The 72,089-nt window shown below is 46.8% G+C and overlaps 4 protein-coding genes across 4 annotated transcripts in view; 3 read left to right on the plus strand and 1 right to left on the minus strand.

Annotated features, from left to right (window-relative positions):
* The window catches only part of LOC310879633 (solute carrier family 46 member 2-like), a gene marked incomplete at its 3' end in the record, with an annotated part of 8,677 nt that extends 4,401 nt beyond the window's left edge, over window positions 1–4,276 (plus strand). The window contains exons 4-6 of the mRNA XM_083794403.1: window positions 193–364; window positions 3,735–3,818; window positions 4,242–4,276. Of these exons, the coding sequence (XP_083650529.1) occupies window positions 193–364; window positions 3,735–3,818; window positions 4,242–4,276 (291 nt within the window). The remainder of the gene's footprint in view (window positions 1–192; window positions 365–3,734; window positions 3,819–4,241) is intronic.
* Window positions 4,277–8,177: 3,901 nt separating this feature from the next.
* On the minus strand, window positions 8,178–12,365 carry LOC310879183 (angiotensin-converting enzyme-like). Its single transcript, XM_083793639.1, has 4 exons — window positions 12,273–12,365; window positions 11,170–11,224; window positions 10,450–10,622; window positions 8,178–8,291 (listed from the first exon to the last, which is right to left on the minus strand). Exons 1-4 carry the CDS (start codon window positions 12,287–12,289, stop codon window positions 8,219–8,221), a joined length of 318 nt encoding a protein of 105 aa, XP_083649765.1. The 5' UTR covers window positions 12,290–12,365; the 3' UTR covers window positions 8,178–8,218.
* A 37,779-nt stretch (window positions 12,366–50,144) lies between these two features.
* Window positions 50,145–58,766, plus strand: LOC310879634 (uncharacterized protein; the record flags this gene model as incomplete). The annotated part of the gene is made up of 4 exons (XM_083794404.1): window positions 50,145–51,219; window positions 52,120–52,298; window positions 54,227–54,253; window positions 56,418–58,766. Coding segments are annotated over 4 exons (1,407 nt in total), but the record flags the coding sequence as incomplete, so codon positions are not given.
* Window positions 58,767–66,764: 7,998 nt separating this feature from the next.
* Window positions 66,765–72,089, plus strand: part of LOC310878995 (solute carrier family 46 member 2-like) — a gene marked incomplete at its 5' end in the record, with an annotated part of 12,244 nt that continues 6,919 nt past the window's right edge. Inside the window, 4 exons of the mRNA XM_083793411.1 lie at window positions 66,765–66,998; window positions 67,768–68,157; window positions 69,549–69,746; window positions 71,019–71,190. Of these exons, the coding sequence (XP_083649537.1) occupies window positions 66,765–66,998; window positions 67,768–68,157; window positions 69,549–69,746; window positions 71,019–71,190 (994 nt within the window). The remainder of the gene's footprint in view (window positions 66,999–67,767; window positions 68,158–69,548; window positions 69,747–71,018; window positions 71,191–72,089) is intronic.

Genomic DNA, 72,089 nt, shown 5'->3' on the forward strand with positions numbered 1-72,089 from the left:
TACAGTAAGAGGATAAGAGTGCTCCTCAATTCACACAAGTGTGATTTAGGTTTGAGAATAATGGATGGCCCTAAATAGGCACTCTGATACCAGTACCTCTCTGGAGTTTCATCTTTACTGCTGTTGCTGCCTGCATCTTCTCACAGGGATCAACAACGTTTATCTCACCTTGTCTTCTGATCCCTCCTCCAGGTGGGTTATGGGCATGGAGCTGGCTACGGGGTGTTCCTCACTAGTTTTCTGGGTGTGATGGTGATGTCCCGCTGCGTCAGTGATGCCTCGTTAATTATCATCGGCATGTTGTCATTCGCTTCTGGCATCTACTTCATGGCCTTCGTCACGGAAACCTACATGTTCTTTTTGGGTAAGACCAACATCTCTTCATGTGAAGTCACTTCACTTTGGGTGCCATGTTGGAAACGCCCCTGGGTAATACATTGTGAACTAGAAAAAAAATTCCCCGCCAGGCCAGGTGGTGAAGTCAATCTCAGCCAATCAGGATGAAATATAAAAAATCAGACAGGTTCCTCTTGATGAAGTGACTATAGAAGATCATGTGTAGCGATTTGCATGATGTTTGGACAATATCTGTAGGAGTAATATCAACAGATTTGTTTTGGACAGTAATAAAGCTGAGAGGGAGACAGTGTAGGAGAGACAAACAGTAATAAAGCTGAGAGGGAGACAGTGTAGGAGAGACAAACAGTAATAAAGCTGAGAGGGAGACAGTGTAGGAGAGACAGACAGTAATAAAGCTGAGAGGGAGTGTAGGAGAGACAGACAGTAATAAAGCTGAGAGGGAGACAGTGTAGGAGAGACAAACAGTAATAAAGCTGAGAGGGAGACAGTGTAGGAGAGACAGACAGTAGGACAGCTGAGAGGGAGACAGTGTAGGAGTGACAGACAGTAGGACAGCTGAGACGGAGAGCGAGCAGTGTGTGTGATTCTGTAACTTCTTCCCTTTCATGTCACTATCAAGGTGTGCACAATTCGGTCGTATCAATCCCTGTGTATGTAGACTACCTTTGTTTCAGACTTTCTCACAAAGGACCAAGGTGGACATGATTCCGGGGACTGACCCATGACTCGCACATCCCGTTAGTCCGACATGCGTGGCCAGTTAAGGCTAATAACCCATGGCATCGCCATACATGGCCGGTTAAGACTAAACAGTGGCTTCTGCGTGCGGTTAGGTTTAGGGTTAGGGTTAGGGATAGGATTAGTAATGCGTGAGTCGGACAAACTCACCGGCGTCGGAAAACAATGAGCCACCAGACTAATGACACGGAACTCATGATTCCTGGGGAGCGTAATCAGGGTACTGTGATTGGTCTGTCAAGTTGTAAACAGGAAGTGCAGTTAAGACAATTGATTCATTAATGCTTCTGATAGAGCAATGGAGTTTTCCTGTGGAATAAGGAACCTCTTTGCACCACTATTAACAATAATTCTTGACTTCCACTTATTCTAATGTCTAATGTACACAAAGGAAGTTAGTTCCTTTTTGTGTTGAATAAAATAACCCCATTGTTTGTACTAATGAAGGTACTAACAGGTACTAAAGGTGTTAACAATTTTATTTTAACTTGATTAGAATCAGAATTCAGAATCAGAATTACCTTTCTTGCCAGGTGTGTTTTATACATTCAGTGAATTTGTTTCTGGCACGTTAAACTTAAACTACATGATGGAAACATCTAAATGTTTTACAACTAATGGCTCGAAAGATAATAAGCAATTACACGTATGTGTTTATTATTACTCGTAATAGTTAGGATCCATAAATTCAGAGGATGAATTTCACGTGCAGTGTCTGCAAATTTACACTGACAAAATACCTCAACAACTCAAATACTCAGCTGTGTCGAATTTCTTTTGCAGCCAGGCACATTGTGAGCTTGTCAAAAATGAAGCAAAAATAGCTGATATATACTACATGCATATCGGCTATTTCTACTAAGTTTTTTACACTTGTACGACGAAGTAGGGCATTCATTTGCACGCACGCACGCACACACACACACACACACACACACACACACACACACACACACACACACACACACACACACACACGTTGACATATGGTGATAAAGATTTTCAGTCCGTGTGTATGTTGACAGATCTAGCTCACTGAATAGAGGCACTGTTGTACATTCAGTGGAGGAACTGAAATGAGGAAGTAGTGTTTAATCAATCCAGTTCATCCTGTATCTTTCCCTATCAGTTGTTTGTGAAGGGGGAGACAGATTGTTATTGTACACAGGAACTTGAAAGTGGAACTGAGATGACATTTAGGCCTATAGCACTTTCATTGTTGTGCCAACAGTGCCATGTGAACTAAAGTGGATATTCAAGTCCCACTAGGGGGGAATTGGTTGAGCAGCTTTGTGAACAGAGAAACACAGTAACATACACAATATTATACAAACAACACTAACCTCAGAGACATGGTCAGACTCAGATCTCCTGACAGCTCCTACAGTTCACTCCGGAAACGGAGAAATGATGCCCCTTTGTGGTGAGCCTGTGGATCTATTGTTCTACAGCTACAATACTGCATAGTGAGAGCAGGCCATTTACAGCAGTGGTTCCCATACATAAATGTGGTGTCTCCCCAGGTCCCACACTAGTGAAAATAGCTTAATCTATAAACTCAGAATGTGTCATGATGTGACATATTGTGAGCTTGTAGATCTGCTATTTTCACTTCTCCTTAAACATTTTTCTTTCTTTTCTTTTTTCTCCTTATTGTCTCCACCAGGGGGGGAGAGTATGTTTTGCACTCCGTCCGTGTGTCCGTCCGTGTGTCCGTGAGCAGCTAATCTCGGCCACCGTTAACCGGGTCGATGCCAAATTTTGCACACACACTCCCTGGATGCCAACCATGAACCTCTGCCCCAAACTTTCCAGAACGGCCTGTTATAGCGCCACCAGGAGGCCGCTTTGTGCAAAACAAGTTTTTGCACAGTACACCTACAGATTTTGTCCAAACATCGCGCAAATTGGTACACAGTCTCTTTAGAGCCATTCAACGAAACGGGTCTTTCAGATTTCTCAGACTCCATCCTGATTGGTTAAGATTGGCTTCCAAAGTTCACAGGAGTGCTCAGTTTCAAACAAAATGCTGCAAATCATGAACACATTGCGTGATTTCCGTGAAATTGTGCACGCACATTCCCACTAGGCCGAGGAAGAAATGCCACATGAACAATTTCAACTCAGCCTCAAGGTGGCGCTATAACTGGACGAAAAGTGTTTTTACCTCTAACTGCACGGATCTGTAGATAACTTTGTATGCCAACTCCCTAGTTTACTTTTGTTGCCCTTTTATCCAACCACCAGATGAAGGCAAGCTGCAATGTCCTACATTCCTATCCTGGTGGAGACCTGTGCCCAGAAGGGCACTTTTTCTAGTTGTTTTTTTTTTTCTTTCATTTTAATTAAAATTTCTTTCTTATTTATGAAATTATTTTGAAAAAAGTTTGAATTTGTTTTTAATCAATGAAAAAGTGAGATTTTATGGGCACTGATCTATTCCTCTTACTTTATCCAGCCTTCCATTTTAAACTCATGTTAACTGATACAATGCTGATTTGTAACCGTTATGAGTGAGCAAACACATTATGCCATTAAATGGCCACTTTCCCTTCTTGAGATTCTCGGTGGTGAAAATAGATTTGTAAAATGTAGAGAGAAAGCTGATTGGTTGTCTTCCCCCCTTCCCTCCCCAGCTCGTTCGTTGACTTTGTTTTCCCTCATCCCGACACCCACCATCCGCTCCATGCTGTCCAAGCAGGTCAACGGATCCTCATATGGTGAGTACGCTCTGTGTGTGTGTGTGTGTGGGGGGGGGGGGGGGGGTACAACAATAACATAATCACACAGAGCGGGTACACGGTAAAATCTTGAGTGTTAACCCATTCTGATCTGAGATCAGATTCATACGAGGTTTCCGCCGGACACACACTGGTCTGATGAACCCATTCTGACCTGAGATCAGATTCTAAAAATGTCAGTCGTTCTTCGATTTTTCAAAAATAGCAGACCTACAAGCTCGTATCGCGCCACTCGGTGGCGCGATATGAGCTTGTAGATCTGCTATTTTTAAATAGCTAAAGCATAACATGATGCCAACACCAAAATGGGTGCCCGTTCAGAATGGGTTAATATAACTCTGAGTGTACAAATGGAAAGCGTTAGGGCCGGGGTGCGGTTACCTTGCCATGATGTAATTCCAGATATTGGCCAGATATCGTTGTTGATTAGAAATTGATCCTAAAAAAGTCATTGACTTACGTGGGAAATGTACTGTCTCAAGGTCACTCTTTTATTACACACATACACAAAAAGAAAAGGATTCTGACAATGTTCAACATGGCATTACAAAACCTTTTTCTGAGCGGCGTGCACAACTTGTGATGAATGTGATGTATGATGACGTTCTCAGCGTCATACTGTACATCATCATAATGATGAAAGGCGCTGACTTCACACCAGTGTGATTTTTATATAAAGCTGTCGACTACATGTTAAGTTTACAATCTGAGTTAGATTTAAGATCCGTAGGGCATCTGCAGATCTGATTTGAGATCTCCAAATTAACCTAACCTTAACCTCAGTAAAACTATACCTAAACCTAACCCTAACCTCAGTAAAACTATACCTAAACCTAACCCTAACCTCAGTAAAACTATACCTAAACCTAACCCTAACCTCAGTAAAACTATACCTAAACCTAACCCTAACCCTAACCTCAGTAAAACTATACCTAACCCTAACCCTAACCTCAGTAAAACTATACCTAAACCTAACCCTAACCTCAGTAAAACTATACCTAAACCTAACCCTAACCTTAACCTCAGTAAAACTATACCTAAACCTAACCTCAGTCAAACTAACGCAGTGGCTGGGGGGCGTTTCCAAGAACCCGAATGCGAAACGGATACCATATTAGCGTTTGTGGGATGTAAGGTTGACGTAGTGTTGCTCCTCGTGGGACAGCAGGCTGGTCAGGTGGGCCCCGTGGACACGACACTCCCTCTCGGCCGCGTCCCAGCTCTTCCTGTTGGGGAAGTAGCGTAGCAGTGACCCTGGAACTTGTGCCAGGCGTAGTCGCATGTCTCCGTGTCTGGTGAGAGGGAGAGAGGACACGTGGCTCATGAGTTTACCTTCTTCGATGTGTTATCCTGCATGGACTTAAGTTATTTAAACAAAGGAAAGGAAAGGAAAGGAAAATTAGTGATAGTTTGGAACCAAATGGACCCTCACGGGTTAATGCAAAAAGAACACATGGATATGGGTCCATCTGCACTCTTAACCCATTCTGATGGGTTAACCCATTCTGAACGGGCACCCATTTTGGTGTTGGCATCATGTTATGCTTTAGCTATTGAAAACGCACCCATTTTGGTGTTGGCATCATGTTATGCTTTAGCTATTGAAAACGCACCCATTTTGGTGTTGGCATCATGTTATGCTTTAGCTATTGAAAACGCACCCATTTTGGTGTTGGCATCATGTTATGCTTTAGCTATTGAAAACGCACCCATTTTGGTGTTAGCATCATGTTATGCTTTATCTATTGAAAAATAGCAGATCTACAAGCTCGTATCGCGCCACCGAGTGGCGCGATACGAGCTTGTAGGTCTGCCATTTTTTTTAAATCGAAGAACGACTGACATTTTTTAGAATCTGATCTCAGGTCAGAATGGGTTAATCAGAACAGTGTGTGTCCAGTGGAAACCTTATATGAATCTGATTAACTAATGTCATTCAGTTCAGTTTTTATGTTATGTATGTGGAGTTTCTTTTTTTTATTGCTTCTCATTTGTCTCATTTGAGGTTAAACCGCATAACCCACGTGGCTTTTTCTTTGACTAGCATTGTTTCCGGTTCATTGCATGTTCTCGATCGCCTACGAGCATGACTTAACCCATTCTGACCTGAGATCAGATAAAAAAAAATGTCAGTCGTTCTTCGATTTTTCAAAAAAATAGCAGACCTACAAGCTCGTAGCGCGCCACTCGGTGGCGCGCTATGAGCTTGTAGATCTGCTATTTTTCAATAGCTAAAGCATGACATGATGCTAACACCAAAAGGGGTTCCCGTTCAGAATGGGTTAATCCAGAGCAATTTACAGTAAGTAAGAACAGAAAACAAATATATAGTACATAAAAATAGTCACCATGAATCATACGAAATAAATCTAAAAACAAGTACAGTGGAATATCTATATAAATTAATGAAACTATGCGTATACAACTATATACACTATAGTTGCTATGTCTACATCATTGTGAAACTGCATCACAATTCAGAATTTGCTTTAGAAGAATTTCTACTTTCTACCGTATGTCATATTACGCTACGTAAATATGTCAATCTGATGAGGGGGGAACATTCACCAATTGGTGGTACAGTAGCAAGTACAGTGCAATTCAGGTCTGTTTCACTAAGTATTAAACTTTACTCAAGTGATATTAATACATTCCAAATAATCAAAGTATTCTGAGGCACCCCTGGACTTGTGTCACGGCACCCACTTTGATTAACCCTGATCTATGCAATGCTCTACAACTGTAAAAATAAATTAATAATAATACAAATCTGTTGTATTGGAAGTTATCATTCCTGAAACAGAGCCAACCAAATTAAATCAAGGGGGATATAATCAGCCCTCAGTTAAACGGCACCTTTAGCTTCAAGCATGTGCAGTCTCACACACACACACACACACGCACGCATGCACGCACGCACGCACGCACACAGACAGACAGACAGACAGACAGACAGACAGACAGACAGACAGACAGACAGACAGACAGACAGACAGACAGACAGACAGACAGACAGACAGACAGACAGACAGACAGACAGGCAGACAGACAGACAGACAGACGCACGCACGCACGCACGCAGACAGAGAGACAGACAGTGAGAGAGAAGAGAGACAGACAGTGAGAGAGAAGAGAGACAGACAGACAGACATTGAAAAATAGCAGATCTACAAGCTCATAGCGCGCCACCGAGTGGCGCGCTATGAGCTTGTAGGTCTGCTATTTTTTTAAACTGTCAGGATGTAGAAGACATTTTACAGACAGACAGACAGACAGACAGACAGACAGACAGACAGACAGACATTGAAAAATAGCAGATCTACAAGCTCATAGCGCGCCACCGAGTGGCGCGCTATGAGCTTGTAGGTCTGCTATTTTTTTAAACTGTCAGGATGTAGAAGACATTTTACAGACAGACAGACAGACAGACAGACAGACAGACAGACAGACAGACAGACAGTGAGAGAGAAGAGAGACAGACACAGACAGACAGACAGACAGACATCCAAGATCCATAAATGCTTAGAATGCATCCCAGTGCTTCTCAATTAAGCGTTCGTGGACCCCCGGGGGCCCTTGGGGGATTCCCAGGGGGTCCCCCGTAAACGTAGGTAACGCAGCTATAGTGGTTTGAAGTATATAGACAGCAGTGAACTACAGTCGACCTTTTTCACATTGAAAATGACATTTATAAAAGATAACTGTGCATGAATGCTTAGAATGCATCCCAGTGCTTCTCAATTAAGCGTTCGTGGACCCCCGGGGGCCCTTGGGGGATTCCCAGGGGGTCCCCAGTAAACGTAGGTAACGCAGCTATAGCGGTTTGAAGTATATAGACAGCAGTGAACTACAGTCGACCTTTTTCACATTGAAAATGACATTTATAAAAGATAACTGTGCATGAATGCTTAGAATGCATCCCAGTGCTTCTCAGTAATGGATCCGTGGACCCCCCAGGCCCTTGGGGGATTCCCAGGGGGTCCCCAGTAAACGTAGGTAACGCAGCTACTATTGAAAAATAGAAGATCTACAAGCTCATATCGCGCCACCGAGTGGCGCGATATGAGTTTAACCCATTCTGAACGGGAACCCATTTTGGTGTTAGCATCATGTTATGCTTTAGCTATTTGAAAAATAGCAGATCTACAAGCTCATATCGCGCCACCGAGTGGCGCGATATGAGTTTAACCCATTCTGAACGGGAACCCATTTTGGTGTTAGCATCATGTTATGCTTTAGCTATTGAAAAATAGCAGATCTACAAGCTCATATCGCGCCACCGAGTGTCCTTACTTGCATGATAAAATAAAACATCTGCTGATTCACAAACCTGGACTGTCAATGTTGTAATCTTGAATCATGTGATGTTTCTGCGTCTCTCAACAGGACACCGTCCTCCAGGCGACCCGACCACGGCTGATGAGACACCGGCTTGCGTCCAAGTGGATTGACCTGTAATGACCATGTACAACAGCAAATTGGGTTAAGGTTATAGGGTTAATTATTAGGATATATTGTAGATGGGCTATCTTATATTTCTGAATTCACATGCAAGTAAAGACATGGTGTTGCAAAGCAAAAGAAAGCGCTGGTATAGTGTACTGTCCGAGCTTCTGCCTGGATATGGGGTTCGTAGCCCTACAGCGCTGTAAACCTGCTGACCTGCCTCACCTTAGTCCTGGTGTATGTTTACATTAAATATGAAATTCACTATTTCACCAGTGTTACGATGCTTTTAATGTTTTCTATCATATACATGTCCATCTCATTTAAAAACTGTCTCTGCTGTTTCTCTGAACATAGTTGGTTGGATGTAACTTTTTCTGAATGGCCTGTGTATTCATTGCAGCTTTAATTCAATACTTCGGGTAATGTCATATTAATGTCAATTTGTGTTGCTATACAAATGCTCATTTAACCCATTCTGGACCCCTTTTGGTGTTTTAAGCATCAATTATACTTTAGCTGTTGAAAAATAGCAGATCCACAAGCTCATAGTGCCGCGCTACAAGCGGGCGGAGCAGTAGCAGGTTGCCTGTTGGTGGTGTGGGCGGGGCTGATAATCTGCACACCTGAGGGATATATATAGGCCTAAGTAGGCAGCATACAAACATTTGTCTCTCACTGAGAGACAACTCCTATGTGCCTGTATACTGAATGATGCATTAATGTAAGTCTGCTTTACTATATATCCTACTCGTTGTATTGCCTATGTTTCCTACTGTGTATTACGCCTGACTTATCCCCATTATTGATTGTTATTTATTCACCACTGCCATAGCTGTATCTGCAAAGACTGAATAAACACTCAATGTCAATACTGTCTGGTCTGGTTCATTCTCTAACAGGAATATTTCAACTTAACTGAGGGTAATGTTATATTAATGTCAATTTGTGTTGCTATACAAATACTCATTTAACCCATTCTGGACCCCTTTTGGTGTTTTAAGCATCATATTATACTTTAGCTATTGAAAAATAGCAGATCTACAAGCTGCTACGAGCTTGTAGGTCTGCTATTTTTTGAAAAATCGAAGAGCGACTGACATAGACATTTTTAGAATCTGATCTCAGGTCAGAATGGAAAAACTGTCAGGATGTAGAAGACATTTTTAGAATCTGATCTCAGGTCAGAATGGGTTAACCCATTTTGACCTGAGATCAGATTCTAAAAATGTCTTCTACATCCTGACAGTTTACTGAAAAAGCTATGTTTGCTATGTCAGTCGTTCTTCGATTCTTCCAAAATAGCAGACCTACAAGCTCGTAGCGTGCGCTATGAGCTTGTAGATCTGCTGTTTTTCAATAGCTAAAGCATAACATAATGCTAACACCAAAAGGGGTTCCCGCCCCAAAATGGGTTAAGTAAAAGTAAATTCAAAATGTATTGAGTAAGTGCACAGACGTATTGGCATCAAAATGTACTTTCAATTATCAAAAGTAAAAGTACTCATTATGCTGAATGTCCCATTTCAAGTTTTCAAATGTAGGCCTGTAAAAAGAATGTGAAAAGAGCCGATCTACAAGGTCAGAATAGTGAGGTTGTAGATCGGCCATTTTCAAATGGCCAAAATGTGTATATAGGGCTGCATTGGTTAATGTATGTTTTGTAATAATAATACAAATATATTTGAAGTATCTAGTAACTAAAGCTTTCAAATAAATTGTAGCGGAGTAAAAGTACAATATTTGGATCCGAGATGTAGTGGAGTAGAAGCATTTCTGTAGACTTAGATAGCATTTGATACAGACTTATAGCATGTTATGTAGACAGCACTATAATTGCATTGTATGTAGTCATAGCATAGCATAGTATAGTATGTATAGTTTATATGTATATTTTCATTATATATATATTCCACAGTTACTTTCTTAGCTTACCCATGTTTCATGATAAATGCTTTTTATGTGATGTATTACCATGCTTTTTTGTTCTTGCTTAATGTAAGTCGCTCTGGATTAAGAGCGTCTGCTAAATGCCTAAATTGTAAATTGTAAGTATAGCAAATTGGAAATACTCCAGTAAAGTGCCTCTACTTCTAATTCTAATTCTACTTACAGTAAGTACAGTACTTAGTTGCTTTACACCAACGTGTGCGGCCGTGCTAACCTGAAGTCTTTGCGGTTGTAGAAGTCCCAGGCGGAGGCGTGGCACTCCACCGGTCGTCCGTCGGTGGGTTTCTCCAGCATGGACTCCTTCCAGAACTCTGGAGGCATCTCCTTGAGGCCCAACGAGGTGAAGAACTCCTCCGCAACGCGGAACATGTGTGTGGCATTATAGTTCTGATGGAGAAACACAGAACATGTGTGTGGCATTATAGTTCTGATGGAGAAACGCAGAACATGTGTGTGGCATTATAGTTCTGATGGAGAAACACAGAAGATGTGTGTGGCATTATAGTTCTGATGGAGAAACGCAGAACATGTGTGTGGCATTATAGTTCTGATGGAGAAACACAGAACATGTGTGTGGCATTATAGTTCTGATGGAGAAACACAGAACATGCGTGTAGCAGATCTACAAGCTCATAGCGCGCCACCGAGTGGCGCACTACGAGCTTGTAGGTCTGCTATTTTTGAAAAATCGAAGAGCGACTGACATAGAAGACATTTTTAGAATCTGATCTCAGGTCAGAATGGGTTAAACCATGTGATTGGGATGGGGACATTAAACCATCAACACTGTGTGTGTGTGTGTGTGTGTGTGTGTGTGTGTGTGTGTGTGTGTGTGTGTGTGTGTGTGTGTGTGTGTGTGTGTGTGTGTGTGTGTGTGTGTGTGTGTGTGTGTGTGTGTGTGTGTGTGTGTGTGTGTGTGCTTGCGCGCACGTACAGACAGTTGGACTGTGAGGTGATGTGGCAGCCGTCCTCCTCGCCTCCAGAAGGACCTGGCAGGGAAAGCATAGTTTTTTTAAATGACGTGTAAGTTTGATTAGAAAGTTCTGCATTGTCCCTTAACTCATGCATCATGCATAGAGATACAGAAGGGATTCTTCTAATGGTTTGTTTGATTTATTGATTGAATACTTTAATAACAGCTTGCAAAGAAGTACAGAGATACACATAATGCTCATCAAGCGTGGGCAGTGTGTGTGTGTGTGTGTACTATACAGCAGGGCTCCAGACTAACTTTTTTCACCACCGTCCCGGAACCGTCCCAAAATACAATTTGAACCGAAGTAAATGTATACCGTCCCGGGGGGAAAAAAAGTACAAAAAAGCACCACTCAAATTGTGAAATGAATAACTGTATTCCTATTGTAATAGAAATACAATTAAGCCAACCAAATAATGTACTGTATTGAATACATGCAGTACATTATTTGTTTGGCTTCATGTTTCTTCTGTAGATACACTGATTTAGTCAAAATGCTCCCAGATGAAAAATAGGGCTTGGTTAAAAATGTTAATTGAATTAATCAGAGGCTTTGTAATTAATTAATCTAAATTAATCATATTTTAATCGCATATCAATATTCGACCTGAGAACAGTGATATTTATTTTCAAATGGATTTTGTTATTTTGGTGTAGCCTACCAGTGAATCAATGAATAGTGACTACAGTAGCTTATAAAACTTTGGTGTAGGCTACTTGATCAAGACCAACAGATAACGTGCAGCAATGCAGGTATATGAATACTCAAATGTCTATTACATGGTTGGCATGAGAAAACAAATAAAAACAACTTTATCAGGGGGAATACTAAGACGAAGGATCAATAAATAATAATAATAAATGCAATCAATAAAAACTGTGGAATGAGAGCGTTTTGGGGTGTGCATTCCACAGTGTTGGGGCAGCAATTCCAGAACAATCTGAGCATTAGAAAACATCTGTTGCTTCAGAGGACACATACCAACATATTATTTAATGTCGATGCCAGCGAGCAAGCCTATAGCATGGAAGCTAACGTTAAACGTTGGTGTAGTACTTACTGTAGCCCCATGTCCATATGGAACCTTTCTGTGGCACACAACCATGGTTTTATGCACGCTTCCAACCGATAGTTTTTCAATCTAAATGTCCCATCCACGGGGCAAAAGCAATATAATTCCTATGATTCCGTTGGGTGAATGTATAGTGTGGCTTGTTGTTGCTGTTGTCTCTGACGGCACGCAAATTCTCATGCTGCTCATCGCTGCACACGAAATGCGCATTTTCAGTGTAAACCGGATCATGTTTTTATGTCAACATGCTCTAGGAGTAGCAATAACAAGTACAATACTACTACTAATAATAATAAGTACAATACTATCAATACAGTACAGTACCAACTTGAGTGTTTACTGATTGACCTATAGCCTAATAACAACATAGCCTCCTGCAGTAAGGGGTCCGGGGACCCCCATATTTGAAATAGCAGCTATAACAGCTAAAGCCACTAGATAGATAGATCTTTATTTGTCATTGCAACGTGTACAACGAAATGAAAAGTGCCAAGCAATCAGTGCATTATATCACAAAAACAACATACAGTATAGGCTACAAAGCTAAAACAAAAGCCGTGTTAATGCTTAGTGTTAATTTAACACTAAGCATTAATACGTCAATGTTGCTGTGGTCAAGACAATGCATTTTACCCTGCACGTACCTGTCAGTTTCTGCTGCATCTCTCGGTCCAGTGCAAACAGACAGTAATGACTGGGTTTTAGAATATATATTTTATATAATACTCCCATCGGATGAGATGAAAAAGAAAATTACCAAAAATTGAGCTGTTTAATGTACTCCCGGTGGGACGCTGGTTAGCGCGCTGGTTTTGACTGTGGTTGGTCCTCGGTTCGATGCAGGCAGTCAACAAGTCTAGGTCAAAGAATCGTGTCCTCGGTCCAAAGGACAAAAGGACCTATATAGAATACCTTTTGTCCTCTCACTCTCTGACTCTGAAGAAGACCGCAGCAAAAAAAAGTAAAATCCATTGTTTACCTTTCACGAGGACGTCCGTCCTGCTCTCATGACTGACTCATGCTCTGGCCACCAAAGGACAGATGACCAATATAGAACGACCTTTTAGGTTAAATCCATTCTTTAGCTTTTATGGGAGGACTGAGTACAAATCACTGACTGTAAATGTCTGCTGCTGCAGTCTCTCACTCTCTCTCCTCCTCCTTGCTCCGGCTCGAAGGAATTCAAGGAATGTACTCTCAGACCGGCCAATGAAAGGCAGCGAGATCTTGTTACGTAGCTATGGTACCACTCTGTGGTGTCCGGGTGGTACTACCTCTGTAAGCAAACCGTGGCAGAGTGGTTAGAGCGCAAGTCTTGTTAACCAAAGGCTTCTCTTATTGACCGGAGGCCGCTGGTTCGAATCAGACAATCTGACATTTTCAAAATTTTGACCACTAACCTGAAATGATGTATGAACAGGGCTTGGCTGTAAACAATTATCTGATGCTTCCAGTTACCCTGGGTAAACTTGATTTACCAGAAAGCATTTCTTCTTCTTCTCCATGCACACTGTGTGTGTGTGTGTGTGTGTGTGTGTGTGTGTGTGTGTGTGTGTGTGTGTGTGTGTGTGTGTGTGTGTGTGTGTGTGTGTGTGTGTGTGTGTGTGTGTGTGTGTGTGTGTGATTTTTTTTAAATGGCAAGCTTGTAGGTCTGCTATCTGTCTGTGCGTGCGTGCGTGCGTGCGTGCGTGCGTGCGTGCGTGCGTGCGTCTGTCCGTCTGTCCGTCTGTCCGTCTGTCCGTCTGTCCGTCTGTCCGTCCGTCCGTCTGTCCGTCTGTCTGTCTGTCTGTCTGTCTGTCTGTCTGTCTGTCTGTCTGTCTGTGATTTTTTTTAAATAGCAGACCTACAAGCTCATAGCGCGCCACTTGAGCTTGCAGGTTTGCTATCTGTCTGTCTGTCTGTCTGTCTGTCTGTCTGTCTGTCTGTCTGTCTGTCTGTCTGTGCGTGCGTGCGTGCGTGTGTGTGCGTGCGCGTGTGTGTGTGTGATGTGTGTACCATATGCTTGCTCAGTGGGTGGGCACTCGGGGACCCATGGTGCGCAGGTCCCGGTGGAAGTGCTCCCCGGAGTTCGCTGGTAGTGCATGACACTTGGTTTTGCCGACTGCTGGCTGGTAGGGACAGAAAACCCAAGGTGGTCCCTGCCTGGCCTACATGTACCATGTACCATGTGTACCAGTACCATGTACCATGTACCATGTACCTGTACCATGTGTACCAGTACCATGTACCATGTACCATGTACCATGTACCAGTACCAGTACCTGTACCATGTACCATGTACCATGTACCAGTACCTGTACCATGTGTACCAGTACCATGTACCATGTACCATGCGTACCAGTACCAGTACCTGTACCATGTAACATGTACCAGTACCTGTACCATGTACCATGCGTACCATGTACCAGTACCTGTACCATGTGTACCAGTACCATGTACCATGTACCATGCGTACCAGTACCAGTACCTGTACCATGTAACATGTACCAGTACCAGTACCTGTACCATGTACCATGCACCATGTACCATGTACCATGTACCTGTACCATGTACCATGTAACATGTACCAGTACCATGTACCATGTACTAGTACCTGTACCATGTACCATGTACTAGTACCTGTACCATGTGTACCTGTACCATGTACCATGTACCATGCGTACCAGTACCTGTACCATGTAACATGTACCATGTACCTGTACCTGTACCATGTACCATGTACCATGTACCATGTACCAGTACCTGTAACATGTACCAATACCAGTACCATGTACCAGTACCTGTAACATGTACCAGTACCATATACCCTGTACCATGTACTAGTACCTGTACCATGTACCATGTACCTGTACCATGTACCATGTACCATGTACCATGCACCATGTACCATGTACCTGTACCTGTACCATGTACCATGTACCATGTACCATGTACTAGTACCTGTACCATGTACTAGTACCTGTACCATGTACCATGTACCATGTACTAGTACCTGTACCATGTACCAGGTACCATGTACCATGTACCATGTGCCAGTACCTGTACCAGTACCTGTACCATGTACCATGTACTAGTACCTGTACCATGTGTCTCTCTAATGTCTGGGGGCGTGTCTCTAATGTCTGGGGCGTGTCTCTAATGTCTGGGGGCGTGTCTCTAATGTCTGGGGGCGTGTCTCTTTAATGTCTGGGGGCGTGTCTCTCTAATGTCTGGGGGCGTGTCTCTTTAATGTCTGGGGGCGTGTCTCTCTAATGTCTGGGGGCGTGTCTCTCTAATGTCTGGGGGCGTGTCTCTCTAATGTCTGGGGGCGTGTCTCTAATGTCTGGGGGGCGTGTCTCTAATGTCTGGGGACGTGTCTCTCTAATGTCTGGGGGCGTGTCTCTCTAATGTCTGGGGGCGTGTCTCTCTAATGTCTGGGGCCGTGTCTCTCTAATGTCTGGGGGCGTGTCTCTAATGTCTGGGGGCGTGTCTCTAATGTCTGGGGGGCGTGTCTCTAATGTCTGGGGGCGTGTCTCTCTAATGTCTGGGGGCGTGTCTCTCTAATGTCTGGGGGCGTGTCTCTAATGTCTGAGGGCGTGTCTCTTTAACGTCTGGGGGCGTGTCTCTCTAGTGTCTGGGGGCGTGTCTCTAATGTCTAGGGGGCGTGTCTCTCTAATGTCTGGGGGCGTGTCTCTCTAATGTCTGGGGGCGTGTCTCTCTAATGTCTGGGGGCGTGTCTCTAATGTCTGGGGGCGTGTCTCTAATGTCTGGGGGCGTGTCTCTAATGTCTGGGGGCGTGTCTCTCTAATGTCTGGGGGCGTGTCTCTAATGTCTGGGGGGCGTGTCTCTAATGTCTGGGGCGTGTCTCTAATGTCTGGGGGCGTGTCTCTAATGTCTGGGGGCGTGTCTCTCTAATGTCTGGGGGCGTGTCTCTAATGTCTGGGGCGTGTCTCTAATGTCTGGGGGCGTGTCTCTAATGTCTGGGGGCGTGTCTCTTTAATGTCTGGGGGCGTGTCTCTCTAATGTCTGGGGGCGTGTCTCTCTAATGTCTGGGGGCGTGTCTCTAATATCTGGGGGCGTGTCTCTAATGTCTGGGGGCGTGTCTCTAATGTCTGGGGGCGTGTCTCTAATGTCTGGGGGCGTGTCTCTTTAACGTCTGGGGGCGTGTCTCTAATGTCTGGGGGCGTGTCTCTTTAACGTCTGGGGGCGTGTCTCTAATGTCTGGGGGCGTGTCTCTCTAATGTCTGGGGGCGTGTCTCTAATGTCTGGGGGCGTGTCTCTTTAACGTCTGGGGGCGTGTCTCTCTAATGTCTGGGGGCGTGTCTCTAATGTCTGGGGGCGTGTCTCTTTAATGTCTGGGGGCGTGTCTCTCTAATGTCTGGGGGCGTGTCTCTCTAATGTCTGGGGGCGTGTCTCTCTAATGTCTGGGGGCGTGTCTCTCTAATGTCTGGGGGCGTGTCTCTCTAATGTCTGGGGGCGTGTCTCTCTAATGTCTGGGGGCGTGTCTCTCTAATGTCTGGGGGCGTGTCTCTCTAATGTCTGGGGGCGTGTCTCTAATGTCTGGGGGCGTGTCTCTAATGTCTGGGGGCGTGTCTCTAATGTCTGGGGGCGTGTCTCTCTAATGTCTGGGGGCGTGTCTCTAATGTCTGGGGGGCGTGTCTCTCTAATGTCTGGGGGCGTGTCTCTAATGTCTGGGGGCGTGTCTCTAATGTCTGGGGGCGTGTCTCTGTTTTCTGGGGGCGTGTCTCTGATGTCTGGGGGTGTGTCTCTCTAATGTCTGGGGGTGTGTCTCTTTATTGTCTGGGGGGCGTGTCTCTCTAATGTCTGGGGGGCGTGTCTCTCTAATGTCTGGGGGCGTGTCTCTCTAATGTCTGGGGGCGTGTCTCTCTAATGTCTGGGGGCGTGTCTCTCTAATGTCTGGGGGCGTGTCTCTAATATCTGGGGGCGTGTCTCTAATGTTTGGGGGCGTGTCTCTAATGTCTGGGGGCGTGTCTCTAATGTCTGGGGGCATGTCTCTTTAACGTCTGGGGGCGTGTCTCTAATGTCTGGGGGCGTGTCTCTTTAACGTCTGGGGGCGTGTCTCTAATGTCTGGGGGCGTGTCTCTCTAATGTCTGGGGGCGTGTCTCTAATGTCTGGGGGCGTGTCTCTTTAACGTCTGGGGGCGTGTCTCTCTAATGTCTGGGGGCGTGTCTCTAATGTCTGGGGGGCGTGTCTCTAATGTCTGGGGGCGTGTCTCTAATGTCTGGGGGCGTGTCTCTCTAATGTCTGGGGGCGTGTCTCTTTAAGGTCTGGGGGCGTGTCTCTCTAATGTCTGGGGGCGTGTCTCTAATGTCTGGGGGCGTGTCTCTCTAATGTCTGGGGGGCGTGTCTCTCTAATGTCTGGGGGGCGTGTCTCTCTAATGTCTGGGGGCGTGTCTCTCTAATGTCTGGGGGCGTGTCTCTCTAATGTCTGGGGGCGTGTCTCTAATGTCTGGGGGCGTGTCTCTCTAATGTCTGGGGGCGTGTCTCTCTAATGTCTGGGGGCGTGTCTCTCTAATATCTGGGGGCGTGTCTCTAATGTCTGGGGGCGTGTCTCTTTAATGTCTGGGGGCGTGTCTCTGATGTCTGGGGGCGTGTCTCTAATGTCTGGGGGGCGTGTCTCTAATGTCTGGGGGGCGTGTCTCTAATGTCTGGGGGCGTGTCTCTCTAATGTCTGGGGGCGTGTCTCTCCAATGTCTGGGGGCGTGTCTCTTTAATGTCTGGGGGCGTGTCTCTAATGTCTGGGGGCGTGTCTCTAATGTCTGGGGGCGTGTCTCTAATGTCTGGGGGCGTGTCTCTTTAATGTCTGGGGGCGTGTCTCTCTAATGTCTGGGGGCGTGTCTCTCTAATGTCTGGGGGCGTGTCTCTAATGTCTGGGGGCGTGTCTCTAATGTCTGGGGGCGTGTCTCTAATGTCTGGGGGGCGTGTCTCTAATGTCTGGGGGCGTGTCTCTCTAATGTCTGGGGGCGTGTCTAATGTCTGGGGGCATGTCTCTAATGTCTGGGGGGCGTGTCTCTTTAATGTCTGGGGGCGTGTCTCTAATGTCTGGGGCGTGTCTCTAATGTCTGGGGGCGTGTCTCTAATGTCTGGGGGGCGTGTCTCTAATGTCTGGGGGGCGTGTCTCTAATGTCTGGGGGCGTGTCTCTTTAATGTCTGGGGGCGTGTCTCTAATGTCTGGGGGTGTGTCTCTGATGTCTGGGGGCGTGTCTCTAATGTCTGGGGGGCGTGTCTCTAATGTCTGGGGGCGTGTCTCTCTAATGTCTGGGGGCGTGTCTCTTTAATGTCTGGGGGCGTGTCTCTCTAATGTCTGGGGGCGTGTCTCTAATGTCTGGGGGCGTGTCTCTTTAATGTCTGGGGGCGTGTCTCTCTAATGTCTGGGGGCGTGTCTCTAATATCTGGGGGCGTGTCTCTAATGTCTGGGGGCGTGTCTCTAATGTCTGGGGCGTGTCTCTAATGTCTCTTGGTGTGTCTCTAATGTCTGGGGGCGTGTCTCTAATGTCTGGGGGGCGTGTCTCTAATGTCTGGGGGCGTGTCTCTTTAATGTCTGGGGGCGTGTCTCTAATGTCTGGGGGCGTGTCTCTCTAATGTCTGGGGGCGTGTCTCTAATGTCTGGGGGCGTGTCTCTTTAATGTCTGGGGGCGTGTCTCTAATGTCTGGGGGCGTGTCTCTCTAATGTCTGGGGGCGTGTCTCTTTAATGTCTGGGGGCGTGTCTCTCTAATGTCTGGGGGCGTGTCTCTAATGTCTGGGGGTGTGTCTCTTTAATGTCTGGGGGCGTGTCTCTCTAATGTCTGGGGGCGTGTCTCTAATATCTGGGGGCGTGTCTCTAATGTCTGGGGGCGTGTCTCTAATGTCTGGGGGCGTGTCTCTAATGTCTGGGCGCGTGTCTCTAACGTCTGGGGGCGTGTCTCTCTAATGTCTGGGGGCGTGTCTCTAATGTCTGGGGGGCGTGTCTCTAATGTCTGGGGGCGTGTCTCTCTAATGTCTGGGGGCGTGTCTCTAATGTCTGAGGGCGTGTCTCTTTAACGTCTGGGGGCGTGTCTCTCTAATGTCTGGGGGCGTGTCTCTAATGTCTAGGGGGCGTGTCACTCTAATGTCTGGGGGCGTGTCTCTAATGTCTGGGGGCGTGTCTCTTTATCTAATGTCTGGGGGCGTGTCTCTCTGATGTCTGGGGGCGTGTCTCTCTAATGTCTGGGGGCGTGTCTCCCTCCCCCTGCCTGGCCCCTCCCCCTGCCTGGCCCCTCCCCTTCCCCTTGCCTGGCCCCTCCCCTACCTACTCTCCCCCTGCCTGGCCCCTCCCCTTCCCCTTGCCTGGCCCCTCCCCTTCCTACTCTCCCCCTGCTTGCCCCCCCCTTCCTGGCCCCTCCCCCTGCCTGGCCCCTCCCCCTCCCCCTGCCTGGCCCATCCCCCTTCCTGGCCCCTCCCCCTGCCTGGCCCCTCCCCCTTCCTGGCACCTCCCCCTCCCCGGCCCCTCCCCCTGCCTGGCCCCTCCCCCTTCCTGGCCCCTCCCCCTTCCTGCCCCCTCCCCCTTCCTGGCCACTCCCCCTCCCCCTGCCTGGCCCCTCCCCCTTCCTGGCCCCTCCCCTGCCTGGCCCCTCCCCCTTCCTGGCCCCTCCCCCTCCCCTGCCTGGCCCCTCCCCCTCCTACTCTCCCCTTGTCTGGCCCCTCCCCCTTCCTGGCCCCTCCCCCTTCCTGGCCCCTCCCCCTCCCCCTTCCTGGCCCCTCCCCCTCCCCCTGCCTGGCCCATCCCCCTTCCTGTTCCCTCCCCCTGCCTGGCCCCTCCCCCTCCCCCTGCCTGGCCCCTCCCCCTGCCTGGCCCCTCCCCCTTCCTGGCACCTCCCCCTCCCCCTTCCTGGCCCCTCCCCCTGCCTGGCCCCTCCCCCTGCCTGGCCCCTCCCCCTGCCTGGCCCCTCCCCCCCTGCCTGCCCCCCCCCCCCCCCCTGCCTGGCCCCTCCCCCTTCCTGGACCCTCCCCCTGCCTGGCCCCTCCCCCTTCCTGGCCCCTCCCCCTGCCTGGCCCCTCCCCCTTCCTGGCCCCTCTCCCTTCCTGGCCCCTCCCCTTCCTACTCTCCCCTTGTCTGGCCCCTCCCCCTTCCTGGCCCCTCCCCCTCCCCCTACCTGTCCCATCCCCCTTCCTGGCCCCTCCCCCTTCCTGGCACCTCCCCCTCCCCCTTCCTGGCCCCTCCCCCTGCCTGGCCCCTCCCCCTGCCTGGCCCCTCCCCCTTCCTGGCACCTCCCCCTCCCCCTTCCTGGCCCCTCCCCCTGCCTGGCCCCTCCCCCTGCCTGGCCCCTCCCCCTGCCTGGCCCCTCCCCCCCTGCCTGGCCCCGGCCCCCCCCCTGCCTGGCCCCTCCCCCTTCCTGGCCCCTCCCCCTGCCTGGCCCCTCCCCCTTCCTGGCCCCTCCCCCTGCCTGGCCCCTCCCCCTTCCTGGCCCCTCTCCCTTCCTGGCCCCTCCCCCTTCCTACTCTCCCCTTGTCTGGCCCCTCCCCCTTCCTTAATTTAATCAATTAATTAATCAATTAATCAATTAAGCATTTTTAATTAACCAATTAATCAATTAAGCATTTTTAATTAATCAATTAATCAATTAATCAATTACGCATTTTTAATTAAGCAATTAAGCAATTAAGCATTTTCAATCAATCAATTAAGCAATTAATCAATTAAGCAATTAATCAATTAATCACGCCCCCAGACATTAGAGAGGCACGCCCCCAGACATTAAAGAGACACGCCCCCAGACATTAGAGACACGCCCCCAGACATTAAAGAGACACGCCCCAGACATTAGGGACACGCCCCCAGACATTAGAGACACGCCCCCCAGACATTAGAGACACGCCCCCCAGACATTAGAGACACGCCCCCAGACATTAGAGACACGCCCCCAGACATTAGAGACACGCCCCCAGACATTAGAGACACGCCCCCAGACATTAGAGACACGCCCCCCAGACATTAGAGACACGCCCCCAGACATTGAAGAGACACGCCCCCAGACATTGGAGAGACACGCCCCCAGACATTAGAGACACACCCCCAGACATTAGAGACACGCCCCCAGACATTAGAGACACACCCCAGACATTAGAGACACGCCCCCCAGACATTAGAGACACGCCCCCCAGACATCAGAGACACACCCCCAGACATCAGAGACACACCCGCAGACATTAGAGACACGCCCCCAGACATTAGAGACACGCCCCAGACATTAGAGACACGCCCCCAGACATTAGAGACACGCCCCCCAGACATTAGAGACACGCCCCCCAGACATTAGAGACACGCCCCAGACATTAGAGACACGCCCCCAGACATTAGAGACACGCCCCCAGACATTAGAGACACGCCCCCAGACATTGAAGAGACACGCCCCCAGACATTGGAGAGACACGCCCCCAGACATTAGAGACACACCCCCAGACATTAGAGACACGCCCCCAGACATTAGAGACACACCCCAGACATTAGAGACACGCCCCCCAGACATTAGAGACACGCCCCAGACATTAGAGACACGCCCCCAGACATTAGAGACACGCCCCAGACATTAGAGACACGCCCCAGACATTAGAGACACGCCCCCCAGACATCAGAGACACACCCCCAGACATCAGAGACACACCCCCAGACATTAGAGACACGCCCCCAGACATTAGAGACACGCCCACAGACATTATAGACACGCCCCCAGACATTAGAGACACGCCCCCCAGACATTAGAGACACGCCCCAGACATTAGAGACACGCCCCCAGACATTAGAGACACGCCCCCCAGACATTAGAGACACGCCCCAGACATTAGAGACACGCCCCCAGACATTAGAGACACGCCCCAGACATTAGAGACACGCCCCTAGACATTAGAGACACGCCCCCAGACATTAGAGACACGCCCCCAGACATTAGAGACACGCCCCCCAGACATTAGAGACACGCCCCAGTCATTAGAGACACGCCCCCAGACATTAGAGACACGCCCCCAGACATTAGAGACACGCCCCCAGACATTAGACACGCCCCAAGACATTGAAGAGACACGCCCCCAGACATTGGAGAGACACGCCCCCAGACATTAGAGACACACCCCCAGACATTAGAGACACGCCCCCAGACATTAGAGACACGCCCCAGACATTAGAGACACGCCCCCAGACATTGAAGAGACACGCCCCCAGACATTGGAGAGACACGCCCCCAGACATTAGAGACACACCCCAGACATTAGAGACACGCCCCCCAGACATTAGAGACACGCCCCAGACATTAGAGACACGCCCCCAGACATTAGAGACACGCCCCAGACATTAGAGACACGCCCCAGACATTAGAGACACGCCCCCCAGACATCAGAGACACACCCCCAGACATCAGAGACACACCCCCAGACATTAGAGACACGCCCCCAGACATTAGAGACACGCCCCCAGACATTAGAGACACGCCCCCCAGACATTAGAGACACGCCCCCCAGACATTAGAGACACGCCCCAGACATTAGAGACACGCCCCCAGACATTAGAGACACGCCCCAGACATTAGAGACACGCCCCTAGACATTAGAGACACGCCCCCAGACATTAGAGACACGCCCCCAGACATTAGAGACACGCCCCCCAGACATTAGAGACACGCCCCAGTCATTAGAGACACGCCCCCAGACATTAGAGACACGCCCCCAGACATTAGAGACACGCCCCCAGACATTAGAGACACGCCCCAGACATTAGAGACACGCCCCCAGACATTAGAGACACGCCCCCCAGACATTAGAGACACGCCCCAGACATTAGAGACACGCCCCCAGACATTGAAGAGACACGCCCCCAGACATTGGAGAGACACGCCCCCAGACATTAGAGACACACCCCCAGACATTAGAGACACGCCCCCAGACATTAGAGACACACCCCAGACATTAGAGACACGCCCCCCAGACATTAGAGACACGCCCCCCAGACATCAGAGACACACCCCCAGACATCAGAGACACACCCGCAGACATTAGAGACACGCCCCCAGACATTAGAGACACGCCCCAGACATTAGAGACACGCCCCCAGACATTAGAGACACGCCCCCCAGACATTAGAGACACGCCCCCCGGGCATTAGAGACACGCCCCAGACATTAGAGACACGCCCCCAGACATTAGAGACACGCCCCAGACATTAGAGACACGCCCCTAGACATTAGAGACACGCCCCCAGACATTAGAGACACGCCCCCAGACATTAGAGACACGCCCCCCAGACATTAGAGACACGCCCCAGTCATTAGAGACACGCCCCCAGACATTAGAGACACGCCCCCAGACATTAGAGACACGCCCCCAGACATTAGAGACACGCCCCAGACATTAGAGACACGCCCCCAGACATTAGAGACACGCCCCCCAGACATTAGAGACACGCCCCAGACATTAGAGACACGCCCCCAGACATTGAAGAGACACGCCCCCAGACATTGGAGAGACACGCCCCCAGACATTAGAGACACACCCCCAGACATTAGAGACACGCCCCCAGACATTAGAGACACACCCCAGACATTAGAGACACGCCCCCCAGACATTAGAGACACGCCCCCCAGACATTAGAGACACACCCCCAGACATCAGAGACACACCCGCAGACATTAGAGACACGCCCCCAGACATTAGAGACACGCCCCAGACATTAGAGACACGCCCCAGACATTAGAGACACGCCCCCAGACATTAGAGACACGCCCCCCAGACATTAGAGACACGCCCCCCAGACATTAGAGACACGCCCCAGACATTAGAGACACGCCCCCAGACATTAGAGACACGCCCCAGACATTAGAGACACGCCCCTAGACATTAGAGACACGCCCCCAGACATTAGAGACACGCCCCCAGACATTAGAGACACGCCCCCCAGACATTAGAGACACGCCCCAGTCATTAGAGACACGCCCCCAGACATTAGAGACACGCCCCCAGACATTAGAGACACGCCCCCAGACATTAGAGACACGCCCCCCAGACATTAGAGACACGCCCCAGACATTAGAGACACGCCCCCAGACATTAGAGACACGCCCCCCAGACATTAGAGACACGCCCCAGACATTAGAGACACGCCCCCAGACATTAGAGACACGCCCCCAGACATTAGAGACACGCCCCCAGACATTAGTGACACGCCCCCAGACATTAGAGACACGCCCCCAGACATTAGAGACACGCCCCAGACATTAGAGACACGCCCCCAGACATTAGAGACACGCCCCCCAGACATTAGAGACACGCCCCAGACATTAGAGACACGCCCCTAGACATTAGAGACACGCCCCCAGACATTAGAGACACGCCCCAGACATTAGAGACACGCCCCCAGACATTAAATAGACACGCCCCCAGACATTGGAGAGACACGCCCCCAGACATTAGAGAGACACCCCCAGACATTAGAGACATGCCCCCAAACATTAGAGACACGCCCCCAGACATCAGAGACACACCCCCAGACATTAGAGACACGCCCCCAGACATTAGAGACACGCCCCCAGACATTAGAGACACGCCCCCAGACATTAGAGACACGCCCCCCAGACATTAGAGACACGCCCCAGACATTAGAGACACGCCCCCAGACATTAGAGACACACCCCAGACATTAGAGACACGCCCCCCAGACATTAGAGACACGCCCCATACATTAGAGACACGCCCCCAGACATTAGAGACACGCCCCAGACATTAGAGACACGCCCCAGACATTAGAGACACGCCCCCCAGACATCAGAGACACACCCCCAGACATCAGAGACACACCCCCAGACATTAGAGACACGCCCCCAGACATTAGAGACACGCCGTCAGACATTAGAGACACGCCCCCAGACATTAGAGACACGCCCCCCAGACATTAGAGACACGCCCCAGACATTAGAGACACGCCCCCAGACATTAGAGACACGCCCCCCAGACATTAGAGACACGCCCCAGACATTAGAGACACGCCCCCAGACATTAGAGACACGCCCCCAGACATTAGAGACACGCCCCCAGACATTAGTGACACGCCCCCAGGCATTAAAGAGACACGCCCCCAGACATTGGAGAGACACGCCCCCAGACATTAGAGACACACCCCCAGACATTAGAGACACGCCCCCAGACATTAGAGACACGCCCCCAGACATTAGAGACACGCCCCCAGACATTAGAGACACTCCCCCAGACATTAGAGACACGCCCCCAGACAAGGGGAGGGGGAGGGGCCAGGCAGGGGGCGGGGCCAGGCAGGGGGAGGGGCCAGGCAGGGGGAGGGGCCAGGCAGTGGGAGAGTAGGAAGGGGAGGGGCCAGGCAAGGGGAAGGGGAGGGGCCAGGCAGGGGGAGGGGCCAGGAAGGGGGAGGGGCCAGGCAGGGGAGGGGCCAGGCAAGGGGAGAGTAGGAAGGGGAGGGGCCAGGCAGGAGGAGGGGCCAGGCAGGGGGAGGGGGAGGGGCCAGGCAGGAAAGGGGGAGGGGCCAGGCAGGGGGAGGGGCCAGGCAGGGGGGAAGAGTAGGAAGGGGAGGGGCCAGGCAGGAGGAGGGGCCAGGCAGGGGGAGGGGCCAGGCAGGAAAGGGGGAGGGGCCAGGCAGGGGGAGGGGCCAGGCAGGGGGGAAGAGTAGGAAGGGGAGGGGCCAGGCAGGGAAGGGGGAGGGGCCAGGTGGGGGGGGGGGAGGGGCCAGGCAGGGAAGGGGGAGGGGCCAGGCAGGGAAGGGGGAGGGGCCAGGCAGGGAAGGGGGAGGGGCCAGGCGGGGGGGGGGGGCAGGCAGGGAAGGGGGAGGGGCCAGGCACGCACGCACGCACGCACAGGCAGGGAAGGGGGAGGGGCCAGGCAAGGTGGAGGGGCCAGGCAGGGAGGGGCCAGGCGGGGAAGGGGGAGGGGCCAGGCACGCACGCACGCACAGGCAGGGAAGGGGGAGGGGCCAGGCAAGGGGGAGGGGCCAGGCAGGGGAGGGGCCAGGCGGGGGGGGGGAGGGACCAGGCACGCACGCACGCACGCACAGGCAGGGAAGGGGGAGGGGCCAGGCAGGGAAGGGGGAGGGGCCAGGCAGGGAAGGGGGAGGGGCCAGGCAGGGAAGGGGGAGGGGCCAGGCACGCACGCACGCACAGGCAGGGAAGGGGGAGGGGCCAGGCAAGGGGGAGGGGCCAGGCAGGGAAGGGGGAGGGGCCAGGCAAGGGGGAGGGGCCAGGCAGGGAAGGGGGAGGGGCCAGGCAGGGAAGGGGGGGGGGCCAGGCAGGGAAGGGGGAGGGGCCAGGCACGCACGCACGCACAGGCAGGGAAGGGGGAGGGGCCAGGCAAGGGGGAGGGGCCAGGCAGGGAAGGGGGAGGGGCCAGGCGGGGAAGGGGGAGGGGCCAGGCACGCACGCACGCACGCACAGGCAGGGAAGGGGGAGGGGCCAGGCAAGGGGGAGGGGCCAGGCAGGGAAGGGGGAGGGGCCAGGCGGGGAAGGGGGAGGGGCCAGGCGGGGGGGGGGGGAGGGGCCAGGCAGGGAAGGGGGAGGGGCCAGGCACGCATGCACGCACGCACGCACAGGCAGGGAAGGGGCCAGGAAAGGGGGAGGGGCCAGGCAGGGAAGGGGGAGGGGCCAGGCAGGGAAGGGGGAGGGGCCAGGCAAGGGGGAGGGGCCAGGCAGGGAAGGGGGGAGGGGCAGGCAGGGAAGGGGGAGGGGCCAAGCACGCACGCAGGGGGAGGGGCCAGGCAGGGAAGGGGGAGGGGCCAGGCAAGGGGGAGGGGCCAGGCAGGGAAGGGGGAGGGGCCAGGCGGGGGGGAGGGGCCAGGCAGGGAAGGGGGAGGGGCCAGGCACGCACGCACGCACGCACAGGCAGGGAAGGGGGAGGGGCCAGGCAAGGGGGAGGGGCCAGGCAGGGAAGGGGGAGGGGCCAGGCGGGGGGGGGAGGGGCCAGGCAGGGAAGGGGGAGGGGCCAGGCACGCACGCACGCACGCACGCACGCACAGGCAGGGAAGGGGGAGGGGCCAGGCAAGGGGGAGGGGCCAGGCAGGGAAGGGGGAGGGGCCAGGCGGGGAAGGGGGAGGGGCCAGGCGGGGGGGGGAGGGGGAGGGGCCAGGCGGGGGGGGGCAGTCAGGGAAGGGGAGGGGTCAGGCAGGGAAGGGGGAGGGGCCAGGCACGCACGCACGCACGCACGCACAGGCAGGGAAGGGGGAGGGATTTAAAAGACTTCAGTGCACTGTGCCTACCCATGATGCGACCGCAGGTCGCATCATGTGTAGGTACAGTGCAAGGAATAAATGCATTCGCCATGTATTTGAAGGAAGTCTGATCCAATCATTTTTAGATTTCTCCAGTTTAATCCTGCGTTTAGGTTTTGTTGTGTTCAAGATCTGATTTTAGGTATGTTTAAGCCTCCAGGGAAATCCGTGTTGAGGTTCTTAATCCACTGTTTTTCATTAAAACGTCTTTGTCCCACTGTCCAGTTGGGATTGTGTTGCAGTCCAGTGCATGTTAAAGCTTCAATGCCATGAGCCATAAAATGTTGCACAAATCTTGTGGTTGTCTTTCTTCCATTGTTAATATTGTATCTGTGTTGTCCCAGCCTTGTACTTATTGTTTTACCTGTTTCTCCGACATATTGTAAACCACATTTGTTACATGTGATTAAGTAAATGCAGTTGCTCGTTCTGCTTGTTAATCGTTGTTTAATCTCTAAAACGCGTTTTGTAGTTCTATTTTTGACTAATTGTTTGGGTTTGAAGTATTCTGGTCCCTCGCGTGCTGGTGCGTTGATTTCTTTTAGTTTGCTGTGTACTAGATAATCTTTAAGGTTTTTGTTTTTTCTGTAGGCTGATATAATTTTATAATCTTTTAGAAGATCATCCGTTCGGTTCTCAAAGTTCCTTTTTATTCTGTTGTTGGCTAGTGTGCTCTGTGTTGAATAACTGGTTATCAGGGCCAATTTAGGGCCTGGATCTCGTACTCTTATTTCTAAAAAAGTACTTTGAGCTTTCCGGAGGAATGTCCTAGTGTATCCCCTTGGTCTAAGTGCTTTAAATAGTGTTTTACAAGCTATTTTGAAATCACTTCTTTGCGTGCAAATCCTATGGAATCTTAGTAGTTGTGATTTGACTATCCCTGTGTAACAGTGTGTCGGGTGGAATGACGTTTTGTGTAATAGGGCGTGGGTGTCTGTTTCTTTAAAGAATACTTTTAAGTCTAGTTTCCCATTTGTGTTAAAGTTTGGGCCCTTGAAGATTGTTACATCAAGAAAGTCAATCCTTTCAGTGTGTGTCACAAATTTTATCGTTATGGATCTGTGATGGCTATTAAGAACATCAATAAATTCCTGGAAATCTTCCTTGCTATGTTCCCATATTCCAAAAATATCATCCAGAAATCTATAATAATGTGTTGGTTTAAGTCTGCATTTTTCTAGTGCTGTCTGTTCCCATATGCTCATGTAAATGTTTGCATAAGATGGTGCAAATCGCTTTCCCATGGCCGTCCCTTTGATTTGTAGATAACATTTGTTGTTAAAGGAAAAATCATTCTGGGTTAGATTTAAGTCTAGTAATTGGAGTAATTCCTCTTCTGGTCGATTTGTGTCTGGGTACTTATTAAATACTTCTTTAACTGCCAGTAGGCCTGCTTCTGTCTCAATGTTTGTGTAGAGGCTGTCTATATCTATCGAAAACAATAAGGCCTCTTTTCCTACTATAATAGCTTTAATTTTATCCACAAAATCGTAAGTGTCTTTTATAAAACTGGGGTGTTTTATCGACAGTGGGTTTAGGAAGTATTCAATAAACTCTGCTGTCTGATAAGTCTCACTGCCACAGTCCGACACAATTGGTCTACCGGGTGGAACTTCATATGGTATTGTCCATGAATCCGGGTTTTTGTGTATTTTTGGTAAAAGATAAAATATCCTAGCTCGAGGGCTGTCCTGTCCTATTAAATATTTATGTTGCTTGGCATTTATGTGTCTTTTTTCCCTCAGTTTGTTAACAATGGCTTGGGCTTTTTTCGCTGTCTCTAGGTAAATTGGTTGGTCTAATGGCCTATAATGATCCTGATTGTTAAGCTGTCTCTCACCTTCTAACAGGTATTGGTGTCTGTCCATAATTACTATGCAGGAGCCTTTGTCTGCTGGTTTGATTACGATCTGTTTGTTGTTAATTAGTTCTCTAAGTGCCCTGGTTTGTGCTAATGTGAGGTTATCTTTTTCTTTAATGTGCCCTGGAATGTGTCTTACCGTATTTAGGTCATCCTTGATTAGTTGTTTAAGGCTGTTTGGGAGTACCGTATCAGCCGGTTCCCAGTTTGAACCTGGTCGAAATGGCTGTATTATTTCTCCTGTCTGGTCCATTCCAAAGTGTGTGGCTAGTTTCAGTCTGCGGTGATATTGGGAAAGGTCTTTCTTTAATCTGTTGGTTTGTTGTTTGTAGATGTCCAGAGTTGGAACAAATGAAAGCCCCTTTTCCAGCAGTTCGGTCTGGTGTTGGTCTGGTTGGAAGTAATGCGACAAATTAATTATGTTAGACTTACTCCCCCTCCTTTCTGGGTTTATGGGGTCAATAAGTTTAAACTAGTAAGCCAATTTTCAAGCATTGCTTTGCCTGTCTCTTTTTTCCAATGTATGTTATCAGGACCCACTTTAAAATCCCTTTCATCCAATTTTGGGAGGAAACTATTTTTATTTGTGATATTGCGATTTAATTCTCTTAAGTTGTCTTTCTCCCTGTGTGGGAGGTTATTTGAGTAGTTGATTAAAGGTATATGGATACTTGCGGTTGGAAATGCGTTCTGTGCTGCTACGATGGTCTCTCTCAAGGCCCTCTGTGTTGTTTTTTGATTATTTTGGCTTCTCTCGTTTATCCCAACGGATAGGATACAGTGTGCTACTGTGGTGTTTCTTGGTATTCTCTCCAGTAAGACCTTCGTGTGTTGGAATTTCATTCCTGGGTAGCCATCCACTTGTAGATCCTGTCGTCTGAGAGATGGGAGGAGAGATGGGATATTGCTCAGGTTTGAGTCTCCTATGATGACGATGCTTTTCTCCGGGTGTAATCTCCAACGCTGGTTTTTCTTTTGTGTGGAGATGTGTCTGTAAACTTCTCCTGGGGTCCTTGGCTCCATGATCTCTGGTTCGTCTGTTTCCTGTCTTCGGTTCTCTCCTGGGTCTGTCGTGGTCCAGGTAGGGGTTGCTTCTGTGTCCTGGGTCTGGCCATGTGGGGTCCTCTCCTCTCCTGGTCCCGTCCTGCTGCGGGCCGTCCTCTGGGGCTGTGGCGTGTCATCTGGCATGGCTCCCTTGGCCTTGTCTTTTTGGCTCCGTGTTTGCCTCTGCGGTGTACTTATCTGTATTGGTGAGGTTAGGCGAGGGAAGTCTACTTCCGAAAGATCTCTTCTAGGTTGGACTTGAATTAGGGTTGGCGGTGGGGCCCTGGTGATAAATACTTTGGGGAAAGCACATAGGGAGGAGGGGGTGGGGGTCAGGGAAGGTGGGGAGAGGGGGGCAGAGGATACACAGGGGTGTGGTAATGGAGAACAATGGGGTGCTCTACCAGCAGATGGGGCAGGGGGAGTGGAGATATGCATAGCAGGAATGGGGGAGGTAGGGGGTGAATTGGGGACCGGGGTAGAAGGGGGGGGAGTGGGAACCTGTGCAATAGGAATCGGAGGGTGTGAATTGGGGACATTCAGAGGGACAACAGTGGGGGGGGATGGGGTAGACATGGCAGTTCTAGTTGTTCTAAGCTGTGTGATTATAAGTTGGGCTTTGTTTATCTCTAATTGTTTTAACCTTTTCCCTAAGTTTTTTCTAGACCATCTGATTGCTATGGTAAAGGCTTTCTTTTCTTCGTCCTCTGTTAGGTTATCTGTTAATTCTTGTTTGGTTGTGTTTATCAGTGTAGTGTAGTGTTCCTCTAGGGCTAAGATTGTTGTATGGCACCAGTGTCTGGATATCCCTTCAAGTAATAGGGTGGTTTTATCCGTTGGTTGAGCTGGTTTAATCAAATTAATGAGTTCAAGGGTTTTCCTTGCTATACTTGCTGGTGGTCTGCTCGAAGAATTTACATTCTGCAGATGATGTGTACTTATGATCAATTTGTTCATGGTCCTGATGGCTTTTAAGAAGTCACCTCTTTCTGTGTGGTGTGTGTGTGTGTCGATGTGTGTGTTGTATCTTACTGGACCCGTCCGGGTCTGGTGGTGTGGTCTCTCTCCGGCTCTTGGCTGATGTCCTGACTGCTGGTCCTGCTGTCTGTTGCTCAGCCAAGGTTTCTGTCTCCGGCGGATCTGTGGTCTGTAGTCCGGCCGTTGATTGTTTGGATTTCCCTGTGGTTGATGGGGAGATCTCTCTCTGGGTCTGTTCCTCATCCAGGGCTCCTCCAGCCTAGGCCTGTCTTCAGGCGGTTGGGTGTTGATTCTCTCCTGGTGATATGGCTTGTTTCCAGGCCATCGTCCCGGTGGAGGTTTTTGTAAGTATGGCCCGTCCTCAGGCCATGTATCCCATGTATCTTCAGTAGTTCTGCGATGGTCTCTCAAGTGGTTCATCTGATGCATGCTATAGCTATTTCGGACTGGTTGGTCCTTCTTCAGGCAAGATTCTGTTAAGAAGGGGAGGGGCCAGGCAGGAGGAGGGGGAGGGGTCAGGCAGGGAAGGGGGAGGGGCCAGGCAAGGGGGAGGGGCCAGGCAAGGGGGGGGGGGGCAGGCAGGGAAGGGGGAGGGGCCAGGCGGGGGGGGGGCAGGCAGGGAAGGGGGAGGGGCCAGGCACCCACGCACGCACACAGGGGGGAGGGGCCAGGCAGGAGGTGGGGCCAGGCAGGGGGAGGGGCCAGGCAGGGGGAGGGGGAGGGGCCAGGCAGGAAAGGGGGAGGGGCCAGGCAGGGGGAAGAGTAGGAAGGGGAGGGGCCAGGCAGGAGGAGGGGGGGGTCAGGCAGGGAAGGGGGAGGGGCCAGGCAAGGGGGAGGGGCCAGGCAAGGGGGGGGAGGGGCCAGGCAAGGGGGGGGAGGGGCCAGGCAGGGAAGGGGGAGGGGCCAGGCGGGGGGGCAGGCAGGGAAGGGGGAGGGGCCAGGCAGGGGGAGGGGCCAGGCAGGGGGGGGGCAGGCAGGGGGAGGGGAGGGGCCAGGCAGGGGGGGGAGGGGCCAGGCAGGGAAGGGGGAGGGGTCAGGCAGGGAAGGGGGAGGGGCAGGAAGGGGGAGGGGCCAGGCAGGGAAGGGGGAGGGGGAGGGGCCAGGCGGGGGGGGCAGTCAGGGAAGGGGAGGGGTCAGGCAGGGAAGGGGGAGGGGCCAGGCACGCACGCACGCACGCACGCACAGGCAGGGAAGGGGGAGGGGCCAGGCAAGGGGGAGGGGCCAGGCAGGGAAGGGGGAGGGGCCAGGCGGGGGGGGGAGGGGCCAGGCAGGGAAGGGGGAGGGGCCAGGCACGCACGCACGCACGCACGCACAGGCAGGGAAGGGGGAGGGGCCAGGCAGGGAAGGGGGAGGGGCCAGGCGGGGAAGGGGGAGGGGCCAGGCGGGGGGGGAGGGGGAGGGGCCAGGCGGGGGGCAGTCAGGGAAGGGGAGGGGTCAGGCAGGGAAGGGGGAGGGGCCAGGCACGCACGCACGCACGCACGCACAGGCAGGGAAGGGGGAGGGATTTGAAAGACTTCAGTGCACTGTGCCTACCCATGATGCGACCGCAGGTCGCATCATGTGTAGGTACAGTGCAAGGAATAAATGTATTCGCCATGTATTTGAAGGAAGTCTGATCCAATCATTTTTAGATTTCTCCAGTTTAATCCTGCGTTTAGGTTTTGTTGTGTTCAAGATCTGATTTTAGGTATGTTTAAGCCTCCAGGGAAATCCGTGTTGAGGTTCTTAATCCACTGTTTTTCATTAAAACGTCTTTGTCCCACTGTCCAGTTGGGATTGTGTTGCAGTCCAGTGCATGTTAAAGCTTCAATGCCATGAGCCATAAAATGTTGCACAAATCTTGTGGTTGTCTTTCTTCCATTGTTAATATTGTATCTGTGTTGTCCCAGCCTTGTACCTATTGTTTTCCCTGTTTCTCCGACATATTGTAAACCACATTTGTTACATGTGATTAAGTAAATGCAGTTGCTCGTTCTGCTTGTTAATCGTTGTTTAATCTCTAAAACGCGTTTTGTAGTTCTATTTTTGACTAATTGTTTGGGTTTGAAGTATTCTGGTCCCTCGCGTGCTGGTGCGTTGATTTCTTTTAGTTTGCTGTGTACTAGATAATCTTTAAGGTTTTTGTTTTTTCTGTAGGCTGATATAATTTTATAATCTTTTAGAAGATCATCCGTTCGGTTCTCAAAGTTCCTTTTTATTCTGTTGTTGGCTAGTGTGCTCTGTGTTGAATAACTGGTTATCAGGGCCAATTTAGGGCCTGGATCTCGTACTCTTATTTCTAAAAAAGTACTTTGAGCTTTCCGGAGGAATGTCCTAGTGTATCCCCTTGGTCTAAGTGCTTTAAATAGTGTTTTACAAGCTATTTTGAAATCACTTCTTTGCGTGCAAATCCTATGGAATCTTAGTAGTTGTGATTTGACTATCCCTGTGTAACAGTGTGTCGGGTGGAATGACGTTTTGTGTAATAGGGCGTGGGTGTCTGTTTCTTTAAAGAATACTTTTAAGTCTAGTTTCCCATTTGTGTTAAAGTTTGGGCCCTTGAAGATTGTTACATCAAGAAAGTCAATCCTTTCAGTGTGTGTCACAAATTTTATCGTTATGGATCTGTGATGGCTATTAAGAACATCAATAAATTCCTGGAAATCTTCCTTGCTATGTTCCCATATTCCAAAAATATCATCCAGAAATCTATAATAATGTGTTGGTTTAAGTCTGCATTTTTCTAGTGCTGTCTGTTCCCATATGCTCATGTAAATGTTTGCATAAGATGGTGCAAATCGCTTTCCCATGGCCGTCCCTTTGATTTGTAGATAACATTTGTTGTTAAAGGAAAAATCATTCTGGGTTAGATTTAAGTCTAGTAATTGGAGTAATTCCTCTTCTGGTCGATTTGTGTCTGGGTACTTATTAAATACTTCTTTAATTGCCAGTAGGCCTGCTTCTGTCTCAATGTTTGTGTAGAGGCTGTCTATATCTATCGAAAACAACAAGGCCTCTTTTCCTACTATAATAGTTTTAATTTTGTCCACAAAATCGTAAGTGTCTTTTATAAAACTGGGGTGTTTTATCGACAGTGGGTTTAGGAAGTATTCAATAAACTCTGCTGTCTGATAAGTCTCACTGCCACAGTCCGACACAATTGGTCTACCGGGTGGAACTTCATATGGTATTGTCCATGAATCCGGGCTCTTGTGTATTTTTGGTAAAAGATAAAATATCCTAGCTCGAGGGCTGTCCTGTCCTATTAAATATTTATGTTGCTTGGCATTTATGTGTCTTTTTTCCCTCAGTTTGTTAACAATGGCTTGGGCTTTTTTCGCTGTCTCTAGGTAAATTGGTTGGTCTAATGGCCTATAATGATCCCGATTGTTAAGCTGTCTCTCACCTTCTAACAGGTATTGGTGTCTGTCCATAATTACTATGCAGGAGCCTTTGTCTGCTGGTTTGATTACGATCTGTTTGTTGTTAATTAGTTCTCTAAGTGCCCTGGTTTGTGCTAATGTGAGGTTATCTTTTTCTTTAATGTGCCCTGGAATGTGTCTTACCGTATTTAGGTCATCCTTGATTAGTTGTTTAAGGCTGTTTGGGAGTACCGTATCAGCCGGTTCCCAGTTTGAACCTGGTCGAAATGGCTGTATTATTTCTCCTGTCTGGTCCATTCCAAAGTGTGTGGCTAGTTTCAGTCTGCGGTGATATTGGGAAAGGTCTTTCTTTAATCTGTTGGTTTGTTGTTTGTAGATGTCCAGAGTTGGAACAAATGAAAGCCCCTTTTCCAGCAGTTCGGTCTGGTGTTGGTCTGGTTGGAAGTAATGCGACAAATTAATTATGTTAGACTTACTCCCCCTCCTTTCTGGGTTTATGGGGTCAATAAGTTTAAACTAGTAAGCCAATTTTCAAGCATTGCTTTGCCTGTCTCTTTTTTCCAATGTATGTTATCAGGACCCACTTTAAAATCCCTTTCATCCAATTTTGGGAGGAAACTATTTTTATTTGTGATATTGCGATTTAATTCTCTTAAGTTGTCTTTCTCCCTGTGTGGGAGGTTATTTGAGTAGTTGATTAAAGGTATATGGATACTTGCGGTTGGAAATGCGTTCTGTGCTGCTACGATGGTCTCTCTCAAGGCCCTCTGTGTTGTTTTTTGATTATTTTGGCTTCTCTCGTTTATCCCAACGGATAGGATACAGTGTGCTACTGTGGTGTTTCTTGGTATTCTCTCCAGTAAGACCTTCGTGTGTTGGAATTTCATTCCTGGGTAGCCATCCACTTGTAGATCCTGTCGTCTGAGAGATGGGAGGAGAGATGGGATATTGCTCAGGTTTGAGTCTCCTATGATGACGATGCTTTTCTCCGGGTGTAATCTCCAACGCTGGTTTTTCTTTTGTGTGGAGATGTGTCTGTAAACTTCTCCTGGGGTCCTTGGCTCCATGATCTCTGGTTCGTCTGTTTCCTGTCTTCGGTTCTCTCCTGGGTCTGTCGTGGTCCAGGTAGGGGTTGCTTCTGTGTCCTGGGTCTGGCCATGTGGGGTCCTCTCCTCTCCTGGTCCCGTCCTGCTGCGGGCCGTCCTCTGGGGCTGTGGCGTGTCATCTGGCATGGCTCCCTTGGCCTTGTCTTTTTGGCTCCGTGTTTGCCTCTGCGGTGTACTTATCTGTATTGGTGAGGTTAGGCGAGGGAAGTCTACTTCCGAAAGATCTCTTCTAGGTTGGACTTGAATTAGGGTTGGCGGTGGGGCCCTGGTGATAAATACTTTGGGGAAAGCACATAGGGAGGAGGGGGTGGGGGTCAGGGAAGGTGGGGAGAGGGGGGCAGAGGATACACAGGGGTGTGGTAATGGAGAACAATGGGGTGCTCTACCAGCAGATGGGGCAGGGGGAGTGGAGATATGCATAGCAGGAATGGGGGAGGTAGGGGGTGAATTGGGGACCGGGGTAGAAGGGGGGGGAGTGGGAACCTGTGCAATAGGAATCGGAGGGTGTGAATTGGGGACATTCAGAGGGACAACAGTGGGGGGGGATGGGGTAGACATGGCAGTTCTAGTTGTTCTAAGCTGTGTGATTATAAGTTGGGCTTTGTTTATCTCTAATTGTTTTAACCTTTTCCCTAAGTTTTTTCTAGACCATCTGATTGCTATGGTAAAGGCTTTCTTTTCTTCGTCCTCTGTTAGGTTATCTGTTAATTCTTGTTTGGTTGTGTTTATCAGTGTAGTGTAGTGTTCCTCTAGGGCTAAGATTGTTGTATGGCACCAGTGTCTGGATATCCCTTCAAGTAATAGGGTGGTTTTATCCGTTGGTTGAGCTGGTTTAATCAAATTAATGAGTTCAAGGGTTTTCCTTGCTATACTTGCTGGTGGTCTGCTCGAAGAATTTACATTCTGCAGATGATGTGTACTTATGATCAATTTGTTCATGGTCCTGATGGCTTTTAAGAAGTCACCTCTTTCTGTGTGGTGTGTGTGTGTGTCGATGTGTGTGTTGTATCTTACTGGACCCGTCCGGGTCTGGTGGTGTGGTCTCTCTCCGGCTCTTGGCTGATGTCCTGACTGCTGGTCCTGCTGTCTGTTGCTCAGCCAAGGTTTCTGTCTCCGGCGGATCTGTGGTCTGTAGTCCGGCCGTTGATTGTTTGGATTTCCCTGTGGTTGATGGGGAGATCTCTCTCTGGGTCTGTTCCTCATCCAGGGCTCCTCCAGCCTAGGCCTGTCTTCAGGCGGTTGGGTGTTGATTCTCTCCTGGTGATATGGCTTGTTTCCAGGCCATCGTCCCGGTGGAGGTTTTTGTAAGTATGGCCCGTCCTCAGGCCATGTATCCCATGTATCTTCAGTAGTTCTGCGATGGTCTCTCAAGTGGTTCATCTGATGCATGCTATAGCTATTTCGGACTGGTTGGTCCTTCTTCAGGCAAGATTCTGTTAAGAAGGGGAGGGGCCAGGCAGGAGGAGGGGGAGGGGTCAGGCAGGGAAGGGGGAGGGGCCAGGCAAGGGGGAGGGGCCAGGCAAGGGGGGGGGGGGCAGGCAGGGAAGGGGGAGGGGCCAGGCGGGGGGGGGGCAGGCAGGGAAGGGGGAGGGGCCAGGCACCCACGCACGCACACAGGGGGGAGGGGCCAGGCAGGAGGTGGGGCCAGGCAGGGGGAGGGGCCAGGCAGGGGGAGGGGGAGGGGCCAGGCAGGAAAGGGGGAGGGGCCAGGCAGGGGGAAGAGTAGGAAGGGGAGGGGCCAGGCAGGAGGAGGGGGGGGTCAGGCAGGGAAGGGGGAGGGGCCAGGCAAGGGGGAGGGGCCAGGCAAGGGGGGGGAGGGGCCAGGCAAGGGGGGGGAGGGGCCAGGCAGGGAAGGGGGAGGGGCCAGGCGGGGGGGCAGGCAGGGAAGGGGGAGGGGCCAGGCAGGGGGAGGGGCCAGGCAGGGGGGGGGCAGGCAGGGGGAGGGGAGGGGCCAGGCAGGGGGGGGAGGGGCCAGGCAGGGAAGGGGGAGGGGTCAGGCAGGGAAGGGGGAGGGGCAGGAAGGGGGAGGGGCCAGGCAGGGAAGGGGGAGGGGGAGGGGCCAGGCGGGGGGGGCAGTCAGGGAAGGGGAGGGGTCAGGCAGGGAAGGGGGAGGGGCCAGGCACGCACGCACGCACGCACGCACAGGCAGGGAAGGGGGAGGGGCCAGGCAAGGGGGAGGGGCCAGGCAGGGAAGGGGGAGGGGCCAGGCGGGGGGGGGAGGGGCCAGGCAGGGAAGGGGGAGGGGCCAGGCACGCACGCACGCACGCACGCACAGGCAGGGAAGGGGGAGGGGCCAGGCAGGGAAGGGGGAGGGGCCAGGCGGGGAAGGGGGAGGGGCCAGGCGGGGGGGGAGGGGGAGGGGCCAGGCGGGGGGCAGTCAGGGAAGGGGAGGGGTCAGGCAGGGAAGGGGGAGGGGCCAGGCACGCACGCACGCACGCACGCACAGGCAGGGAAGGGGGAGGGGCCAGGCAAGGGGGAGGGGCCAGGCAGGGAAGGGGGAGGGGCCAGGCGGGGGGGGGGAGGGGCCAGGCAGGGAAGGGGGAGGGGCCAGGCACGCACGCACGCACGCACGCACGCACACAGGGGGGAGGGGCCAGGCAGGGAAGGGGGAGGGGCCAGGCGGGGGGAGGGGGAGGGGCCAGGAAGGGGGAGGGGCCAGGCAGGGGGAAGAGGAGGGGCCAGGCAGGGAAGGGGGAGGGGGCCTGGGGACAGGAAGTAAGCTATTACACCCACTTCCTGACGTCCTAGAGAGACGGGACCACCACCGTTGCAATCGGGGCAAAAAAGTGAGTCTGGGGAACCCGCTCCCGTTGCTCAAAGACACTCCTAGGGTCTAGGGTCAAGGGTTGACCTTTGAAAGGCTTCGTTTCGGGCCTTGTGCTTTTAAAAATCTATAAAATATTCAGATAAAATCCTGTCTCTACAAACAAGACTGTTTCTGAATGTTTGAAGCATGCCGAATCCAATGGAATGGGTTTCGTAGCCCTACGACATTGCCAACTCTCCGCCAAATCAAAAGAGACACGTTTTTTTAGCCCCAAAAGCTCAATTAATTAAATAATTTTTCAAACACCACTTTTTCCGACTCACTTTTTCCAGCTGGATCTAATGGAATTAGTCCCGTTGAAAAAAAATGTTTTGTTATTTGTCTAACCACTTTAACGCTTATAAGTCAAAAACCCTTATATATTACGGGCCCATCTTTTAGTATGTTATATAGCTTGTCAAGACGAACAATCTGATATGTGGTTCATATGTGGTTCTCCACACACGGTCGTGTAATTCCTAACCCTAGGGTTACACTTTGAGGCGCGATAGCTCCTCCCACAAACGTCGAAAATGGGCGTGCCTTGCATCCACGCGTAGCTATCGATTAGACGAACGTGCTGATATGTGTCTCCCCGCGCACGGATGTGTGGTTCTCAAATTTTAAAATTTCAATTCCCCCTTCAATACACTGTCAGCTTCACCATGTCTATAAGGCTTCCGCTTTACACATGATAGTTGGAAAACTTTTGCTACGGGTGTCGCACGACAATGGCGGACATATCAGAGCGAAGATCTCGAAAAACTGAACACGCCCATGTAAATTATTTGGCTGACGGACTTATCGTTCTCGAGCTATCGCGCGTTGAAAACTAACCAATTAACTAGCCAATTAAGATAACCGTAAGTCCCTGTGCTGGGAAACACATATCGGCGTGTTCGGCTCGTCGTGCTGAGTCCGAAAATGGTCTCGGTTTTTTCCAGAAGGTTTCGGGGGGCTGGGGACAGGAAGTAGCCGTTTACACCCACTTCCTGACGTCGTAGAGAGATGAGACCACCACCATTGGAATCGGGGCAAAAAAGTAAGTGGGAATACATGCCCCTTGATTAGAAAAAATAATAGGAAATATCTTCTTTTTGGATGCATTGGTGCCATTTTTACAAACTTTGGCGCCCTTTTTCACCACTTTCCCAACGTCAGACAGTCTCGTCGTTGATATATTCGGATTCAGCGGGAAAAAGTGAGTCTAGAAAGGTATTTTAAAAAGAAAATGCACAACACTCCCTGTAGTTTAACCGTTAGCGCCACCTTTAGGCCCTTTCCCAAAGTCGTTTTGTTTCAAACAAGACATACTTTTGTTCAGAAGGTGAAGCTGAATCTGGGGAACCCACTCCCGTCGCTCAAAGACACTCCTAAGGTCTAGGGTCAAGGTGTGGCCTTAGACAGGCTTCGTATGCGGCCTCCCAGCTCTAAAATCAATAACATATTCAGAAAAAATCCTGTTTCCACAAACAATACTGTTTCTGAATGTTTGAAGCATGCAGAATCCAATGGAAGGGGTCTCTAAGCTCTACGGCACTTCTAACTATCCACAAAATCAAAAGAGACACGTTTTTTCAGCCCCAAAAGCTAAAATAATTTATTTATTTTTCAAACACCACTTTTTCTGACTCACTTTTTCCAGCTGGATTTAATGGAATTGGTCCCATTATTTGTCTAACCTCTCTAAGGCTTCTAAGCTACTGGATATTAAGGGCCCATACAAACTTTGGCGCCCTTTTTCACCACTTTCCTGAGGTCAGACAGTCTCGTCATTGCAATATTCTGATTCAGCGTAAGAAAGTGAGTCTAGAGAGGTACCTTTAAAAAAAAATAGCAGATCTACAAGCTCATAGTGCGAGTGGCGCGCTACGAGCTTGTAGGTCTGCTATTTTTGAAAAACACACACACACACACACACACACACACACACACACACACACACACACAGACAGACAGAGACAGACAGACAGACAGACAGACAGACAGACAGACAGACAGACAGACAGACAGACAGACAGACAGACAGACAGACAGACAGACAGACAGACAGGCAGACAGACAGACGCATGCACATATAGTAGCCTAGGCTATTCTTTATTCAATTGTATGCATTGCAATTATTTGAAAACAAGACTTTTCAGAAAACCGTGTATTCATATTAGATGTTAAATAATTGGATGGCCAAAACAAATTTATGTTTTATGTTTTACTTTTGGCTGTCTGCTAATCACAAGGTAATTTTCTGCCTGTAGCACTTTGAGATTTGTTTCAAATGTAAAGTGCGTTATAAATACAATTTATTATTATTATTATAAAATATCTCATATTGCTTTCTCTAGCCCCCCCCTCTCTGTGTCTGTGTAACCCGGTTGGGTATATAATATTTTTTGGTTTCATGTTTTCTGTTTAAAAACGTTTTTGTTACTTCATAACTCATTTTTTAGGAGTTTGTTTTGTCTTGTTTTAAAAGAAAGCACTCATGGGGTTAACATTCTGTCTGGAACAGGGGGAGTGTGCTGCTGACGGACCGGCAGGAAGTGAACACCAGAGAGGATGTTGTTGCTCTATAGGAGGAGGGTGGCTGTAGCAAAGCAGTGATTCAGATAAACTGTGTCTTATATTCTCTAGTCTGCATTGCACAAACCTGCATGCACATGCTGTGTCTCCAGAGAGTTTACACAACAATCAGAGAGGACAGTCATCATGTTTGGAGAAGCAACTGAATGTCTCCACGGAATGCAGTGACAGTGACTGTCTTTGTGTTGAGATGCTAACGCTAATGCTAACGCTAGCTCAGTGAGGTTAGTGGGATGAGAGGAGACTGTCTGTCTGTCTGTCTGTCTGTCTGTCTGTCTGTAGGATAATGCATCTCACAGGTCTGTCTGTTTGATTTTTTTAAAAGATTTTTCAATAGCTAAAGCACAACAAAAGTGGTTCCCCATTGTAGCTCTGCTATTTTTGAAAAACCTAAGACACTTTTAGAATCTGATCTCAGGTCAGAATGGGTAATTAATGAAACTGTCAGGATGTAGAGGACATTTTTAGAATCTGATCTCAGGTCAGAATGGGTTAAGCTGTATGCCTCACTGTGTGGAGTCTGGAATCATTATTTTGTGTAAGGCAACATCAAGGCTTGACTTAAACATTACTTTCCCAACTTTGTAAAACAAAATGTAACAAACACAGATATAAATGCACTGAATGATTTATTAAATAACTGTGCAACAATTAGACCAGGTTAATGTGTGAGCAGGCTAGCCTGGCTGCATTCCACATGTTATACTGTCAATACTACACTGCTGTGTCACAGAGGAGGTAGAGTTGTTTTCATACTGTAATTAACAAGGAGAGCAGCGGTTGTAAAAAAGCTCATCAGAGAAAACGATGGATTGTGAATTTGTTTTTTAAATCATTCTGACCTGAGATCAGATTCATACGAGGTTTCCACTGGGACACACACACTGGTCTGATGAACCCATTCTGACCTGAGATCAGATTGTAGAAATGTCAGACGTTCTTCGATTCTTTCAAAAATAGCAGACCTACAAGCTCGTATCGCGCCACTCGGTGGCGCGCTACGAGCTTGTAGGTCTGCTATTTTTCAATAGCTAAAGCACGACATGATGCCAACACCAAAATGGGTTAAGCCTGTCAGCAACATGACATTTAACTTGATGATTAATTGTCATCCAAGTAATTGCGATTAATGATTTATTTTGTGTGTTTTTGACATTGAACATATAAATACAAATTAAATTTGCAGAGATGGAGACAAAACTGTGCAGAGATGGCAAATAACAAGTTACTGAGATATTTAATAATGATACTTAATAATGAGACACAGCATCGTCATGAGCTTGTGGATCTGTTTTAAATGTATGTTTGAAAGAGTCTATTATCTTCAATATGCCATTATGTAATTGTGACAGGCCCAGTGTCGTCAAGTGTAGCTTTGTTTTGATTACATGTTGATTAATTGCCCCGTGCCCACTGCCCACAGCCACGAGGGAGGAAACGGCGGAACAGCGATCGATCAGAAGATGGTTATCACTCTGACGGAGACTTCCCCGAGCAAGATTACAGGAGAGAGCAAGGGGACGACAAGAAGAGCAAGACCATCATGCTCTGGGGTCTGTCACTTCACACCACAGAGGACCATGTAAGGCTTTCTACATCACTAATCCATTCTGACCTGAGATCAGATTCTAAAAATGTTCTTCTACATCCTGACAGTTTTCTGAAAAAGCTATGTTTCTATGTCAGTCGATTTTTCTAAAATAGCAGACCTACAAGCTCGTATCGCGCCACTCGGTGGCGCGCTATGAGCTTGTAGATCTGCTATTTTTCAATAGCTAAAGCATAACATGATGCTAACACCAAAATGGGTTCCCGTTCAGAATGGGTTAAAACCACTTAAACCCCAGAGGGGTTTAGGGTCTCCATTAACCCACTGAGCGCTGTTCAGAGGTGGACAGCCGCTGCCCCTGCTGGTGGGGGCAATGGGGCTTAATGCGTTTAGCAGACGCTCTTATCCAGAGCGACTAAAACGATTGCGGATAATCAGAACCAGTGATACCAGTTGCAAAATGAACCTAGCATAATGGAAAGGTCAAAGATATGTTAAAGCTTAATGTGCGTACGGCTTTCAGGAGCTGTAGACTCTTAAGTAACATTCAAAGATTGTGGATTAATTGTCTGGTTTGAGAAACTACTTGTTTATTTTATTTGATTTATTTACAGGTCTAACTTTGAATGTTTGTCTTGTGTTTTAGATTCGAGCTGCCATGGACCAGCTTGAAGGCCCCCAGCCAGTGGATGTCAGGCTGATGAAGAAGAAGACAGGTGAGAACCATGTGTACCATAGGGCCATTCCTTCCCCCAGTCTTTGACCATAGGGCCAATCTGCTTCCGTTTTCAGACCCGTTTTGCCATAGCAACTGAGAATTACTTTTCATGATACGAATGGCTTAAAGAAAACATAAGAAATTTAACATTTAAATGTGGTAAGTGAGAGGAGCAGGGATATTTCTATTTGGAGAAAGTAAAAAATGCCGGGAGGCACACTTACTTTTTGGTTGAATGTCGTTCTTGCTGTGGCATTCAGGAATGTATTTTTCTTTTCTTTGTTGCTGTGGTAAAACTCCTAAATGGCCCGTTTTACTAAACAGGGCCTGGGTGGTGAAGCAGTTTGTGACAGTTTGCAAAAAAAAAAAAAAAATGCAACCAAAAAAAAAAAGAAGAAGTATCAAGGGAGTGTGGAGTTTAGCCCATTCTGACCTGAGATCAGATTCACACGAGGTTTCCACTGGACACACACTGGTCTGATGAACCCATTCTGACCTGAGATCAGATTCTAAAAAATGTCAATCGTTCTTCGATTTTACAAAAATAGCAGACCTACAAGCTCGTAGCGCGCCACTCGGTGGCGCGCTATGAGCTTGTAGATCTGCTATTTTTCAATAGCTAAAGCACGACATGATGCTGACACCAAAATGGGTTCCCGTTCAGAATGGGTTATACAGATGACATCTCTGTTTACAAAAAGAAAAAAATATATATATAAAAAAAAAGAAATCCTGAGAGATATAAGATATGTTTAGTGGATTGTACAGTTATATGCACAGCCTTGTTGCTATCAGTTTAGTTACCCAGTTAAACCATGCAGTCACACAGGCCAGGAACATCTTTTATTTTACAACCTTCCAAATGTGGCCCTTAAAAAGAATGACCAGTTAACGTTTTAGAGTGGAACTTCTATTCAGTTTAAGTCCAACTGTCAGGAGCTGGTTTTCTTTTAGTTTTGTTGGGGGTTTTTGGTTGTTGTTTTTGTCTATAAATAATACTGTGAATGGGACATCTTTTCCCCCTTGATATTGGCTGTGGGAATTCAATCCCTGGTTTTGTCTCTTTCCCACTGTATGGTACCGGCTCCACTGGACTGGACTCCACTCGTCTCTTGGGGTTTTCTATGAGGTGAAAGTACCTCCAAAGGTTGACATGAATACACTGCAGACTACTGATAGATGAGAGTCAAAGGACTCTCCCTTCATGAATGCTCCCAAATACTCACTGGTGTTTCTCAACCTTGTCAGGGCGTGACCCCATCCAAATTAATCACTTTTGAACTGGGGCCCTGACAAGAACTTGGGATGCATTCCCTTTTGCTTGACTCAGGAATAGGCCTATTTATATAGAGAAATAACCATCCATTTCCCATTTTTGTCTTGATCAGTGTTTGAAAGTTTTATAGTAGGCTATTCTTTATTCAAGTGTATGTGCACAATTGTTGTTTTGTTTTTATTTAATGTTATGTATTTGTATTGAGAGAGGCCAATTCCAGTTGTTTTCTGTTCAAACTATAGTAATAGTAGTTAGTGAGTCACGCCACCAGGGGGAGATCGCCCTATGGTGAGCATGGTTTGTGTAGTATATGGACCACGGAGGCTTCCGTTCTTCAGACAGATTTGCATCCTGCTTTGATGAACTCAACATATAAATCTCCTGTCTATATTTCCCCTGTACAACAGGTTAGTAAAGTGTGCAAAAGCATCATAACTTATATCAAAGGACTCATAAGCCTTTCCTTTCTTGTTTGGTCTAAGACTGATACAGAAATGTGTTTTGGTTTAGTTTGAGACTTGGGAAATGTACAAGTGAATGAGTGACTGATTCTAAAATGGAGGTCTTGTTTATTTTCTGTAAAAAACGGAGCTCCTCACTGATAATATGTATCTCAACACCACAGTTTAGCATAGGGTTGGGTGTGATAATGTACAAATGTTTATTGAATGTTTTGTGATAGTTTGAGAACAAGTGTTTTGATTAATTCAGTGCATTGTGTGATTTATAAAAAAACGTTCTGTATGCAGTAAAGAACAGACTGATAAAAGTAAACAATACAAGGTTTAAACCGTATTACAGTATTAACTGGAGAACCAAACGAACCCTTATGGTCTGTTACCCTGAGAGTGTAGCAAATAGACCCTTACACGTCCATTTGGTTCCATGTAATGTAGGTGATTTGTTCAAGGGGTATAAATTGGCAGATTGACTGAACAGGCAATTTATTTTTCAAGGGTCAACCATCTGTTTTTTTTTACTTTTGTTTTGAGGAAAGGTGTGGATCGGACAGCCAGCGTGCACGCAGACGTCGTCCCATCCACAGGGGCAGAGGTCCACTTCTGTTTACTTCACTGCCATCCAGGGCAATGCCAGCATGTATGAAGGAGGGTAGGTGTCTGCCATTTACATTCAGTACCACAGAGTACTATTACATACACACGTGTTCAAGGGTCCTTGAGCAAGACACTGAACCCCAAATTGCTCCTTATAAGGGTGGTTGCCACCAATGTCGGAGTGATGAAAGTGCCTTTGAAATGTAACACACATTGTAATGCATTCTTACACAATTTCCTTCACTCCGTTTTCCTCAGCTGTTGAAAAATAGCAGACCTACAAGCTCGTAGCGCGCCACTCGGTGGCGCGCTATGAGCTTGTAGATCTGCTATTTTTCAATAGCTAAAGCATAACAAAAGGGGTTCCCCATTGGGCGGGAACCCCTTTTGGTGTTTCAAACTTTAGCTGTTGAAAAATAGCAGACCTACAAGCTCGTAGCGCGCCACTCGGTGGCGCGCTACGAGCTTGTAGCTCTGCTATTTTTGAAAACGTCTGTGAAAAGTCCTTGAATGTATATTGTTTCAGAGCCAACGTTTTTAACTCGAATCTTCTGCTTCTGAGGGGTTCCTGGAACAATATATTTTCAGATGGGGGGGGTCAGCGGCCAAATACATATGATTTTTGGGGCGTCCTTGACATGAAATGCTGACAACTGCTGACGTAGAAACATGAGGTTTTTCAGAAAATTGTCATGGTTTAGAAGACATTTTTTTGTCAGGCCTAAATGGGTTAATATGTGCCATTTCTGAATGCTTTCCAAAATATCCTGGGAACCAGAATATTGATTTTGCCCTATGATTAATTGACCGACAGGGTAACCCATGTGTACCTGGCCATAGACGACCGTCTCACCTCACTGAAGATGGACACCTTCAGCAAGACACGAGAAGAGAAAATGGAAGACCTGTTTGCTCAGAAAGACGTACGGTTCTCCTCTCGGCACTCATCTGTATTAGCTGTAAAATGCTCTTTGTATCTCTTTGTTAATCAATTATAATAAACATCATGTAACAACATATAATCAATTAATAAATTAGATAGATACGATTTTTTAGAATATAAAAAGGCTCTTCTCCATTATTGCAGGTTGTCCTGGAGTCCGTTGTGATGAAGAAACAAGGACTGTGTGAGATGCTGCAGTCCTGGAATAGCAGGTTACCTTATATACATATTTCTTCTTTTTTTTAATTAATCCATTTTGACCGATTTTAAAAATGTCTTCTACATCCTGACAGTTTTCTGAAACACCTATGTTTCTATGTCAGTCGTTCTTCGATTTTTCAAAAATAGCAGACCTACAAGCTCGTAGCGCGCCAGTGTTGTTTTTGGCAGCAAATTTCTATTTTAGTTTTAGTCATAGTCTCTTGAATAGTTTTCACTTAGTTTTAGTCACATTTTAGTCACCTGGAATGTTCTAGTGTTTAGTCTAGTTTTAGTCGACTAAATGTCATACGATTTTAGTCGACTAAATCTACAGTTGATTTAGTCGACTAAAATGTGTTTTGACAGGCCTTGATGTCGTTGTAATGACATATTTTACACTTTGGTTGCATGCTGAAAATAGCAGATATACAATCTCACAACGCGTTGCGCTGCGACGCGTTGTGAGATTGTATATCTGCTATTTTCAGCATGCAACCCAGCAGAAAACTGGATCTCTTGTCCACTAGTCCCTTACTAACATTTTAGTCTAGTTTTTATTTGTTGACGAAATTGTCAGTATATTTAGTCTTAGTTTTAGTCATCATAGATTCGTTTTTATTTCGTTTTTATTTAGTTTTAGTCAGTGGAAAAAGGTAGTCGACGAACATTTTTCGTCTTAGTTTTAGTCGACGAAAACAACACTGTAGAGCGCCACTCGTTTCTATGTCAGTCGTTCTTCGATCTTTCAAAAATAGCAGACCTACAAGCTCGTAGCGCGCCACTCGGTGGCGCGCTATGAGCTTGTAGATCTGCTATTTTTCAATAGCTAAATTATAACATAATGTTTGAAACACCAAAAGGGGTTCCCGCCCAAAATGGGTTAAGCATTTATTTCATATTTACATGTCGATTCCAGCTCTGACACTTATTTCAGACATGCTATAGTATGTTAGGCCTGACGTCAAAATTTATAAAATGTCTTCTAAATCCTGACAGTTTTCTGTCAGGATTTGCGCCACATTTTCACGATTTTTTCAAAAATAGCAGACCTACAAGCTCATATCGCGCCACTCGGTGGCGCGATATGAGCTTGTAGATCTGCTATTTTTCAATAGATAAAGCATAACATGATGCTAACACCAAAATGGGTGCCCGGTCAGAATGGGTTAAGCATTAGAAAGAAAAAAAATACTGACAGTAAAACAGAACTGAGTTCTCAAGAGCCTAATCTCGGGAATAAATAATTATATAAACAGTAGTGGAATTGTGAGGATCACAGGCCTGTGTAACTAGTGAATTAATGACTTTTGATTAACCCATTCTGACCTGAGATCAGATTCATACGAGGTTTCCGCCGGACAAACACTGGGTCTGATGAACCCATTCTGACCTGAGATCAGATTCTAAAAATGTTTTTCAAAAATAGCAGACCTACAAGCTCGTATCGCGCCACTTGGTGGCGCGATATGAGCTTGTAGATCTGCTATTTTTCAATAGCTAAAGCATAACACGATGATAACACCAAAATGGGTTCCCGGCCAGAATGGATTAATATGTTATTACCGTACATAATAATAATAATAATAATAATAATACATAAATAAAAAATACTTTGCAGGATCAAGTGTGCATAATTTGCAATGTTTTCACCCCATTCTTAACTGGTTTGTTGTTAAACAAGTGCGAGGTAGCCTAGGATCATTTAGTCTTCGGTGACATCATGTTTTAGAGACATTTGGTCGTGTGTATGCGTGTGTGTGTGTGTGTGTGCGTGCGCTCCAGTCTTGAGGCCTCATCCTGTTTAGCCTGTTCTTAGTAGTAAAGTCAAGAGGTTAAAACAAACCGAGACTGGAGACAATGTTTACACTTTACTCTTCAAATGTCTTACTACATTTTCAGACAAAAATAAATAATACATGCATTCTATTAACCCATTCTGACCTGAGATCAGATTCATACGAGGTTTCCACTGGACACACACTGGTCTGATGAACCCATTCTGACCTGAGATCAGATTCTAAAAATGTCAGTCGCTCTTCAATTAAAAAAAAAATAGCAGACCTACAAGCTCGTATCGCGCCACTCGGTGGCGCGATATGAGCTTGTAGATCTGCTATTTTTCAATAGCTAAAGCATAACATGATGCCAACACCAAAATGGGTGCGTTTTCAATAGCTAAAGCATAACATGATGCCAACAACAAAATGGGTGCGTTTTCAATAGCTAAAGCATAACATGATGCCAACACCAAAATGGGTGCGTTTTCAATAGCTAAAGCATAACATGATGCCAACAACAAAATGGGTGCGTTTTCAATAGCTAAAGCATAACATGATGCCAACACCAAAATGGGTGCGTTTTCAATAGCTAAAGCATAACATGATGCCAACACCAAAATGGGTGCGTTTTCAATAGCTAAAGCATAACATGATGCCAACACCAAAATGGGTGCGTTTTCAATAGCTAAAGCATAACATGATGCCAACACCAAAATGGGTGCGTTTTCAATAGCTAAAGCATAACATGATGCCAACACCAAAATGGGTGCGTTTTCAATAGCTAAAGCATAACATGATGCCAACACCAAAATGGGTGCGTTTTCAATAGCTAAAGCATAACAAAAGGGGTTCCCCATTGGGCGGGAACCCCTTTTGGTGTTTCAAACTTTAGCTGTTGAAAAATAGCAGACCTACAAGCTCGTAGCGCGCCACTCGGTGGCGCGCTACGAGCTTGTAGCTCTGCTATTTTCCAACAGCTAAAGCATAACATGATGCCAACATCAAAATGGGTGCCCGTTCAGAATGGGTTAACCCATTCTGACCTGAGATCAGATTCTAAAAATGTCTATTACATCCTGACAGTTTCATTATTAACCCATTCTGACCTGAGATCAGATTCTAAGAGTGTCTTTGATTTTTCAAAAAATAGCAGACCTACATGCTCGTATCGCGCCACTCGGTGGCGCGATATGAGCTTGTAGATCTGCTATTTTTCAACAGCTAAAGCATAACATGATGCTGATACCAAAATGGGTGCCCGTTCAGAATGGGTTAAGCAGTGACGTCGTGTGGCAGCCACAGTGGGCGCCACCTCACTTAACCTGAGTGTCATTTTTAATAATATAATAATCCATTCAATCGATTAGTTTGACTAACTGTCGCCTCCTCCTCTCAGGACACCACCATCTTCAGCCTGGACAACATCTCCGACAGCGGTGCCTCTCTGCCCCCCACGCCGCTGCCCCTCACTCCCGTGTCGCCGCCGACCCCCCAGCCCCGCAGCAGCGGCAGTCCCACGGAAGAGGACCTGGAGTACCACGCCGGCGTCCTGGTGCACGACGCCATCCAGAATGCCCTGGCGGCGCAGAACGGAGACCGCTGGCACCCGTCGGCGGCCTCCTCTCCCTCCGAGATCTCGCCTCTGTCCGTCAGCCCGGCGCCTGCCTTTTCCTCCCCCGCGTTGTCCTCCAGCCCGGTCCCGCCGCCACACCCCTCCCCTCAGCCCGACGGCCCGGCGGAGGTCCTGGAGACGTCCCAGGAAGGTTCCTCGGTCTCCCTGCGGGAGGAGGAGGAGGAGCGCCGGTCTCCTCCACAGACCCAGGCCGTCTCCCCTCCTCCTCCGCAGCAACAGCAGCAGAGACCCAGAGACGGGGGACCCAGGATCAAGATCCAGTCCTCCTACGCCAGGGCGCTCGCCGCCTCCACCCCGGCCCCCGGACCCCCGGAGCCAGTGTCGGCCCCTGTTCCCCGGCCGACCCCCGTCTACCGGTCCCCGTCTCCCCCGAGTCCGGAGCGGCCCGAGTTCAGCTACTTCAGCAAGTACTCGGAGGCGGCCGAGCTGCGCAGCACGGCGGCGGCGCCGCGCGGCCCCGAGGCGGCGGAGGGGGCCGCCGCCGTCGCCAGCGGGCCGTTCCGCCTCCGCTCCAGGAAGCAGCGCACGCTGTCCATGATCGAGGAGGAGATCCGAGCGGCGCAGCAGAGGGAGGAGGAGCTTAAGAAGGAGAGGGACGCGCAGCCCGTCATCACCGTGCGTCACAGCGCGGCGGGGGGCGGAGGAGCCGTGCGTCACAGCGTGGCGGGCGGAGGAGCCGTGCGTCACAGCGCGGCGGGCGGAGGAGCCGTGCGGACGACGGCGCCGATGATGCGGCCGAACGCCATGTCGGCGGCGGACAAGGTGAAGAGCAACAGCCTGCCGGCACGGCTCACCCTGACGGCCAGAACAGCGCCAGGTGAGTTTCCTCAAACAGTATAGTTACTTAAACCAGTGGTTTTCAACCAGTGGTCCTCGAGGGGGTTCCAGGTCGTCCCCAGCTAAATGATGGAGAGTTGGTAATCAAATGGACCCTTATTATAATAATAATAATAATGAATTTTATTTATATTGCACAAAAATGAAAATGAAACCTTATAGACTTGAGAGCGTAAAATGAAACCAAAATACCAAATGGATTTTGGATTCAATTTACGCTCTCAAGAGTTACATAATTGTTTACTATCTGCATTACATAATTTACAAGAAGTCTACACAATTAGAGAATGTAGAAGAATTGTTATTTTGATCGATGTTTGCTAACAGCATTGTGTGTCAAAATCTCATCAAATGGTGTTCTGTGGATCAAATGCTGAATAAATAATGGGCCTTGATATTAAAAATCACACCAGTGTGAACCAAGTGGTGCAACTCCCGTGCGTCCAGCAGGTGGCAGCCATGTCACATACTTCTCTCGTTCCATGCTCACACAGACAGACACACACACACACAAACAAACACGTGCAAGGCATTGTAAGCTGGACGTAGAAGTGGTTTGCACCACTTAAAAAGGTTGAAAACCACTGACTTAAACCCTCTAAAATGGACCTGAGTTGGCTCTATCCTTGGCTCTATCCTTGGTCTGCCCTTGTTTCCTTCTACAGCAAATCTCTTGGCAACAGCCAATCGACAATCACACAAGCTTGTCGATTGGCTATTTCCCGACGAATGCTCCCCCCAGAATAGGGGGCGCTGGGTCGGTGGTTAAATAATACAAAAATCAGCTCACTGCAGTATGCATCACTTTAGAGAGAAAACACAACTTGTAACAACTGCAAGGTGACTCCACTGAACGCTACGTGTTCTCTGTGACCTCCAGGGAAGATCGAGAAGGTCGGCCACGCGCCGCCCGTCTCCCCGTCCACCTCCGAGGGGACGCTGTCTGACGCCGGCAGCGAGGACTCCAGCGGCTCGCGGGCCAAGAACTACATGCAGACACTGATGGAGGACTACGAGACACACAAGGTGAAGAAGAAGGAGAACCTGGAGGACAACAGTGTAAGTATACCAATCATGAACACCTGGTGAAGGGAATGAAAGGAAAAGAGGGGAGAGAGGCAGAGAGAGAGAGAGAGAGAGAGACAGACAGACAGACAGACAGACAGACAGACAGACAGACAGACAGACAGACAGACAGACAGACAGACAGACAGACAGACAGACAGACAGACAGACAGACAGACAGACAGACAGACAGACAGACAGCTAGAGGTAGAACAGAGAGAGAGAGAGAGACACAGAGACAGAGGGGAGTTAGAAATAGAGGAGAGAGAAATGTTGATCTCGCTGTAAATCATGTCATGTGGCCGATAGGGCAGGATCCTGTCTGTAATGTCCTGAGTGGCATTTTAACTCTTTCCTGTTCAACGACAACCATGAAGACACAGTAGAATGTGTATTTATTTTCCCTCTCACAGTTAGGTCACCTTGTTGTGACTAGCTGTACTATTGTACTAGCTAACTAATGCAAAGGTTACTAGGTATTAGACATAATACTGTATTAAAAGTGGGAACACAATATTACGGGTCTGTTAGTTTCCACTAGCACACTCAGTCTCAGAGTTGCATCACCGCCGGGGATTTGACAGTGCTGGGGTTTTCCCCGTCTAACGGGGATGTGGGAGTGAAAGTGAAATCAGAACAGCAGGGGGTTTCAGTGATGAGGACGCCGTCGTTTAGGAAGATTACATCACCCTGTGTTCCCCTTTCTAATACAGTTAGTAACTTCTATTTATTTTTAAACAGTGGAGAAATGACACATTTCAAGTTCCGTGTGGAACTGCCACTGAAAATGTAATGAATGCACAAAGTTGTCTTGTACCACAAATCAAGAACAATGGCACGCGTATTTCATTAAAGGTGAGGCAGAGACAACGGCCGCTTTCCATTTCTGGGTCGGGTCGCGTGGCGTGGTTAAACCAGAAAGATTGAAACGACCCAACCCGTAAACAAACCTCACCGCTGAATTTCAATTATTCATGAGGAGGACAGCAAAAGCTTATTCATTTTTCACAAAGTTGCATCTAAGTAGTGTTGATTTCGTCAACTAAAACTATGACGAAAAATACCGTTTTACACTGAGGAAAACCAAAACTAAATAAAAACTAATTTGTTGACAATTTTGTCAACAAATAAAAACTAGACTAAAATGTGTGGAGTGGAGAAGAGTTCCAGTAGAACTAAAAGACATTTTCTGCTTGGTTTCATGCTGAAAATAGCCGATCTACAAGCTCACAGCGTGTTGCGCTGCGATGCGTTGTGACTGTGACCTTGTAGATCAGCTATTTTCAGCAAGTGTAAAATCAGCCATGACAACGCCATCAAGGCCTGCCAATTTTAGTAGACTAAATCCACTGTAGATTTAGTCGACTAAAACACAAAAAAATTCCAGGTGACTAAATGTGACTAAAACTAAATAGACATTTGCAGTCAAAAACAACACTACATCTCAGAGATGCATGGACTCACTCGATCAGTTTATTTTGCTAGCTTTAGTTATAATAATCATTTCTTCTTCTGTTGTCTACATGAATATAACCACATTATAACCATATAAAATGAAATGGGAGTTAAATGCTGCAATTTGTAAAAATGGCAAAATATGACTCCTATAACGTCGTTGAAGTGGGACTCATAAAATGTCTCTGGGACTCATCTAAAAGACCATCCCTGCATCCCGGGACTGAATACATTGAAAACCTAATTACATCATATTTTAGGCCCACGTCCAATATCACCACAATTCACAGCCCACCAGTGAACCTCGACCCACAGGTTGGGAATCGCGGCTACAGGGCTATTTATTTATTTGTGTTCTTTTAAAATGTGCTATGCATAATGTCTGTAGTTGTTGTTGTTGTTGATACCTGATGTCATTACACATGTTGACTGTGTGTACTGTGGACTCTCTCCTGCTGGTCGCTCAGTATGCCCGTATGTTGCTGGCTAACGAGGTAACCGCTGAGGTATAGCTGTCCTGTCTGTCACACACCTGCACCTAGCTGCCGCACACCTGTACACCTGTATCCCTCAATTAACCCATTCTGACCTGAGATCAGATTCATACGAGGTTTCCGCCGGACACACACTGGTCTGATGAACCCATTCTGACCTGAGATCAGATTCTAGAAATGTCAGTCGCTGTTCGATTTTTCAAAAATAGCAGACCTACAAGCTCGTATCGCGCCACTCGGTGGCGCGATATGAGCTTGTAGATCTGCTATTTTTCAATAGCTAAAGCATAACATGATGCCGACACCAAAATGGATGCCCGGTCAGAATGGGTTAAAGGGATATATGTTTCACTTTCAAAACATGTTTGGGGTCATTTTTGTTGTCCGCTCAGGCTTTTGTGAGCGCCCCCACCCCCCAAGACAGTTTTTCAGTTGCATGATTCAGTATTTAGATATTTCATATCCATTGTAATTGTTAGACCAGTGGTTTCCAACCAGTGGTCCGGGGACCACCAGTGGTCCTTGAGGGGGTTCCAGGTGGTCCCCAGCTAAATGATGGAGAGTTGGTAACCAAATGGATCCTTATAGATCCTTTAACTCTTGAGAGCGTAAAATAAAACCAAATGGACCCGTTACATTATTTAAATATTAGTTAAATATCTGAATTACTTAATTTACAAGAAGTCTACACAATTGAGTTGTTATCTCTCCTAAATACACAAAACACACATCCTTGGTCCTTGTCCTAGTTAATACGTGAGGGGCCGTGTTTTTTCAATAACTTATTATGAATTATTTATTATATGTTTTTTCCCCCCCAAAACACCATACATGTCATACGCACATTTAAACACACGGATACATTTGTACAGGTCTGCTTTGTTGTGTTTTGTTCTGTGGTGTTGATTCTGCATGTGCTTATCCATGCATTTTATATGACCTTTGACCCTTCAAGTCAGCATGTTTTTGCACACGCACGGACGCACACACACACGCTCGCACGCACGCACACACACACGCGCGCGCGCGCGGCACACACACCCTCACACACACACACACACACACACACACACACACACACACACACACACACACACACACACACATACATGCAGGCTGCATACACAGGCAGACGCATAAGTACACACATGCAGTGTTCAACAAATCCTAAAACAGTTCTTTATTTATTATTCCTAATTTCCTATATTAATCTATATTTGTTTGTTTAACCCATTAAGACCTGAGGCCAATTCTACAAATCATCTCTGTGTCGGGTGGACACCTCATATGTCCAAAACTGTTTCAGAAATTTTACGAAGAATCACAAAAAGGTTTTCTGAACAACATTAGTGGGTTGACAACGACATAAATGGCGTCATTTATGTTGTTGGCAACTATTATTTCCTAGTCCTGAGCACCATTGCCATTACATAACATTGCTGTGAAAACAATATTATCAAGATATTATCGTCATTACAAATAACACAGACCACCCACCCCTCTCCTCTGTGTGTGTGTGTGTGTGTGTGTGTGTGTGTGTGTGTGTGTGTGTGTGCGTGCGTGCGTGCTTGCGTGCGTGCGTGCGTGTACCTGCATTGTAGGTCCTAGTGGATGTTCAAGCATGAACCTTTGTGTGTGTGTGTGTGTGTGTGTGTGTGTGTGTGTTGGGGGGGGGGTGTACGGGCTCAAATACTTGAGGTGCGCTTGATTTATGGGCTTTATAGTAGGTGGGCACATTATTTGTTGGGCTGTGCAAAGTGAGTACAGAGTCTGTCTGTCTGTCTGTCCTCTGTCTGTCTGTCTGTCTGTCTGTCTGCCTGTCTGTGTTCATAATATACTGTATGTCAATCTGTCTGGCTCAGCTCTGTACACCTCTAGGTTGTCTTGTTGAATGTGATCATTCATTACCACAGAAGCTTAATGAAGCGCACCCAAAGTGTTTCAAACTGAATGCATGTGGTTTGTGTTGCTGTTTACACCTTGGAAGATGTGGTTAACCACACACACACTGCAACATCCTCAGTGTTCATTTTATAACTTTGTACACTCACAGTCAGAGTTACAAAAGCATTATTGACACTGAGGATTCTACGGTGTGTGTTACACAGTGTCCTGCCATGAGTGTGACTGAGCTCTGATTCGCTGCTTCCCCTGTGATTGGCAGGTCCTGGAGGCCACTCGCGTCACCAGGAGGAAGAGCAACATGGCACTGAAGTGGGAGGCTGGCATCTATGCCAACGAGGACGGTGAAGAAGAGGAGGAGGAGGAGGAAGAGGAGGAAGAGGAGTAATCCGCTCCTTTTCCGAGGGACAGAAGGACGAGATGAGGGAGGGTAGAAGAAGAGTAGTGGAGGAAAAGGAGTGAATTGCTCCTTTTTGAGGAGGAAGTGGAGAAGGAAGTGAGGAAGAATGAAGTTGAACGAGTCAGGACGACCAGCAGTATTTATTTTACTTATAGTATTCCAATGATCACATGACCCGCTGGCTTGGCCAATGGGGCACCCATCCTGGAGATGTAACGACTTGTGATTGGCTGACTAGAGCTTTTGAGGGCGTGGCTAATGGTTTGGAGCGTTGCGATGTGGAATCGTGTTGTTGGTCCCAGTGGAAACTGACACTACATAGAGGCAATGCAATGCAAGAGATACAGCACAAAGAAGAGGCTGGCGGTTTTAGAGCCTTCTGATAGTGCTTTTTACATTGGAGACATTTTGACAATCTGGTATAAACTAAAATACTTGGATATCTCACACATTACAAACACTTTGTGGCCCATATTATGAAGTAGGAGCTCAACTCTAAGGATTCACTCGAGGTCAGGGGAAGTGTTCTGAAAAAAAAGGACCAGGAGTGATTTCTTGATTTTAAATTAATCCTGTTTTTCCAGTATTTTACATTACAGTATGAGGATGGATTTTGCCTTCCATCTGAGAAACAGAATACAAAAGATGAAGTGATGTGTTTTTTTTTAAATGGAGAGGAGCAAATATTAATTGGTTAGTGATTGTACAAACCAAAAGCCTGTGTATGAAAGGAGAACAGAGAAGTGGTTTTACCCACCACAATAAATCACTTCACCAGACCTTCAAAATACCTTTAGAATGTTCTTTTTTTAAAGAAAAGCCATTATCTGAGCAAAGACAATCAGTAGATGTGTCCCTGGCTATGAACTCGTGCGGACCTATTCAAAAAGAATGGCGTCAAGGGACATTTTTGTGTGTGTGCAAAACGATGTAATTTATTCTGGATTCCTGAAATATCTCCAACTGACTTTGGTTATCAGTATCCCATGCTCTAAGTCTAAACTAGTAAGAGCAGCTGTCTAGGTTGAAATCCCTGCCGCTGTGCGTTTTGTTGAAGTGCCCTTGAGCAAGACACTGAATCCTGACCTGCTCGCGCAATATAAGACACTCCGGTTTAAGAGAGTGCCAGCTAAATGCCTAAAATTAAACATGAAATGTATGTTATTAATGTGTGCCTATCAGCGTGAAATGTCTGTTCACCGTTAGTCAAAGACCCATCTTCCATCTCATTCGTTCAAAATGTTCAACTAAAAGTGGGGAAATCATTTTTTAAAAGCCAACCTCAGATCGATCACCATTGACGGTATTAAACTGCAGTTGCAAGTTCTCTCTACACTTACAGTATGTCTGTAATCTCTTCTTGAGATTATGTCGCTGTTTCTGAATGCATGCCATGTAATATTTTATCTTCTCCTCTACTACCGTTACTGCAGTCTCTGTCGGCTTTTAGAGTCAAAGTGAATATCTGGTATGACCACAGTTTGATAGATCGTTTATGAACACTAAACTTTTCTTCTCTAAATCGTATTAGAGAGTTTAAGAAGCACTGCGGGTCATGTTGGGAGTCACTGCAATGTATGAGTCTATCAATTAAAGTATTGGATAGGAATTGGAATTTGTATTCTGAAAAAAGAAAATATTTTATTTGATCTTTACTGGCGATGTCGCTTCATTGACTTGTGCTTTTTGTGTTAGTCAGTTGCTATATGTAATATACTGAACTATGAGGTATAGGATGTGTATTTGATCTATGAATATGAATGCTAGAAATTCATTGGGGCAACTGCATTATATCTAAATAGATCACATTAGCTGTGGAGAAGGTTGAATGAGAAATATATTATATATGATTTCTTTTCCTTTTTTAAGTTGTTAAACCAGTGTGTTGGAAGAGTATTCAAGTATTCCAAACCTCTTTCTAAAACTATTTAAGAATAATATTTCGAAGTTACTTTGCATGGAATTGTATACTTTTTTAACTGTTCATAACACTCGAGGAAACAATGAGCTGGGGTCAAGGGTTCATGTCGATGGGCTGTTTTTGGTGGAAAAGCTTCGAATTTACTCCACAAATGTAAAATTCTCGACTCAAGGGTTTTGATTGATTGATTGAATACTTTATTAGACAGAAATGCAAGCAGCAGTCATTCAACTTGGTCTAAAAGGATTTACACAAAACGGTCCTTGCGGACTTGTTTCCATTGAGGTCCTATGTATTCAATTAATCAACATAACAACACCAAAATATATTCAATATCATCACAAATATAAAACACTATATGTACAGAGTAGAGAAAAGGGGGGGTGGTGGGGGTAAAGAGGGAGGGGGTCACCTTCCCCTGTGGTCTCCTGACAAGTGGATTTTCAGGTCTGTCTTATAGGAAGCCAGTGAACCATATGTTTTAAGGGATGGGCTCAGGGCATTCCACTCTTGGTGGCAATGCGGTAGTTAGTGCTGTGGTTAGGTTAACAGCGAGGACTTTAGAGATACACATTACACAGTCAGTTTTATGCCAACTTTGATGTGACCTTTGACATCGCTATGCCCCAACAATAAGTGAAGGGGAATTATAATTATTATAATTTATTATATATTCACTATGTGACAAAAATGAAACTCAAACTTATGTTATATAAACGCTAATTTATACTTTGGTGTACCATGTAAACACAACACAGTCATGGATCAAAGTATATATAAATTAACTCAAGGTCAAATTGAATTCTGTGGACTAGAAAGTGTGTGTGTGTGTGTGTGCGTGCGTGCATTTTTGTTTGTGTGTGTGTGCACGTGCATGCGCATGTGTGCACACATACATGTGGGTGTGCCTGTAAGTATTACATGCAAATTATTTTGGAAATTCTTCTAGCCAATGGAGTTTGTCATATACGGGCGATTAATTAGATGTTAAGATGTTTACTGTTAAACCACTTTATTCATCAAATCTTTTGAGTCTTTCCTCTTCTGATTGTCACGGTGTTGACGTTATGAGACTCGACCAATATAGAGAGAGACGGTGAGATATTTCGCAAGACTGATGACGTGACCATGAACTCATTGAGACACTGAATCCCATCCCAGCTGTCACTCCAAACTCTCTTAACCACTTGAACCCTTGCCTATATTCTGGGGCCAGAAACAACCAAGTGACAGCATAATACGTCCATTTCCCCTTGAACAACACTGCAAGCAATCAATCTTTATTGTCCCAACACACAGTTGCAAAGTAAAAATGTTGGCGACATTCTTCTAGACCAGAGGGAAAATAAAACAGAATAGCAGGTTAAAATCTCATCGTGCATGGTTGCAAGTCAAGGATAATACATTTTAAAAGGAGCATTGAGTGTAAAATCGCAGTGTTTATTTATGCTTTCTTCCCTCATGATTAGTCTTTTTTTGGAAATATATTGACTAATATATTATCCCAAAAGTATTTAATGGGCTAATGTTCCTTTATGATTTTGCTGTGCTCGTTATTTAATCAGAATGAAACAGTACTGTTATGAGAGCATTGTGAACTTGGAGGTGCTGATATGAGATATGAGATGAATAACACAAAGACTGTCATTCTCTCAATTATTTGATGAATCTGACTTGCAGCCCTAGATGAGAACACAAGTGAATGAGGTGTGGATGTTGCTGCTTCGCCCTTATGCCTGATTTTATAGTTTGCCGTGACTTGTGACGAAAGTCATACACAAAAATAGAAAACCTACTATAGCTGTGACCAGAACAGAAGAGACCCCCCTTTCTTTTGTTTTTCTTTTGAAACAACATTGAAAACTAATTTATATAAGAAAATGTTCTATTGATGTGTAAGCGTGGAACACGTTTGAAACAGTTTTTGAAAATTTCGTGTTTTGCCTTTCGACGGAGGCTGAATTGTTTAGGTAGTCAGTCCAAATGTATGAAAGAGTTTACAGATGATATTTATTAAGTATTGGGGGATGTGTATTGAGGGAATCATGCGGGACAAGAAGTGTGTTTTAGGACAAAGGACAGAAAGATTATTTGTAATGGTTTTAGTTTTACAACGGCCTACTTTTCAATGCAATGCTTACAGTATAGGTGCAACATTGAATAGAAGTGTGTGTGTGTGTGGGTGTGTGTGTGTCATGGCTGAATGAGTGTAAAAGACAGATACATGTCGACAATATTAGAACACAACTGCTGTCTTCCCCTGTGTGCTGTCGCCGCACGCACGCACACACACACACACACACACACACAACGTTGAATCTGCCATTTGATGGGGAACTATTGTCATAACTTCAGTTTTCTTTCTTTTTTTTGGTATTCACTACATGTCTGCTTCTGAAATTCTTCTGAGTTTAACATAAACACAACAAAGAATTACAATTTTATGGGGGTTAAGATCATTATCATTATTATTTGTATTATTACTATGGTTCTGTTCTATGGCATAATGCTAGGGAGATATATTTATCATGAGCAGGCTTGTTTTGCTACACCTGACAGCTCTGGAGGGGTGGAGCCACTCGGCACCAAAGCACAGCCAGTATTTTTATTTTTATTTTTTCGTTTCATTTCATGTCTTTTTTCCCCCTTTCTTTTTGTGTGATGAAGCAATGCTACTATAAGCTTTATTTCCTATGTTAACCACTTGTATGCTCATATTCCGGTCTGTCGTTTTGTAGCACATGTTAAGTCTCACACTTATACACCCACTATATTAAATAAATATATATATTATGGATATTTTCTCATTAAAAACAAAACTTGTAACTGTGGTTTCCAAGTGTTTTATGTATAGCTATGACCCTTTATGACAGTAACATCCTCAGTGTTAATTTAATTCTTAAGAGCGTTGAGTTCACAGTACACTTTAGGCCTACTGTGTGGTGGTGGAGATGCTTACATTGTGGTTGGTTTTAACATTAGAATCCAACCACACCATCCCATACCCTATATAGCCATATCACTGCCCATGCAGTTGAAACACGTTTAAACTCATTCAATTCTTTGTTTGTAATGCACTTTGGCTTTTAGGGCAATTGTCTAAGTATATTTTTAAATTCATCTCTATAAGATGTGTCACTCCCAACGGACTCAGAACGAGGCAAGGTAGTTCTTTTATCACTGGTAGATTTATTGTCTGTCACACAATCAATCCACAACGTCAAACTGTTGTAAAATAAAGCATAAAACGAACATTCAGATTAGAACTAAACAATACCGAAACATTATCATAAGAAACTATAACAAATGCAGAAAGGAAACAAACACACCTCACTGGCGCTGCTGCGTAAACCGAAGGGAATGAAAGGACGTCTTTGCCCTCTGAAGTGCCCATAAACACAGCGACACTGAAATACAATTCATTCCATGAATAAGACATTTAAACCACACAATGTCAATATGTCTTGATGTAACGGTTTACAACTCTAAACACGAACCTGTTGGTCAGCAACACGCTGTAAACAAACCGCCCGGCATCTCTACGGAACGGAAGTGGAACAATGACTGTGAACCATCAACGATGCAAACCATATATGGGCATAGCACCGGAAATGACGGAACTTCAACTCATAAATATACCTTTTACTCAAATATATATTAAGAAATAATAAACTTAGAAAACTAACAAATTGCATAATAATTTCAACATGACAGCAGTAACACTCCCACCTTGATTTGGGATTACCAATCAACTTATCTTTCACATTTGAAAAATCATCAATACCTCCAATTCAAGTATTAACGCTCATTGGAAATAAACTTAAAATCATGGATCCAATAACCTTGACCGTTGACACTTCAACCTTTAGTTCAACCGGTTGTTTACAAACAAATCTTATGAAAACAAATGAAACCTTTTGTAACATGAACAAAATAAACCCATGTAACAAACTCTTCAATTATGTACAATAAATAATGCATAGCGAAATATGCCATATTGTGGCTCCCAACATTTGAACTTTCCCTTTAACCTTCTTTCAAACTTGTGTAACCATTTCCTTTCCTTGCAAGCTGCATACATTGAAGTTTGAAGCATTCGTAAGTTTGAAACGAGAGTCAATGTTGACCATCAATTTACGGTTAATAGCTCATGGATGAATTGGACTAGACTTTCCAAATTAATCAAAATGCAAAGTGATTCAAACGCAATGGTGTAACTTTAACAAATGATCATGGCATATTTAATTACTAGTCTTAAAATCTTTGTACATTTGCCCAGTTTTAACTTCCTACTTTGTATCTTAATTCATATGCAACAATTGTAGAGCACCATATAACGTAAATGTAAAGTACAATCACTATTTGAACAAAATGTGATCTGAATTTGCTTTAATTAAATCGACATTGCATCTCTCCTTCTGTTTTCTTTGGATCGTTATTCTTTAATGTCCATCTAAATTATAGGCAACATTTGTCATCAGACAGGCTACGTCAGAGGAGGCCTTCTGGTCTCTATGCTACCTGTTCGAAGGCCAAATCGACCAAAATTTTAAACACATAAATGTTACTTCAAAACAAGAACCCTAACAAAAGAGGATGTGCAATTTGACCTTGTTAAACTAAAAGGAGCAGTGGGTGATCAGTTCTTGGTCAGGTGGTCTACCACTTTTTCCTCCCACCGTAGCACATTGTAAAAGCACCCCCTTTCTCCTGTGCTTTCTTTCCTTCCTTTTTGATTTCCTCTTTCCTCTGCAGTTCCTTGACTTATTTCTGTGCTCCTTCATTTTTGGAATCCTTGCATTTGTGGGCCCTTTGTCCTTCTTGTTACCCTCTTGTTTCATGGGGCTTGGTTTCTCGGTGGACTTCTTCTGGCCTTCTTTAGCTGCTACTTTCTTGGCAGCAGGCTTCTTGGGTAGATTATTGGCAGCAGCCACTTTCTTGGGCTTCTTAGCTGCAACCGGCTTGCTCACTTTACCTTCTTTCGTTGCAACAGTCCCTTTCACCTTCACTGCTTCTGCCTTCTTGTTTCCCTGGAAGGCGACAGAAGCACTGCAGGTGCCTTTGACGTGTACCAGGCTGTCTTTAGTGACCAGGCCGTTAGTGGCAAGTTGCCTGGAAATCTGCGCACATGGTGGAACCGTTTCACCCGTCCTTGCTGCAGCCTTGAACTCCTTGTTGAGTTCAGAAGAAATGGAAGCAGACACATCTTTGCTCTCTTGGTGAGCCTCTTGTTGCTTCTTGTCCATTTCCTTCTGCTGCGTGCATGGACTGATTGGACTCCTCCCACCATAACTGGTGATGGTGCAGGGCACAGTCTCTTCCAGACATACATCTGTGATGTTGCAGATTGTCTCCTCCTGACTCACTTGGACATAGACATCATGGACAACATCCTCTGTAACTTTTACACACATTTCTAACCTGCGACGCAAGTCATTTGGTGGAATTGACACTTTCCTATATGCATCATAAATCTTGTCCAACTCTTGTAGATCTCTAAAAACATTGGCATATCCCTTTAAATTAGTGAGTGGAGCATTGTTGACAACTTTCCTTGTTGATCTTACTTGGGCTTTCCAGTGTGCATAAACACAATCAAATTTGTATAACAAACCCTTTATTTCTTTGGTTTGCAAACTTTCCTTAAATTCATTAATTGGTACTGTGGTTTGGACTGGCCCTTTAACTTGTGCAGGTTCCTTTTGTGCAGGTTCCTTAGATGTCCTTAATTCACTTGGTGACATCTTTCCTTATAACCTACACCCTTATAACCATACACCTTAAATTAATTTAAACCATTACCAGTCCCATTGAATGGGTCAACTTACGTTTGCATTGAATACAACACTCTAAGACATAATGCAACACTTTAAAGACCACAACAAATGTCCATTAACGACTCGTTGCATGTTGCGCTAATCATTTGCATAACAATGCGCCGTTTCTTTCCTTCTTTAACGTCTCTTTAATGTCCCTTAATGTTGAAAACATGTTCTTATTTTCTTAACTTCAATGTCCAAAAAATAGTTTCCTCTCAAATAGAGCAAACAATTCGAAAAAGTTGATAACGAAATGCACTTTAAAGTTTAAAGAATGCAATCACCTTAACCCCACACAGTTCCTTGTCCACTCTGTCCATTATGTCACTTCAAACGCTAATTTCGTTTCGACTGACCTTCAGATGTGACTGTTGAACTTGTGGTGAGTGTCTTTAAACTTAACGTGAAGCGGTGGTGATGGTGGGCTGTGTTGTCTGGGCACGACGTCATCGGGCAGGCATGGAACTTGGAAGGGTTAAGCAGTCTATCATGCAGCTCTGTGTTGAACTACGAGACGAGTGGAAACGGTCCGTTTGATCCTGCTCCTTTCTCGCAGATCCGAGTTAGCTGCAGGGTGGTAGACTGTAGAACCGCGGCGTGGATGTCTTCTGTTGGACTCCACGCAGGTGGATTCAGCTTGAGTTTGACTTGGCAGTCTGAGTTTGACTGTCACTCCCAACGGACTCAGAACGAGGCAAGGTAGTTCTTTTATCACTGGTAGATTTATTGTCTGTCACACAATCAATCCACAACGTCAAACTGTTGTAAAATAAAGCATAAAACGAACATTCAGATTAGAACTAAACAATACCGAAACATTATCATAAGAAACAATAACAAATGCAGAAAGGAAACAAACACACCTCACTGGCGCTGCTGCGTAAACCGAAGGGAATGAAAGGACGTCTTTGCCCTCTGAAGTGCCCATAAACACAGCGACACTGAAATACAATTCATTCCATGAATAAGACATTTAAACCACACAATGTCAATATGTCTTGATGTAACGGTTTACAACTCTAAACACGAACCTGTTGGTCAGCAACACGCTGTAAACAAACCGCCCGGCATCTCTACGGAACGGAAGTGGAACAATGACTGTGAACCATCAACGATGCAAACCATATATGGGCATAGCACCGGAAATGACGGAACTTCAACTCATAAATATACCTTTTACTCAAATATATATTAAGAAATAATAAACTTAGAAAACTAACAAATTGCATAATAATTTCAACATGACAGCAGTAACAAGATGAACTAATATACTGTCATAATCACAAGTAAGACGCGCAAACGCGGGAAGCGAACGCAGCTCGTGTGTGTGTGGTTGTGTGTGTGTGTGTGTGTGTGTGTGTGTGTGTGTGTGTGTGTGCGCTACAGCTGCGCCCTGTGTGTGTGTGTGTGTGTGTGTGTGTGTGTGTGTGTGTGTGTGTGTGCTACAGCTGCGCCCTCTGGTGGCGGGCGGGTGGTGTAACAGCGGGACAGACACACAGACACACACACACACACACAGACACACACACACACACAGACATTCAGCCCTTGCTGTCATAGTAAGTGGCTCACTGCGTTCGCAATAATCAGTCTTTCATATTGTCCCCATAGGGACAACAGAAAGACACACAACACCAAGACAATATACACACAATAGTAGCCTAATTATATTATAACACACAACAAGACAAACAAACCATTTCAAAGTTCTGCACCTTCATCCGGATGGCATGAGTGAAATGAGGGATAAGTGTCACTGCAGCCTAACCGTACCCTCTTAAAGATATTTGGGTCCCCGGGGCAGCCCTACTTTGAGAACGACCCCTATAGGCCTATATTCTTTCAGCTGAACTATTATAGGCTATACACTATATGTGTATCAGTACAGAAACAATTTGATCAAAGGACCACTATACTGATTATACTACAGTAGCCTATAACATATAGAAAGGAGTGTATAAATGTGAATAACCATGGTGCTGATAGTGATTGGACATTCATCAGTAGCCTACAAAATGTGACCAGTATATTTTTTGTAACCCATCTTTTATGATAAAAAAATCACATAAAAAAAAAAATCACATTTCACAATAAAAAATAGACAACGCACGCACGCACACATTTGATTTGTCTTGATTGGTTGTCAGGCGAATGAGGAACTGTCTGGCACTGCATGGGCGGATCTACCAGTCCAGGTTTGACCACATTTCTGTCTGCAATCCTACCGTTCTACCAATTCCCAAAAGACAGAAAGAAAAGGCCTCCGGACTGCCTGCGGTCTACGAGGCAAGCCGCAAGACAGAGAGAAACTGTAGTCGATTCATTCCCAATTAAGTTATAAGTTCCCATTCAATATGTCACGTTACACTGTTTACAGACGTTAGTCTGTCTAACTGCCCTTCTCCGCGGTGGAAACGGTTTACTTGACAGTTGTCCGGAGACATATTTTGACTGAGAAGAGAATCAAAGATGCTGTCGTACTCGTCGTTGTTGCCCGTGGTTCTGGTTCAGCAGCTGGCCAGCGCGCTCTACGAGACCGCTCTCCAGATGGTGGTGAAGGAGCGGTACTCCAGCGCCACCGACCCGGGTCTCAACGCCTCTGCGGCGGCCAACAGCAGCCCGACAGACGTGTCCAACTTCTACATGACGTTCAGCCTCATCAACCAGCTAGTTCCCATCCTCCCCTCCGTCATCCTGGCCAAGGTACGATAGACAGTAACTACTTTGTTTACTTGACCTAGATCGATCTATCTAAGTATCTATCTATCTATCTATCTATCTATCTGTCTGTCTGTCTGTCTGTCTGTCTGTCTGTCTGTCTGTCTGTCTGTCTGTCTGTCTGTCGATATCTACTTACAAGTAGGCTAAGTAGGATACTTACTTTTTTAACAATTAATTTCTTAATGTATTATTAATATTATATACCGGTATATAAAAAAGCAAGTACATTACTTTCACTAACATTTCAAATAGAAATATTGTAGGCTACTTTTGACTTACATTTCTAGGAAATTACATTTGTGACTGTACTGTACTGTACTGTACTGTACTGTACTGTACTGTACTGTACTGTACTGTACTGTACTGTACTGTACTGTACTGTACTGTACTGTACTGTACTGTACAAGCCCTTCTCCCTGGTTTCTGTGTGTGTGTGTGTGTGTGTGTGTGTGTGTGTGTGTGTGTGTGTGTGTGTGTGTGTGTGTGTGTGTTAGGCTGCGTTAATAGTAACTTCGGTGGTCAACAAACGCTATTTCCGTACTCGGACGGACAGACAGACACAGACTATTGGAGACTGTCTAGCCTATAGGAGTTGCTAGCACCACTCAAAAACAAACAAACAGATAGGCTATATTACGATCTACGTCGTCACTCCTATCAAAAATACTTTGTATATATATTTTTTTTTTACTTTTGAATACTTAACTAAAATAGCCTACTGCTATACTGTCCACCACCACCCACTGCCAAGGTAGGAGACCGCGGCTGGAGGAAAGTCCCCATCCTGTCCGCCTTCGTCGGCTACCTGCTGGTGCGACTGACGCTGCTGCTGGTCATAGTCCTCCGCTGGCCGCTGGAGGTGGTCTGGGCCGGGGTCGCTCTGCACGGGCTGTTCGGCGGCTTCTGCAGCTACTGGGCCGGGGTGATGGCGCTGGTGTCCCTGGGCTCCACGGCCGAGGAGCGCTCCAGGCGGCTGATGAGCGTGGAGCTGCTGTATGGCGTAGGGGGCCTCGCCGGGAGCCTGATGTCGGGTCACCTGTATGACGTGTTCAGCGCCAGCATCGGCCCGGGCTCTCTGCTGGTTATCATCAGCATGGCACTGTTCCTCCTTTGTCTGTTCTACTGTATATTCTTATTGAAGGTGAGTAGGAACTACAAATGACTAAATTAACACAGGATTTTAGACATAGCCTCTATAACTCTTTTAGGACTGGGCACAATATATTTGACCACATGCGAAAATAGCAGATAAGCTCACAACACTTTGTCATATATCACTATCATATCCATGATCCATATATTGCCCAGTCCTATCTTATTGGAGAGATTGATTGAAAACTTTATTTCAGACACAATGGGTCCATATACAAACAACAGGGAAACACATGACAGTAAAACAACAACACAGAGATAGCCTATGTATCAGGCTATTTTCACTCCAGGCAGTCCTTGTCAATTAAAAACTTATATATAAACATTGCCTCCAGTGTTTCCAGAAACATGAGGAAAAGACTCTGAAATCACTCTGTGTGATCCCTGTTAAGGCCATCATTAATACATTCTTTGATTCCCTCAGTCTACACATGAATCTAAACATAAAATTCCTCAGTACAGCATGAAAGGTGGGTACATTACTGGTCACAAACATTTCATTTGCACTGGTCCATCTTGGGAGTCTCAGGAATATTCGAAAAGCGTCATTATATGCCACCTGAGGTTTTTTCAAGTGAGCTGTATAAAGTGGAGTGCAGTAGGTTTTAAAAAGTGCTATTTTGACATTGTCTGTACACATATGAAACTTTTGTGCCAGCATGTTGGCTTGCCCATAAAGCTTACAGCACTGGCGCTGCACATCATCATCACATAGATCTTCCCTGATTATGTGCCCCAAGTATTTAAACTTTGTTACCACCTCTAAGACTTCACCTGCCAGATAGAAGGAGGGAAAGGTGAGCTTTTGGTCGCCCTTTGATCTACTGATCATAACAACACTCTTTTTAGAGTTGAACTTAATATCATACAAAAAGCCATATTTTAGAATAAAGCAAATGTGATGGGTTAGAGTCAGAGTGTTGAAATTGCTATTTTGCTTAAAAAAATTACACGGCCATAGAAACATTTGATACAAACAAAAACGAGAAAATATAAACATTTAATTTATAGAATATCTGCACATTATTTAAACCAAAGTGCATTTTCTTAACCAATTCATCAGTCGAAATGCAAGAAAAAGTATAATCACAATCTTTTAAACAGCTTGGATAGAGAGCAGAACATTTTGAGTGAGATCTCAGGATATGGGAATATCTGCTTTATCCACTTTAAACAAAATAAACTGTCAAAAATGCTGATCCACACAGTACAAGGAAAATGGGAACGTTGTACTACGTACACGATCCTAAACATTTACTATTTATGTCTCACCTGCTTTACAAGCCACACAAACACACTCAAACGTCAGACAGATGACTGTGACATCATCAGCCTATATAGTAAGCCTATAATAATTTATCCATAAAAATATCCATGAAGGTTCAGGAGGTATCGAGCCAAGACGGGGAGGAGTGCAGTGGCCTCATCAGCGTCAGTGACAGTGACAGTCCGACTCCTGATGTCATCAACATCGTTCTGCTGTTTGCCGGTGCCATTGTGTACGACGTGGCTGGCGGAGCCAAAGAGATACTGCTCAGCTTCGAAATTGTTGAGCCACTCAACTGGGACTCCACACAGGTGAATTTGTCATACCTATCGTATCTCCATATTTCATATTTCCTGAAAAGGGACCGTTTTGGTGATGGTGCAGACTGTAGTGAACAGTCTATAGTCTCTAGTGAACAGTCTATAGAAATAGTCTGCATAAGTCCATGACAAAACGGACGTGTTTCGGCTACTCACCGGCCTTCATCTGTGTTTTCAAAGTGACAGTTTTGGCGAGGCGAATATATATATATATATATATATATATATATATATATTCGCCTCGGTTCGTCCCGTTTGTACCGCACCAGGTCGCGCCGTGTCCGTTCGCGCAATTCTCGTCTTGCATTGACTTTGTATGTAATCGCGCCGCTCTAACCATCCAAGTCTGGCACCTTAACACCTCTATTTTCCTCACTGTCCGGGGGGGGGGGGGGGGGGGGGGGGAGGACCGCGTTGCCTATCCACTTCTGTTTATAATCTAAACACTGTGACAAATAAGTGTTTAAAACCTAAACGCTTGGGTTTAGTGTGAAAGGAAAAAACCATTAAATGTTTATGCTCTCGTGTTATGCTTTTGTACCGGATGTGTGCATGTATTTAAGTGACATGCATGATTATTTTATGCATGCATGACCATCAAGTGTGTGTGTGGATCAGACAATTCTTATGTAAATGTATTGATAGACTACGTGTTAGCGCAGGAGTTTCCATGCCAAGGAAGGACCCCCAAATACCCATAGTCTCTGGTAGCTCTGGGAACTCGCTAACACATTGGATCAGGGCCAAGTCTCCTGCTGCACCCTCCTATTATGAAATCGCTTAAATGTGTTCACATTGCGACATCATTATTGTGAGCTTGTAGATTGCCTGTTTCCTATGCACAGCTTTGTGTGTGTGTGTGTGTGTGTGTGTGTGTGTGTGTGTGTGTGTGTGTGTGTGTGTGTGTGTGTGTGTGGTGTGTGGTGTGTGGTGTGTGTGTGTGTGTGTGTGTGTGTGTGTGTGTGTGTGTGTGTGTGTGCGCGAGAGAGAGAGAGAGAGCACGGAATGAGCCCGGAATGCACAGTTTTGTGTGTTTGTGTGTATGAGCACAGAATGTGATGTATGAAGATGTACAGTAAGAGGATAAGAGTGCTCCTCAATTCACACAAGTGTGATTTAGGTTTGAGAATAATGGATGGCCCTAAATAGGCACTTTGATACCAGTACCTCTCTGGAGTTTCATCTTTACTGCTGTTGCTGCCTGCATCTTCCCACAGGGATCAACAACGTTTATCTCACCTTGTCTTCTGATCCCTCCTCCAGGTGGGTTATGGGCATGGAGCTGGCTACGGGGTGTTCCTCACTAGTTTTCTGGGTGTGATGGTGATGTCCCGCTGCGTCAGTGATGCCTCGTTAATTATCATCGGCATGTTGTCATTCGCTTCTGGCATCTACTTCATGGCCTTCGTCACGGAAACCTACATGTTCTTTTTGGGTAAGACCAACATCTCTTCATGTGAAGTCACTTCACTTTGGGTGCCATGTTGGAAACGCCCCTGGGTAATACATTGTGAACTAGAAAAAAAATTCCCCGCCAGGCCAGGTGGTGAAGTCAATCTCAGCCAATCAGGATGAAATATAAAAAATCAGACAGGTTCCTCTTGATGAAGTGACTATAGAAGATCATGTGTAGCGATTTGCATGATGTTTGGACAATATCTGTAGGAGTAATATCAACAGATTTGTTTTGGACAGTAATAAAGCTGAGAGGGAGACAGTGTAGGAGAGACAAACAGTAATAAAGCTGAGAGGGAGACAGTGTAGGAGAGACAAACAGTAATAAAGCTGAGAGGGAGACAGTGTAGGAGAGACAGACAGTAATAAAGCTGAGAGGGAGTGTAGGAGAGACAGACAGTAATAAAGCTGAGAGGGAGACAGTGTAGGAGAGACAAACAGTAATAAAGCTGAGAGGGAGACAGTGTAGGAGAGACAGACAGTAGGACAGCTGAGAGGGAGACAGTGTAGGAGTGACAGACAGTAGGACAGCTGAGACGGAGAGCGAGCAGTGTGTGTGATTCTGTAACTTCTTCCCTTTCATGTCACTATCAAGGTGTGCACAATTCGGTCGTATCAATCCCTGTGTATGTAGACTACCTTTGTTTCAGGCTTTCTCACAAAGGACCAAGGTGGACATGATTCCGGGGACTGACCCATGACTCGCACATCCCGTTAGTCCGACATGCGTGGCCAGTTAAGGCTAATAACCCATGGCATCGCCATACATGGCCGGTTAAGACTAAACAGTGGCTTCTGCGTGCGGTTAGGTTTAGGGTTAGGGTTAGGGATAGGATTAGTAATGCGTGAGTCGGACAAACTCACCGGCGTCGGAAAACA

Source organism: Protomyctophum parallelum, assembly GCF_964188405.1.
Source record: "Protomyctophum parallelum genome assembly, chromosome: 21".
Taxonomy (NCBI): domain Eukaryota; kingdom Metazoa; phylum Chordata; class Actinopteri; order Myctophiformes; family Myctophidae; genus Protomyctophum; species Protomyctophum parallelum.

Coding starts and splice junctions, on each gene's coding strand:
- LOC310879183 (XM_083793639.1), bottom strand. Junction 10,623..11,169: donor ACCTCACAGTCCAACTGTCT/GTACGTGCGCGC, acceptor TTTCTCCATCAG/AACTATAATGCCACACACAT. Junction 8,292..10,449: donor TACAACCGCAAAGACTTCAG/GTTAGCACGGCC, acceptor TGGTCATTACAG/GTCAATCCACTTGGACGCAA.